The following is a 67,561-nucleotide window of genomic DNA, read 5'->3' as shown; positions in this document are numbered from 1 at the left end:
TGACACTACATCAAATTTGCTTGTTAAAAAAGGATAATAAACCATCATGCGAAACGAGTCCTATATGATAGGACACAATTAAGCAGCAGTTTCACTTGAGTCTGGTGCAGAAGACCTCTGACCTCCTCCTAAGAGCTGAAAATGGACCAGAAAATGGACCTAGGGCTTTGCCTCTTGCGTGGAGACCCTTTCTGGCAGCAGGCTATCTGAACAACTCCTCTTCTGATCTTATTTCAAAGAGATTTTTTTTTCCCCTCTCAAAATACAATGCATGTTCCCCAGATGGATCTCATTCTGCAGGGAAGACCCTTTCCTGGTGTGCACAAGGAAGGGCCGCATTAAGCATTTTTAATCCAAATGGAAATCAAGGCCACCATCTCCCATCTCCGCCTGAGGGAGAGAAGACAGATACAAAAAAAAAAATAAAAATAGCTGAAAGTCTTTGGAAATGCATCTTTGCTGTGCTAATTGGGGAATGTGGGACTTCAGCAACAACTGAGGCTCTTCCTGTGAAAAGTGACTCTGCTGGATCTCCCAGCTGCGTGCAGCGCGCTCCCATGCTAAAACCAGTTCCTCAAATAAAAGGCCTGAATTCCCCTAGCCCAGAAGGTAGTCATGACCAGTTATGGTTGGGCCAATACCTTTCTTCAGTTCAAACAGTTCTTTCACACTTGGCACCTCCGTCCCTTTTTAGATACTCTCTCCCACAGCATCCATCCTTCCTTCAATGAGAAATAGCAAGTTTGTAAGCCAAGTAAGGCAGTTTTGCCCTTCACACAAACGCAAGAGGCTGCTCCGTATACTGGAGTGTGGCAAAATATAATCTGGAGACAAATGGGCAAAACATATTTAAGGAGGAAATTATGCCTTTGGAAGGATCTTCTCCTTTAACCCTTCTCAAAAGGCAGTTTCACCCTACAAAAAGACAACCGTCCCCTAAAAGAATTAAAAGATTCATCCCAAATTTCTCTGGTAATGCTTCACAGTCTGTGCTACATATACAATAAGTGACCTCTGTGGAGTCATCAGGATTTGACTACTTACAACATTTTCCTCTCATCATTCTGGTAGCTCAGCTTTCCATTTACATTTAGGTTCCGGATATAAGTCTCATCTCCATAGGCAGGGGAGGATTCCTTTTGCTGCCCAGCAAAAGTATGTTAAATAACCACAGCACAGCAGTAAAATATCTGGAGGATCCCAGACACGCATCTGAAGGGGGCACACCCCAAACCCCTACTCTGCCCCGTTTCTCTGCCATTAACTGTGACTTCAACAAGTACATGGGAAAGAACCAGGATTCTCCCTTTTCAAAGCAGCCCGAAATCCCTGACCTACAGAGGACGTGCTTGCTGGTGCAGCAAAGCTCATGGTGAGAAAGAGGCCTACAAGGGCAGGTGAACTGCTCTGTCTCAGGCTACGGACCAGTGCCCAGACCTCGACTCGCTCCTCCTGTGCGGCCATGAGCCCACAGGCTCGAAGCAGCTTGTTAGGGCCGGCAGGTGCTGCCTCGGTACCTGGCCAGTGAGCTTGGCCCTAAGGGATCAAACACAGCAGTAAACCCTAAATCCCCATGATGGACTTCTGCTTGCAGAAAGGGTGCAAACAAAACCTCTGGCAAGGGAAAGCTCAAGACCGCGGAATCTAAAGATTTTTTTTGCTTTTTTGTTTTTAAATGACTGTGGAAAACAAGTGAAAATACAGTTGCAAGGCACAGTTTTCACATTTACAAATCCTAGCAATAATTTTTTTTTTTTAATGTTTAACTGGACGAATCAAGAAGAAAACGGTCCATTATCCCAAAAAAATTATTCCTGTGCCTAAGCATACAAGGCAAGAAGAATGAAAGGGAAAATCCCACACGGCGGCACTGCCCAGGCTGCACACACACTTCAAGTCTCACACGTATTTCAAATTCTAGAAACAGCTTTGTTATGATACAGTATGGTCTCTTCAGCACATTGTGGTACTTTTAAACCCTATTCTATCATTCTCTAATCATATTTCCCTCAAACAAACCCTGGTTTTCCATAAAATAAAGTAACTGTGAACTGCAAAGCCATCATCCACTTAGGAAAAGTAGATTAATTATAACCTGCTCATTACAAGTGACTAGCTTTGAATACCAACAGGGTTGCATTATTTTAATGTACTACACGGCACACTAGTGTTTAGCTTTTTCATTTCAAAACTAATGCTTAAGATATTTTGTATCATCAGTTTAAAAGTTAACTAGTTTCACTTTTAACAGTGTCCTCAGTTGTTTTGGCCAAATGCCAAAACAAAGTATGAAACTATCCCTCTGAGATTTCTGGTTTGGTTGGGTTTGTTGGTTGGGTTTTTTTGGGGTTTTTTTTTTTTTGGCCATCTGAAAGGCCTCTCCCAAATGAGTGCGTTTATTCCAGAAAAGAAGAAAAAGGACATTTTAAATATTCATACTGTTCACATCCAAAGAGAAAACTGCATTACACATCCTGTATAAGAACTAACAAGATTCCCCCCCAATATCTGGTTCCAAATTAAACATTAATCCAAACAGCATAGCAAATCTTGGGCGATTTAATGTTTTTTCCTTTTTCTTCACACCCCTCAAGAGTACCTTTTCTTCAAACCATCCCACAGCACATACGTGTATCACAGACACACAGAGAACATGTAGAACTGTCAGAAATCACCAGCAAACTCATAGTCTGTATCTTTTAAAGAAATGCAAGAAAAATTAATGCCGTGAGGTCAAGCACCTCTATTCTGACACCTTTTGGCTTCCAGTTTCTGGGAATTCAAGTCAAGTTGTCATTAAAAACATAGAGATATACTATATAGAAGCTAATTAAAACACAGGTAGCCATTACGCAAAGACTGGTGGTACTGCCATGCCATCCATGGAATTGACTTCGCCCATTAACTGAATGAAATTGTATCTACAGGGAAGTGCTCAAGGTGATAATTTTGCGTGTTTTATCCAACTGTTCAACTATTTATTGAGAAACAAAAAGTTAGAGATTAATTATATTTGATACACAACTGTCACTGCTCAAAAACCTTGGTAAATACCTTCATATGCCATTAAGAATCTAGAAGCTTCAGTCCTCTTGCTGTGAACCAGGATGTTCAGCAAGCCGGCATTCTCCATTAAGCGCACAGCGTAACAGCAAGATGAAATGTATTTAAATATACGGGAACAAAGCATAACTGCAACCTCCTTCACAAATGCCTATTTGCAAAGTATTTTGTAAAGCTGGTAAACTTGTACATTATCATGTACAGGACGTGGCCGTTCTACTTAGTGCATAACGTAGCAGGCAGTTTTCAAGCATACTGCATCAAACAGACAATGGACACTCATATCTGAAAATAAAGAAGGAAAGAATATTGTTTCCCTGGTGGTAAAACTTAGCCCTTAGTCCACCAACATCTAGAGACACAGAAACGACCACACAGCCACGACACACACACAAAAGCTCAGGTTCCTTTACCCGAATGCAAACCTAACTATGCTTAAAGTGTTGGTCCTCCACAGCCCCACGGATTGTATCAAGTATTCTTATGTCTACAAAGAGATTTATTATCAAAAGAATAAAGAGCAAAGTGAAACAGGCAAGGATGGTGCTCACAGAGAGCACAGCAGAAGCCACACACACCACCAACCACCTCAAGCCTGTGAGGACAGCTCCTACATTTTAACAACGAACCACAAGGGAATTGTAACGCAGCTGTCCCTTGGAAGGTTTCTAATACCAAAACACAAATCAACGTGTGACCTTGCAAACTGGCAGAACTGAAGCTTTCTTCTGAAAAAGCTAAGCGTATTTACAGGGTCCTGTTCATTTATTAATTTCAGGAAAAGAATCCACAGCGGTGGATCAAGAAGGAAAATAGTCTTACAACTTTCAAATCACGTCTCCTAGTTGCACACAAGTAGAAGCAAAGCGACATGCCTGCTGCCTTTGGACTAGGAGACACAAAGGGGGATAGTGTGGGCCAAAGACAAAAAATTATCCAAGTCACTAGCTGGAGAAGGGTTTTCAGATTGCTGTAACAAGTTTTCTGAATGTCTGATGCTCTTAGACAAAATACAGCAGGCATTGTTTACCACATTCACTTAATTTTACTACTAGAGGAGATGGTACAAAAGCTTAAAGTAAAGACAGCCTCAGGGTTAGATGATGAATATAAACTAATTTGACAAAAAAAAAGTTTATTTTTTATTATTAAGCGTGCCTGGCATGTTTTGTATGCCTGACTTCATTTAAAAAATGTCTACTGCAAGACTTCTTTCCACTGAAAGTAACAGATTTAAGCACCAATTGAGTCTACAACAGTCTAAAAAAGGCACAAATTGTATAATGAGACTGATCCCTTATTACAGTTTGTTCTCCCACATAAGCCTTTGTCCTAGAGCCATAAATCTTAATTATGCTGCTGCTCCTGCAACTAGTTGCTTCATATTCTACAGACAGCCACTCTCAAATACTACGCAGTACATGCTGACAGATTTTTGCAATTTTGAGCTACTTAATTAACCACTCAGCTCCTGTGAATATCCCATCATGGCAAATGGTAAGCAGCGAGAAAGTACAACACAGAGATTTTTTCTCATCTGAAGTTTTAAAATACATTCTTCATCTGAAAGAAAATTATCTCAGTTCTAGCAAAATTCAGACCATCTGGAGCCTCATTTGTTACTTAATAAGAAAGTTAATGAGTCAAGCAATCTGGGTCTCCAGGCATCTTCCTGCTCTGGAATCGCTTGGTAAGAAACTTTGGTTTTTTCACTTTCTTGAATAAGTTATGAATGCATATAAAACTTTGTGGAAAGCTGAAGAAATTTCAAGGTAGAAGCCTTGGGTGTTATTTTATAACAGATATTTCACATGTCAAGAATAATCCAAGAAACTTCAGCTTTAGGGAGATTTATGCAGCACAAAAAAAAAAAAACCAAACCCGAAAGCTGCTCATATGCTTCAAAGAAAGCAATGTGCGGTGACAAACTGTGCTGACGTGCCCAGAACAATCGGATACCAGTTTCAGAAATCCCCAGTAACTCACTTTTGGTTCTAAACTGCTGTAGGAGCTTCTGCTGCTTCCATGTCAGGAAATCAAAAACTCCAAGCAGTGAGGATGAACTGGAGGCAATCCTTAATAATATTGAACATTAAAGGAAAACATACTCCACAGAAATATTAGGAAGTGGCGAAAAAGGTAGGCTTCATCTCTATTTGCTTCAGAAGAAGGGTCAGCACTGCCCAGATAGGTACCTCACTCCCTGCCTTTGGCATCTCACTGAATTCGGTCCCTCCAAATCCTGTACCTCTGCAAACCAGCAGTCTGAAGTGCTGTGAAGCTGTGCTGCCACTACCACAGTAACAGTGATGATTCAAGGGCTTAAATACTCCCTTCTGTTACTTGCATTGATATATTAAAACAATACATTATTAAAGCAGTAAATTATGTCTCTATCAACAGTAAGGGATATAAAACCAAAGGAAGAAAACCCCATACACTCATATAACAAAATGGTTAGTGAAACCACAACAGTCTAGCTGAATTTCAGCCAAATTTAAAACATACATTGCGTACGGATGGCACCAAAACTCTCATGTTTTGCCAATGCTTCCACCCTTTCTGCTTATAAACCTGGGTGTTCCCTCAAAACCACGAATTTGGAGAACATGAAACAAAACTAATTTTTTTAAATATTACTTCAGATTTTCAAATGGCCAAGTTCTCAGTCACCAAATAAGTTTAATTTGTAATTGTTTTGACTTAATGCTTTTAAACTACAACTGCTTCTGGATTTCTCTATGAAAGCGAGAAAAGGAGAATTTGGGGTTCATTGCCAGAGTCTTTTTTTTTAGGCAGTTGTTCAGAAACAGCAGCTTCTAGGTAAGAGGCCTGAACTTTTCTTACCTTAATGTTCTGAGAAAGGAGCAATGAATGCTAGTTAAAAAGAGTAAACCAAAAGTCACTAGGTTAACCCAAGTTTCTCAGAATACAGAAAAGAAAATTTAGTTTTATCCCAAAATACTTTAGAGTATTTTTTTTAAAAACAAAGTCTTGTGCCACAAGAATCACTGAAAGGTAACTTCAGAATGAAAACTAGAGTTTCTTGTGAAAATAAGCATTTGATAAAGACTCGTATCTGACAGGAATAAAACATACTCATGAAAGACATTAAAAGTTTTACAGTCTAAAAATCTACCAGGCAATCTGATGCAAACCAGATCAGATTAAATATACCTGAAAATTCAGACTAATACAATAGAGAATCAATTGCATTTATATATAGTTCTAGAACAAACTTGACAAATAATAAATTATGCTTGAGAAATTAGGAATCAATCTCAGGGTGGGGGGAGATGGACATGGAAACACTCAAATGTATGTTTCCATGGAAGATTTCAAACTGCTTTGTGACAAAACAGGCAAGAAAAACTTATCTACAATTACTCTGAGCTCCCAACTGCAGCTCTCTGAAAATGTCCCTCTGTAGGCAAATGTGAAGTTGACCTTGGGTTGCCAAATCACAAACTAAGCTCCATAGTGTGTGAAACCAAATCAGTCCCCTAAAAATTTCATCATGTAGTTTTTACATATTTTTATTTGACAGCAATGGAAAGAAAAAAGGAAAATAAGAGTATGCACAAACTATATACATGGGTATTGAACTAGAAACAATTCCAACACAAGTTACAGACGACTCCAAATTAATTTTTAAACATCAAGTAATCTCATGAAAAATTAGCTTCCCATACTTCATTATAGGTTCAGTTGATTCAAATGACGCCACCTCAGAGGAAAGGCAACACGAGACATCTTTCCCTCTTGGATGCCGGGTGCAACGCAGGCCAGCTCACTGGTGAGACCCATATGAGTCCCATAACCCATGTGGGGAACGAACCGACTTGATGTCCACCCACATCAGAAACTCCCATCGTAAACCCCAACCCAAGTTTAGCACACCCTTATCAGCTCATCAGAGACGGCAAGCGTGAAACAGCCAGCAGGTGCCTCACATAAGGGAGTCCCTGCCGGACAGCTGAGAGCAGTGATAGCGCACCACTTGGACACATGCCCGGCCACTGCCTCATACCATCCACAGACAGAAGGTATGAATTTCAAAGGACTGTCAATCTGGCACCTCTCGGCAGTATTCCATTCCAAGGAAAAAATTTAATAAAGGAATTAATGCTAGTTTGACAGTGTCAGAATTATCACAAACACATCAAACCTACTGATACTACATAAAAAAAATTTGCTAGATTTAAGAAACAAGTTCTCTATGCCAATTTCCAAGACCTTTTAAGGCAACATAATACTGCAATTAAAGCACGTGAACTTTACATTTTCTTATTTATTTTTAATTCGAAAGCCGCTTCAGTTACACAAATCTTCATTGCTTCAAATTAATGTCAACAGCTTAAGTCCTGATCCTGAGAACAGATTCATTTAAGTGGGACTACTCTCATACAGTGTTACTTGTGCAACTATTTGCAAGATTCAGCCCTGAAGTCGCTACACCATTTATAACTATGTTCCTCATCTGTCAATAAACTCACCTTTTAACTCTGTAATATATCATTCTCTCATTTGCCATCATACTCTTAAGTTCTGCAAAAACATGTTTATATATATTAATTCATAGGCAGGTGAGTTTGTCAGGAAGAGGAGATGAAGAGCTATTGGAAACCACAGCATCTATACAGCAACCGAGGAAACATGCAAGGAAACTGAACACCGCACAAATCAGACGTGGTTATCCTCGAAAGATAAATAGTAACATACACATTTAGGCTGTTTTCTACAAAATTACTTTTGTCAATCAAGACCACTTTGCAGCACCTAACACATAAGGATCTAGAAGTGCTTATTAAAGGGGGGGGGGCAGAGAAAAATGTCTTCCATGTCAAAGAGGTCAAGATTTCACCCTAAATACTAAGTTTGGGTGGAGGTGAATAGGAAAATGCACTACACTGAAAAATCACTCCTGCTCACTTTTTGGAGAAAGTGAGCAGCTGTTTCAAAGCAAATTCTACATGCCACTGAGGACGTAGAAAAGTATGTTATCCAGTTGGAGTTATAAAGTGTAGTTTATATAGCCAGAAAGTAACTCGAGTTTTCCAAGAACACTACAATTAATATCCGTATTCTTTAAGCATGTGTCAAGGGATCTGCTTTAAACACTGCCCAAGAGGTAGCACAAACTGCAGCAGGACAAAGACCTTCTCAGTACTATCCTGGGTCGTCACACTCAAGTACAGAAGCAAAGACTGGGCATTTGAGTTGAAAAAGCAGCATTTCAGTATCTTCTGAAAATTTCTCAAGTGGTGACTCAAAGACCCCTTGTTAGCCTCAAAACAAAGCCTAGAAAAGCAGGGAGCACAAATATATATGTGATTTGGAGACACTTCAGTATCTATTAATATTCAACTAGATAGGGGATTAACAGATAACGTTCAAGACATACACCAGAAAAATGCACAGTGGACAAAAAAGTTAAACCATTTGTTACATTACAACATATAGAAGTTCTTTGTAAATTCTCAGGAAGAATCAAGGAGCAAACATCTCTTGCTCAGTTTGTTTCTGTTAATCACTAAACACAACAGATACAAAGCATTTTCACTGAAAACAATTTTTTCTATTGATGTGTCCTGTAACTCAAGACAAGCAGGTCGCAATAACATTAGCAAGCCACACATCTGAAATCCATTAAAAAAACCCAACCCACTTTTATATCATCAGAAAGTTTGGGATTAACAGCCCCAAGATATTAAAACAAATGGTTAACAGACTCCAATCAAAGGTAGAAGTAACTGAAAAGATCAGTATCTGTAGTTAAACAAGCCATATTAAAAACCCATCCACCCTCATTTTTCAGGCATACCCATTGAAAAACTCTCTTCTAATCGAAGGTCTGCTGCTGTTGTTTCCTGAAATAATTTTCAGACTAATACCCCTAACGTAGAAACACGGCATGAGGACAACGAGTGAAGATCAATTTGTGGGTTCTCCACTAAAGCACAGGCTGCCTAGACAAGGTTGGAGAAGAGAAAAGTTACTTCTCGCTCATATTGACGATAACGTCCATGGACAGACCTTGGGAAATGGAAAGAAAATGCATTCCTTGTGCTCTATCTTCCTGCTTTGAGCTGTTTGTACATGCTCAGGGTTCTTGGAAATAGGTGCCATTTCAGGGGACTTCAGTTTTCAAGTACTAGAGCAACTTGAGTCCTGAAAGTCAGCCAGTTGTTTTTGTGAATAAAGTGAAATGACTAATATACCATATACCAAATGCTAATATGCCATAACATCCTCCATGGTATCTTCGCTTTTCAGTCATTAGCTTCCCTGGTTTATATTCACTTCATGAAAACAAGTTCAATATGCCTGCATCCTTTCTTTTCTTTCTGTTCCCTCTCCTCTTCATGTACAAGGAGACAGCCAAAAAGAAGCACCAGGTCAGGATTTACTACTTCAAAATACGATTTCTAACAAAAGCTGAAACCCATCTTCTTACACAAACTATCTTATTCCTTGGAATGTTTCAGGTAATGTTCTAGGAGAAACTGACCACACGCAACTGGGAAAATACTAGTTTCATCACACATTTCTATTTTTAAGCAAGCCCTCCTCTCCCATTACTAGAAAACATACACAACTTGAAATTAATTTAAAAAACAGTAAGAAGTTATGGGTGAGGGCAGAAGTTAAGTGACTAAATTTTAGTAGATGTGACTTCCAACTGGTGTTTCAGTCAAACTATTACTCTGATTTCCCCCCAGCAGCATAGCTGTATCACTTGAATAGCAATTTGCCTTCTCTGCAGCAGTGCCTGCAGCTGGGGGAAATTATTGCTCTGGAGGCCACATGCATTACACCCTCACTGTGCCACGTAGAGATCCCCTAAGGCAGGGTCAAAGGAGTCCGGTTTGGGATCAGAAGAAGACAGCCCCATCAGCATGCTCCTTCTTCCTACCTGCTGGCTCAGAAGGGCACCACTTACCAGCTAACAAGTCAGACAGCCTTCAGCAGCTGTCCCGGTATCTCCGCTTCTGAGCGGAGATAGCACTCCGCAGAGACATGTATGAGAACACGCCAAAACAACCTGGTGCTCCGACGTGACTCAACTGTACAGCATAGCGAAGCCTACAGAACCTCAAGCCCCGCAAACTCATGAGCTGTTCACATACAACTTCTTGAACCGACTGCAACAGGTAACAGTAAGGGTTTGCAAGGTAAGGACTCCGACTCTTTGGAAATGGGGCTATTTGAAGCGTATTGCTCAAAGCACTTTGTAATCCTTTGATGAAATGTGCTATGTAAGTGCAAAGTACTATCGTTAAGTCAAACTAAGATTTATTTTTTAATATCTAGGAATTTCTCAGCGTTTCCCTGTTTACCTAACTGATCAGTTCTCTACAAAAATAAATATTGGAAGGACAAAAGAGACAGTTCCCCCCCAGTTGTAGTAAACAAGTTTCATTTTTCCATGCTAAAATCTGCAGTATCTTTCAAAAAAATATCAAAACCCTAAGAGAAACTGAGGGTGTAACAAAGTTGCTTACAACTCGTCTACTTTATTCCCGTGGCTAGGATATCACCAGAACTTTTAAACCTCACAATTTTTTCTGAAAGGCCATGTTACCAGAAATGGTATTTGGCAAAGACTTGGTGAAGAACTGTTTCCTAATACTCAGCAGTAACCGTTACAATATATTTAAGGGGAAAATACTTCGCTTTTTTCTGTGATTTTTCTCTTAAATCAAGTACCAGCTATGTTTTGTCCCTCCCATTTCTATATTTCCAGTTTCATGTATTTAGACCAAAGACACTTTCCAAAAGCTGGTGTACAACATCTTTATATACACTACAAATTCAGATTACCAGACTATAATCAGACATTGAATATATAAATAACTTTGCAAACTATTTACAGGTTTTAAACTAATCAGGTTCCAAGCAACCAACACTCTTAAGGCAAATTCATTTGTATGACTGGCTGTCTGGCCTTTCAGCATTTCTCTTCCCTCCCCAACCCCCCCAAAAATGATAGGCAATAAACATGAAATTGAATTACCCTCTGCCCCTGTATTGACAGAATTTCTTGTATGGAAAAATGATCTTTCCTCAAAACAAGGAAAAGTGTATAGAAATGCATTTCTGTGTTTGCGTGTCAAGAAAATCATTAAGGTGCATACCAAGAAGTGGAAATCCCAATGTCTTATAACAACATAATTTTTGTATGCACTTGACAAAGATTTGGGAATTTGGGGAAAGCATCAGTTTAAAGCTGCACAACCCTTTATATTACTATGCATTTATAAGCTCATTAGATACAAAATCTGAAGAGCTCAAAGGGATTTTCTGTAAGAGGTGACACTGTGCAATACAAAAATGCAGCAAAGAGTGGATTTTCAAAGCATATGTTTAACTACATTAGAATTTTTCTTTTATACTATATTGCTGTGCAAGATACTGTCCACCATTTAAAGGGATTCTGCACTTCTTGCCAATCCTTATACGGGAATAAAAATTGGCCATTTCAAATAGTATCTTTTTGTTACAACATTGTATTCTTAAGTGCAATCACAGTGCAGTCCCTTTTGTCAATGCATGACTAAAGCAACCAAGCATATTCTGGTGAAGTAGACAGGATTCACATACCAAACGTGCTTAGTGCCTTCCTTTAAAAGTCCCAATCATCACTTTGTTCTTACTATTTTTCAATGCCCTGATTAGGTCTTTGTTTGGAATTAATTAGCTATTGTGGTCTGAAGGATTTTGGAACAAAGCAGAGACTTTATACTGAATGCAGAGGCCATCTCCAACAGAGACAAAAAGGTGGCAAATTATCGATTAGCTTTATATTTAGAAGCATCCCTTGGTTCACTGCTTGGATTGCTCCAGTCATCTGCTTCAGGTGTGGTCTTGTAGTGTCGCCATGCTGACTTATTAAAAACGGGAAGTCTTTCAAATGATTCACTTGAAAGGGCCTGCGGAAAAACAAAAGCAATGGTAAGATACGATTAGAGATACCAAGAGCAAGATGATACTCTGGGGACTTCTACAGTCACAACTTCTGTAACGAACAAGTGACTCAATTATTCAAGTGTTACATGTCACAACACTATCTTGAAAATACTTTGGCTTTAACTAATCACTCTAGTCACAGTCAAAGTACTAGTCAAAGTTAAAAGAAAATAATAACACTTTAAAATAGCAAGAAAAAAAGTTTTGGTTAAAAACAGTTTGGGGAGATTTGTCATTGACACTGAGCAGACAGCTGCTTTACTTAAAACACTTCAACAAACTCAGACTCCGTCAGCACACAGACCTGTGAGGACTGATCTAGTTCATTCTAGTTCCATTAGCATACTTTTTTCCTCTAAGAAACACCGTACCTTTTTCTTCCACACATATATGCACAGCATTAAACCCATCAGAAACTGAAGTTAGCACAGGATTCCACAACTCACTCGCTACATACAGCAAGGCACAGTGACAACACTAAGTCAGTGACCTGCACATGAGCTATATGATGGATTCTTTTAAATTCCCTGATGAAATTCAAGCAGTTAGTTTCAACCTTAAGCCCCTGAAGAGCCTGGGATCTCTCAAAAAATAACAACAGGATCAATACAGTCTATTGCATAAAAGTCAAGAACAACAACAACAAAAAAGTACTAGTTAAGAGTAAGTCAATAGTCTTCTCAGTTTTATTTTGGTCAAGATTTTTGGAATCAAAAAGTAGTAACCTAAATTATCTCTCATCACATGGCTCTTTCGGTGCTTATGACGGATTAACAAAATGCAAAGATCCAACATAGGTGACCAAAAAAAAAAAATAATCAAACAAGCTAACTAGTATTACTGCCAGGTTAACATTTCTAACCTCTGCTTTTAGGATTCTGTTTAACTGATTTCGATAAAATATAATGAAGATAATAATTACAGATTTGTAAACAAGATGGAGTGAAAAGAAAGAAAGTTCACTTATTCAGCCTACTATAAACTATCGAACTGCACTGCATTACTAGCTTATAAAAGGGTCAAATTCATACCTTCAAATAAATTACAGCATCTGAACCAACGCCTTCCATTGAGTAGAGTTTAAGGTCACCTTGAAAGTACCTCGCATACAGGCGAGAAATTGGCAAGCCATAGCCAAACCCAGCCTACAAAAACAAGAAAACAAAAGGAAAAACATGGTGGAAAGTCAAAAAAAGGCAACAGATCAATCATTTATAAAGCAGACGATACATAAATATTAGATTTGCATCAAATTACTCTTCAAGCTTTCTTTTATTACTCAGTCTGAACTGTAAGTTGGTACTCAACCTTTTGAACAATATCCTTTTTTCCAAGGTAAAATTTTTTAGCTTAAGTACAAAAAAAGGAAAAATATCAGAGCCCTTTGTTAGGACTCCCTTGTCCATTCGGCATTTTCTCAACGAGACAGGTAGGTGTAACACATGGTACATGCTGCCTCCAATCAAAGCAAACCAATACCCCCAAGCCTGGGATTATTATTCTCAAACGTCTCCACGCTCGGGAGACTACACAAGAAAGCCAGAGACAACCCTGTTTACTTCATCTAGGTCCCACTATTTAATGACTGCTGATGCCATACTACAATAGAGATCAAAAGACTACTGCAGAAGACTACATACAAAGCAATACAAGGCAAATACTCCTTGCTGTTGCTTACCCATCTAACAAAAGATTGGGATTCCATAGCACTGAAAGATCCACTGAGGACTGAGAGCCTGTACAGACCTTACAACTTCCAAAGCACAATAGACTCAACAGGTATAAATCTTAGATTTTAAATTTTTAACACTAATATTCATAACTGTATCTGCAACAAGGTCAACACCTGGCACCTTTTCCAACACACACCTATCAGAAAGTTATTAAAAAAAAACCCAAGCCCCTCTTGCTGCAGCCAGGGATTAAGATTCTGGCCTACACATCTTCTCTTTCAGATGACTGGGTATGTGCTGAGAATCACATTGGTTCATTATTCACCTGACACTCGACTGCCGAATTTTTCAGGAGTATCCAGAGCAATAAAGGAAGGATTCCAGACATACAAGCATTTGAAAGTAAGGACATATAAGACAATGGACTAAGACAACTTTTCCATAAGGGTGGATTGCAAGAATAATTAGTCACCTAAAGTTTTCAGAAAAGCAATGAACTCATTCCACTATATTTCTACAAAGGCAACCTGACATGCCCTGAATCTTAAAAACAAAGCCCCAAAACGATACAAAAATAAAAAAGGCCAAGAAGCAGGGCTTGCGAGCATAATACACAGCTAATATGCGATACGACTTTAAGAAATCTCTTGAGGGAGGGGTGAACAATTAAGAACTCTGTACTATAGTACCCATCACAAATTCTTTTGCTGTCATCTACCACCTCTACAGTATCTTTTGACCTCTTTGCCTTGTTTTTACAGAAGTCTAAATTTAGTGAACTTAAGTTGGTTAGAGTTGTTCACACTGATGACTAACAGTTATTCTGCGCAAAATGAGAAATAGAAATGCCAAAGATGCCCTTTTCTACTCACACCACTTGTCACAGTTATTAGTGTCCATTTCCACAGTTAAAACAGTTGCTTATCTGCACTTTTTCAAATAACAGTATGCTTTAAAAATTAAATTCTCAAAGACTCCCATTAGAGACACATGCATCACTTTCAAACACCTGGCCTTGAAACTAGATGCATTTCTTTCTTAATCTCTAAGAACTGGAAGTTATTTCAAAGAAGTAAAAAGAAATTCCCACAGCTGACTTGCATCTTTTCTGGAGACTGAACAATAAATACACTGCAGAAATTAAAAAGCACAGCAACTGAAAGGCAAATTGTAGATAGTACAGACCCCCAGGAACAGCTCAAGTAAAGGGCAGTACCAAGCAATCCTGAAAACATATTGTACTTTTCTTTCTCCAGAATTATGCCTCCTTAAAACCCCTGCCCAAATTCTGGTTGCCTCCTGCTCCTTCCAGAAGCATTTTTTTTTTTTTTTAAATTCTCTGTGCTAGCCCACATAATTATTTCATACTTCCCTCTTCCAAAATGTTCCCATCATTCTCTTCTCTACAATGTTTTCCAAAAAATGACAACTTACAAGAAATATGAAGACAACAGATCCCAGACGAGTACCTTGCTAAGGCAAGACCTTGCAAAAGGCTTATTTTGCAAAAGAACGTTTACAAGAAGTGATTACTACATAATACATTACTACTGTGCTTGACCTAGAGGACAGGATATAATCAATGATGGCACATCTGCCTTGAGAAGAGAAAGCTTTGTAAAGCCAATTTCTCAATAAATATCACAGTATGCATTATACACATATGAAATTATTAAATTCCTGTGATACTAGTGCCTACAGGTTTAATTAAACCTAATTTAAGTAATGTTTCTCCCACTATAAACAAATGCTGCCAGAGAGAATCATTAAATTCTCTAAGAAAACCTAATTATCAAACATTACCATGTGTTTCTTATGCTTTCACTATGCGTATAGCAGTACAGATGAGCACAAGACCTGCTAGAATCTGAATGCTGCCATGGCAACAAGGTTTCTCAGCAGTTTTTAAAGAACATTTGCAATGACACATAAAGAATTTTCACCAATCAACAAAAAGATCCCTCTCTTCCACTCCCCGAGTCCATGAATGTTTCATAAACTAGTCAGGGGATCATATAACAATGGGAGGGAGAGTTAGAACAGAAAAATATGTCTATTTACACTGCACTGCAATTTAGTTTACGAATATTGTCAAGAATGACACAAGCACAGACCTACCTACATTCTGGAGCACCGTAATTCTTAAGTGGTTTGGTCTTTGGCACTAAGCAATAAAGAAACTCTCCTTCTGTATGGATTTCAAAGAAGATTCATGCAGAACCTTTCTGCTGAAGGATTTTTATTTCTAGACTGATACAAGTATAGTGTAATTGTCTTTATAACTGGATCTGGGCCATAATATGCAATGTGTGTCACGCTTTACTGCTAAAGTCCTTTTACCCTTTAGTGGAAAGATATGCCAATGACTCTCAGTTCTTGACTTTCTTCTTTCTGCACGTACACATAAATAACAGAGCTTAACAACTCTTTTCAATATTCAGTCATGTACAGGCATGGGTCAGACTCACAGGGCAAAAGCTGCCAGGTTCACAAGAGAGATACTTTGCAGGTCTGACTATAGTGACATATAGACTGAAGAGTAAAACAAAACCTTAAAATAGGGTACAGTAGGAGAAAACTAAGTATAAATGCGACAGGATCACAGTAAGCAGTCTTGAAGATGAGGAAATAAACACAGGAATGCATTGCTGAAGAGGCATGGGGGAGGGGGAGAGAGAATAGTGCCAATCCTAAACTGAACACGTTTTATAATCAGAGCGCCACAAAGGAAAAGACATTTTAATAGTGAATACAACTGGTAATCAAGGTATAAGTTTATAGTGAGAACAAGTTTCAGGAAATCTTTGTAGGCTGATATAGTAAATTGCCGATCAAAAGTGAGACAGAACAAAGGCAGATTATGAACCAAGAAAGAGTCTACCATTCCTGCCATAAAGAAAAAAGCTTATATTTGAATTAAGGCCTGTTCCCTATCACTCATCCCATTCAAGAAGGTCCTCTATGAAAAAAGCCACATCACTGTTTGAAACATTACTAAGATGTGTTGCAGACGTAGGAGCTGTGAAGGATTATCATCAAGTCAATGCAGATACAGAACTGGGTTTCACACTTACTGCCGTGACATTAAATACTGGTGAAAACAACGCAATACACTGACATGCCACAGCGCTATGAACCATGGACCAAGACAGTACCCCAAAGACTTTCTGCTAAAAATCTAAAAGGAAATTTATCTCTGAACCACTCTGAATTGTTTCCACCCTCAATTCACTGTTAATTACATTATATCAAAAATAGTCATATACTCTCTGCACCACATTTTATTAGCTCCCTAAAGGCGCTTCAAGCACAGAAGTATCAGCAGGGAAGAAAAACTAAAACAACCCCCCCACACACACTTAAGAACATGTTAGATGAGAGTTTTCCTAAATAAGGAAAATAAGTTTCTCAGGAATCAATTTTTTCTCGACATGCTTGAAGATAAGGGATTGTATCAGAAGCAACAGAGAACAAAGATAAGAGGTAAGCGTACAGTATGAGTATTAATCCACTTACTGAAAGCCAGTCAAATGGAACAGTAGCTATTTCGTTTTTATCACAATGACCCAATATGTAATTTAATAAAATAATTTAGTTATAATTTAAAAAATCATGCTTGCTAAAAGAATCTATGCATTCAACACTGAAATAATTCCCGGCTTAGAAGAAACTATAGTCAAGTTTTGTTTATTTGAAATCCGACCCTGATACATCTCAGAAAGGATTATCATGTGAGATCTCCAACCGAACAGGAATATACCAAAAGTGTTGATATCACATGCAGGTTGAGGATTTTTTTTAATGTGTTTTTACAGTCCATAACTTCTATAAAAATAATTTTCAAAGTTCAATATAAGCTTGTGCATTACCAGGAGGTGTTTCTCTAGAGTTGTAATTCTGACAGTGTGGCTCACCTTTCCAATGCATTTATTACAGGAAACTTAGATGAACAGGAATTTACACAAAGAGGAACTTCTTAGGTTATCCACCTTGTCAATAATACAGCACTAAAAAGCCTATCCACTAACCTGTGAAAACACTGTGCTTATGCAGATATGCTTGTTTCCAAGAATATAGTGTCAAGACAAAGAAAAGCAATTTTCTATTCCTAAGACTAAATGATAACAGAATCCTTTTTCTCCTGATATGTTTTACCTGCATAGAATTGCTAATGATAAACAATTTCTTCAATGGAAAATGACTGAAGTGAAGGAACACATACAACTAGAGCAGTGCAAAGGGACGCTTAAATACATATTGCAATTTCTTACCAAAGGCACAGCTCTTGAGGGCTCCAAACTAGGCCTGGGTGCTGTTGAGTACATGTAGTTAAACAATCTGTCTATTTTTCTTAAAGGTACACCTCCACCTTGATCACTTATCTATGGAAAGAAAAGTTAGAGTTCTAAACATTCTGTTCTGAAAAAAACCTGCAAAACTCAAGCAACATTATCTAAATTACTTTAGAGATATTAAAGGAGACTTATCTATGGAAAGAAAAGTTAGAGTTTTAAACATTCTGTTCTGAAAAAACCTGCAAAACTCAAGCAGCATTATCTAAATGACTTTAGAGATATTAAAGGAGACTCTAAGGACTTTGGGTTTGTCTAGTTTGGAGAAAAGGAGACTGAGGGAGGACCTCACTGCTCTCTGCAGCTTCCTGAGGAGGGGAAGTAGAGAGCGAGGTGCTGATCTCTTCTCCCTGGGTTTCAGTGACTGGACACATGGGAACAGTTCAAAGCTGCACCAGTCAGCTGAGGTTTAGAGTAGACATTAGGAATGATATCTTTACCGAGAGCATGTTCAAACACTGCAACAAACTTCCTAGAGAGGTGGTTGGTGCCCCGTGCCTGTCAGTGTTTAAGAGGCATTTGGACAATGCCCTTAACAACATGCTTTAACTTTTGGTCAGCCTTGAAGTGGTCAGGCAGTTGGACTAGATGATCATCGTAGTCCCTTCCAAGTGAAAATATTCTATTCTAATGAATATGAAGCGAGTATCAGAAGTAATATAGTAATTAATTTGCCTTTTCAAATTACAAGTCATACTACTCTAAACCTAGCAGGTTTGTAAGCTGCATATTATTTTTAGGCATTTACCTTAATAGATAGATCTTCTTTCCCCAAAGTGACTAAGGTTTTGATCGATGGATAGCCTTCTCTCTTACCTTCGTGCAATTCTACTGTAGCTCTCATTGAATTCTGAAAATAAAAAAAAAAACGGTGTCTTTCATTCTAACTTTACCATATATACTTTTTGCGACAACTTGGAACTTGCATTTATTTTGTTGAGTCTAGGTACTTTGTCCTACATTTGTATACAGGACAAAAAAGGCTGTATTTAAAACAAATTCAAGAAGTGCTTTCAAGTCAAGGAGTTGTCCAGTTAAACTTTTACATCAGAACTCCATTATACATACTTACATCTCTCTGATAGAGTCAGAGAACAAAAAGCAAGAAAAAATTTTTTTTCTTTGTGAAATCAAGTAATTACGTATAAAGGAAGACAACATCCTTCACCTCCAGCTTGCCAGAACACCAATAGTGATGTTCACCACAGAACAAGCCTTGATTTTCTCAGCCTGGGTCACATAACTGTTAAGTTACCATCTATCAATCTGACAGTATCATATCTATTAACAGAGTTTCCACTGCCAGTCCGTCACAGATTACCAGTACTTACTTCTTTCATACTGTTTCATGACTTGTACCAAAATATACTAACCAGTATTACAGAAATTCTCACCTGTTCTGCCCTAAAACTAACATTACAAATGGCAAAATAGGGGAAGATTTAAATGAACATAATTTACAAATGTCAGAAATCAAACCCAAAATACTACTACTTAGGAAAAGCTTCTCTCTGACAAATGCATTTTCCCCCTGAATTTCTAGTGTTCAATTGCACCACCTAGAGACCACCTATCTTATTTGAAAGCACACAATAGCTCTCACATGTTCCATTTTCACTGTTGTTCCAGTTATTCAGAAAACACAAATAAAAACAAAACAAAGCATGTAACTTACACTGTTTAAAGACATAGGGGCTGTTTTCACAATAAACAAAAGACACTGATCCTAACCAGTCCTCAAATATGCAATAAAGAAGCAAGCTTATGAAAACTGCAACGTAACGGATATTTTATCACTGCAAAAATAGACTATCATGAGTGTTTCAAGTTAATCAGCTGCAAAAGCACAAAAGAAGTGGGAAAATACAAAAAAAAAAGTACAGAAAGGGCATAAGAGAGGGCTGTAAGCCTAGCTTTTAACAGTTTCAAACACTTGTTTAATAAGCTTAAGAAAGGAAAACTGAAATAACTTTTAAGGGCTGTAACTGAAAAGCATCTCAATTTCAACAGTGATTTAAGTTCACAAACCCTTTCCAAATATTAACAAGTGCAACCTACCTTGAATAATTCAAATAACATATGAAACAAATGAGAAGGTACATAGACTACTTGAATAGGCTTGTTTGGAGCTTTAGCTAAAAAAAAAAACCAAACACAAATTATTTTTTTCAGAACAGTATTTTGTAGCATTTCTATTTACAAGAATAACATGAAACCGCATGTTCTAATTTTCCAAGTGCAAGATTACCTCCATGAAGTAAACCCATAAATTTCAGTTACTGCCATCACCTGAAATAACATTCTAATGATGATTTTCAGAGACATTTATGTCAGCAGAATTTGTTTAGATATGAAACTTCACTAAGCAGTGGTTGGTTTAGTACCGACATAACCAAGACAACTTTCCCACTTAAGTAGGAAACTTTCTTTTTCTTAACACACACAATATGAAAGCATAATACTTGCCGCACAAAAAGATTCTTAAACTAGAAAAATTCACTGTTTAAAAAATCTAAAAACAGCTACATATTTTCCCTTAATACATATAAAATGTAAAGTAGTCGTAAAATTTTTCAAAATAAATTTCAAACAATATCAGAATTTTCTTATTTCAAATCATAACTGAATTGTTTTTCCACTGTTGTCCTATTGTTAGTGTTTTGACAGAGGTGTTATTACTTTAAGAGACACGGTAGTGAAAACTCCTAGGAAAAGGAGACCAAAACAATGCTCTGCATAATTAGCTGCAATGCATCTTGCTGTTTTATTATGTTAATTTTGTCACAGACCATACTCCGATTCTCTTATCACAGAATCAGAGAATGGTTTGGGTTGGAAGGGACCTTAAAGATCATCCAGTTACAAGGCCCCTGCCATAGGCAGCGACACCTCCCACTAGATCAGGTTGCTCAAAGCCCCATCCAACTTGGCCTTCAACAGTTCCAGGGATGGGACATCCGCAACTTCCTTGGGCAACCTGTTCCAGTGTCTCACCAGCCTTACAGTAAATAATTTCTTCCTAATATCTAATCTAAATACACCCTCTTCTAGTTTGAAGCCATTACCCCTCATCCTATCACTACAATCCCTGATAAGGAGTCCCTCCCCATCTTTCCTGCAGGCCCCCTTTAGGTACTGGAAGGCCGCTATAGGGTGTCCCTGGAGCCTTCTCTTCTCCAGGCTGAATGACCTCAACTCTCTCCGCCTGTCCTCACAGGGGAGGTGTTCATCACCAAAACCAAGGCAGACTGATTCGTACTCATTTGAGGCATAACGTACATGTAGAAAACACGCTACTGTTGCTCTTGTGAGGTAATTTGCAAATTTGCTTTCTTCATGTTGATAACAGGCTGGTTTAAAGGAAACAAGTCATTCTTTCCTTGCTTCTTTTTTTCTGAGATCCCACAACTTGTTTACTCTATTGTTGGATCTTTTCACTTAGGTCTTAAAATGAATTTTGCATTCTGCTGCAGCACTCGGTACTTTTAGCTCTAAAATCACTCAGTTTTGGAGGGGGGAAGGTTGGGTCCTTTAGTTTCGGGAGAGAGGGGGCTGTTAGTAATGCATCAACGTTGACAATATTACTTTGTGTATAGAAGTATTTCTACAATATTAAATAGTAGTTTGAGCAACATATGTTTGCACATATTACACTCTCCATTTTGAACATTACTTATTTCTGAGACTTTTGTAATTCTTCTGCTGAAGTTTGGCAACGTCTTAGTCCTATGTTTGGACAGCAGTCCAAAATTTGTGACAGGATCACTCAACACTTAACTTAAAAATATAATCTAGCTTTTGTCAATAGAAATTATGAACAAAAAGTCAATACACTGACAAGGATTGTCTCATCAGTTTCATAGTATCCAATTTTCATCTTTGCAATCAATTTAGAACACATTTTCATGTGAGAAGTTTACGACAGGACTTGAAACAGACTATTTAAAAAAAAAATCTAATTTCATCATCTTACACAGAAAAGCTCACCACTGGTGCAGGGACTGACAGTGGAATTTATAAGCATGCTTCAAAACAAAACAAATTTCAGTTCTATTAAAAGATTAGTTAGAAGGCAGGCCTGTTTCCTTCCCAGTTATGAAGATTTTTGACCACTTTTTTTTCCTTGAAGTGATAGTGAATTCAGCAGATAGCACTCTGCATTCAGCAACAAGAAGTAAACATGTCATGATGATCAACTGTAATTCAGGTGCCCATGTAGACACATTAGAAGAAGAAAAGTAACTCTGCATACAGGACTGCAGAGTTCCAACTATAACTTACAATTAATTAACAAAACTAGAAGTCACAGATATCAGAAATGCTTTTTCTTACATACATCATTTATATTAAATTAATTTCACAATTACCATTGAATTCTTCAACTTCCAGATCAGGTGCCACCAGATAGTACTGTTCACATAGCATCTTAGCTGTTTCATAAGCATCTACAAAACAACAGAACACTGGTTTATCAAAATAATCTAGAGATGACTAGCAAAGTTCATCCTGTATGCAAAAGACTACAAGCAGAACACTCATTTTAGTAACTAGTTTACAAGCATGAAACTGGTATCCATTCCAATCCCTTTTTCTCTGTATGCTTATAGCCCATTTGTCAACTAAGGGCAAATTCTATTTAAAGCTCTACAAACAAAAGTAGATTAATAGGCACAAGCTATTTTTCATCTTTGTTCAGGGCCTGAAAACCAGAAGGGTATAATCTTAGGCTGACCACAATATCTACTTATTTGTCATGCCCCAATCACAATTTAATGCTTGTTTTTTCCATCTCAAAAAAAAGGATGACATTGCAACCATAAATTTAGTTTTTCCAAACACAATACTGTTTACAATACTTGATTTTCACAGTCCTTTGGGGGGGAGGATGTCGGGGGGGAGCTGGAATCTTTAAGATTGTTTATTCTTTCCTACTGAACAACAACAACAACGCCTCCCTATAATTTAAATCAGGCTTTATGTAATATCAGAATACAGCAAGAAAGTTCTTAGTGGTTCTAAATATTCACTGGCACATCATCTGCAAAAATATTTTAGAAACAAGCAGCAAGTGCTAGCTTAAAGAGAAACCACAAACTCAAAGATGTTCTAACTACAGTGGCTTAACAAAAGGGACTTCCTCATAATAAGTGTGGGCTAAGAGCAAGCACATAAACAGATGGGCAGTTCTGCAGACAGAGAAATTTGCAAAGATACCATAACAACTGCATTTGACCACCCCCTACATATATACTCTCCCTCCTGTCCAAAGTGACAAAACAAAACAGTCACTGACAAGACTCAGAGCTACGTGAAAAGGACAAAGAATGTAAAATCACTAGTTCCCAGAAAGGGTTGGTTACCTATAATTGTTCTCCTTAGAGACGTCTACAGAAATAATCTAAAATGTGCCCTATTATTTGGGAAAAAAAAAAAAAAAAAATCAGTTGTTCTGACATCTACAAGGCTGGACATACTACAGAAGGCTGACACAAATGCTGCTTAATGTCTATTAAAACAGAGCTAATCAACACTGGAAATGTTCTTCATTGAGTCCCAGGAATGTCTCACAGAATCAGCTATCCAGTAGGAATCTTTAGTGACAAGATGGTCAGCTCCAAAGACTTTCTAACAGGGTCCTGTCATCAGCACAATAAAACATGCCCTAGTAAAAAGATCAAAATTCCATTTAATATCTGAGCTGTACAGAGAACCTCAGCCTGTGATGTGCATAATTTAGGAAAAAAAGATGCAGGAATACCTACACTTATAGAATATTCTAAGATCCTCTCAGAACTTCTGATGGCCTTGGGAATAATCCTTTCTATGGCCTAGAAAAAAGGGGCATAAGAAGCACAGCCACAATCTTGCTCAGGCATCAAAAGCTGAAGATAGCAATGTAGCTAGCACGACCATAAGGCCATCTACATGGGAAAGGAATACGTTAGCACATTTCAAAGGGTTTGCACATCATAGAAGTAGAAATTAGATATGGATTCAGGGGGCAGGAGTTGGATTCTTACTGGGGAGAAAAGCTTCATGGCCTCTGAAAAGCAAATCAATAACTGTGCGGGAATAAACCAAAAGCCCTCAATATGTGGATGTGGAGCAGACACAGGCACTATGCAAGTCTTGAGAGAACAAAGAGGCTCTGAATAAATCCATTTAGCCTCCCTAAATTTAATGTAGAACTCTCACCCATTTTCAAGAAGTAGCCACCCTAATACCCTTGAGATGAACAGGAAGGCACTATCACTTCATGACCGAGCAAAACATCCAGCCCCAAGCAAAACTGTGTCAAACGGAGCCTAAGTGCAGTGTTACATTTTACCATCCTCTAAAAGCCAGCTCTGGCAGAGTACTAAGACTGTAAGCGAGACTGCAAAGTTCAAAGCACTTTTCATGTCGTGGCTAGAGGCAAGTAGCAACAAGAGTGAAGGATCTATCAGTACATCTAAAATTCCAGCTCCAGGAATAAGCCTGGATTTGCTGTCAGCTCAAAAATCTTATTGTAGGACAATCAGTGAGATACAGAGACCCATCTCAGACAGTTTTGGACACAACACTTGGTAGAGCTGCTTGAAGTAAGAAGTGGCTATTTAAATCGTTTCTTCAACGTTTGAAGGGCATACAGAGCTTGTAGCTGCCACATACAGTGCCAAAATCGACATCTTAACTCTGACAAATTGCTCAGAATGCCACCTGTGAACCAGAGCATTTTGGACCTATTACAATATACCAAATGTAAATTAACCCCTCCACCAGTTCTACAAGGAAATGGCCTCAATCACCTTGACTCTAGACAGGCTCTGTCTTTAAGGACACTTTGTTTTTTTGAAAGACAACATTGGATACTGTTTGCAATGCCCTCCTTTTATTAGTGATCATTTCTTCAGATGTGGAAGATCTATTTTAGCTACTGGACTGAGCACCTTCTGACACTATGCACTCCTCTGTCCAAGGCAGCAACTATGAATTTGATGATCAAAACAGATTCAAGCATTGCTATTAGAATGAATATCTAAATAAACAACACAACTGTAAAACATACAATACTGAGGTCAAAGGGGGTAAGATCAGTCAAAAGAAAAGAAAGCTGCTGAAAAAAGGCCGCCTTGAAGCCAAAGAGCTAGAAGGCAAGAAGCCTTCATAACAGTAAAAAGCATCTACACTACAAAGCAAGCTATCATGCAGGTCAAAGTCTGACATAAGAAAGGTTTCCCTCTTACTTCACCAAAGGCTGAGAGAAAGTGAAGGGGAGAAACACATTCTTCCCCTCCTGCAGCTGAACAAACAGCAGTGAAGGACAGAGGGTGGAATTCACTCCTACAGCAAGACCTGTATTTGTAAATAGATACACCCAGAGTGTGAACCTTCAATAAACAAGTTACCGAAGCAGACAGCATTGCCTCGCACCTACTTACTAACATCCTGAAAACATATGAACATTCACAACATTAAGGTAACAGGATTTATTATGCAAACAGGATTTCTAATGCAACTGTGCCAGATCATTCAGGTACAACCATCACACCCATCTTCTATGCAAGAGAGAACAGGCTGCAATACAATCAGATGCACACAGTAATGGGGAGTTTCACTGGAATACCTGTATACCTTACTGAAAGGCCTAACTAAACAAATTGGAAAGTTTCACTTACTCTCAATCTTCTTTAGTACCAGCATCAGATAAGAGAGGAGTACATGAGAACCTGCTTCTAAGTATTTCAGGGAAAAAAACATCTAAAGTTTGTCAAAACACTTAATACCTAAATCTGATATTTAAAAGGATAAAGTTATTAAAAAATTCAATTGTTTTCTTAGTTTTGTTAACATACCAAAAGTTTCTCCATTCCCAATAACGAAGACATTAGCAAGCCTCAATAAGCCCATGGCTTTATTGTGAGCAACTGCAGAATTTCCATTTCTTCTTTTATTTTATTAAATGAATTGAAATGACCTTCAGTCTTTTGTATCTCAAAAACATACTTTGGGGGGGGGGGGTTTAACCATGAAAAACATGAACTTCATCTTACCTTTAACCACCTCTGCCACATTACAATTCGGATCAATACTTCCAATATGTTTGGGATGAGCAGGATTAATATCTCCACCAAAAAGAAGTGCTAAAAGGAAAAAGAAATAGCAGTAAATTGTCTATTACACTTGAAGCAGCCCAGCAAGTTTAAATCTGATAGTATCTGAAACTTAATGGATAGCGCATCATTTTGTAAAAAGATTCTCTAGCAAATTGCCAGAATCCTTGTTTAGGAAGACTAACTGCTTCCCTCATCCTCTTTTTTTTTTTTTTTAACACCCTCTTTTTCTTTTTTTTTTATAGCTGAGTCTAGTTAACACAGAAATAATGGTGTGGACAGGTTAAGATGAAAACCTACATTTCAAAGTGGACTATTAAAAGTTAGATAAAACCAAAATGCCAAATGCTTTATTCATACTATTATGTCAGAATAGCAGCACTCACAACTATGAAAATGTTATAGTAAAAAGGACTGAGGAACTGTAAGACAGCATTAAAAGCCTTTTACGCTCACCTAAGCTGCAATTTCACAGCTGGCACAGAGGTCTCGCTCAACTTTCTCCCTGACTCTGAGCAGTATGCTCCCCACTCCCTCCTTTCCACAAGGGTCTGGCACTCACCAGATCCTTCACCAAGAGTTTAGCTCTCAAAGGAGAAAGATCTTACACTTTTTTGCAGAAGTGATTTTCTGCTATTGTAGCAAGTTAGGCAGCTCTGATATGAAATAGACACAGTATGATATGAGCAAAAGACAAGTTCTGAAAGCTTTTCCTATTCCAGTCATGGTGAGCTAATACACTGGCACACTGCACCTTGCAGAACTGCACTGTAAGAAACTGTCAATAATGTATGAAACAGAAATGCAAACTAAATAAAAACCTGTTTTCTCCATTCTGCTTTCCAATTGCCTTTTTCATCAGTCCTTCAAGATTAATATTTGCCATCACGGATGGATCACTAACATTGCTTAGCAAAGAGAAATTGTACAACTTGAAGCATCTATAAGTGGTTTTAAGTTTCAATCAGTTAAATAAGTGTCCGTAGGAAAAGCCATTTCAGTTCAACAAAATAAGTTTAATATTTTAGAACTAGTGTAAATTATGCTAACACTTGGCTCAAGAACTTTATCAGGACAATGTTTTTGCTTACTGCTAGAACTCTTCTATGAGAGCGTTTTAACTTGGTTTTATGTCTGTCATTTGTCTGCCCAAGTTCAAGTAAAGGATAAGCTGTACATTTATCTCATTTTGCATGGTTTGCCACATGAAAGTTATTTGTGTACACACAGCAAGGCATCTGCTAGTCATATAAAGGTTACTAGAAAGACACAACTTGTAGTAAAATACCTTACACTACAGTTGTCTAGCGACCATGTTATCTGTAGTGTACTACAATTTCTAAGAGCTCATAAAAGCAGAATACTGGGCAGAGGATGAAGCTCTAGAGCTAAAAGGTACAAGATACGCTACAGGAGATCACAAGATTGTTCTTAACTTTATACAGATCACTTTCTGCATGGTTGCACATACTGGTTAATAGGGGCTATGCAAGTAACTCCTTTCCCTCTGTAATATGAATATAAAAAAGTTTATTAGTAACAACAAATGAAACAGAACCTAATGACAAAGGGTGACTAATTCAAGCATTTACTCGTAAATAGGGAACAGGAATTAGAGGGAGACAAAGGGTATAATTTAAAACTTAAGTTAGAAATAGTCAACCTCTTTAGAAAGCAGTAAAGTTTAGATAACTGGCTGAAAAATCAACAATAAAAAGACATATCACGCATAACCTATTCAAAATTTATGGCACCCTTGCATTTCATTATGAAATAAATGTAAGCTGTACAAACTATGCTGAGAGATTTGTGAGCAGAAAGATAAAAAGATACAGTTACTCTACTACTATCTAAAAATACTTCATGGATCACTATGCAAGCTGTCTCTGCCAACAAGATTAAGTGACAGCCACGCTGACAAAGCCTGACAATTCTAGAATAAAGTGCACTGGTGTTTTGGATTCATTTCTGGTAACTGTGAAGTACCAAATTAACCAGTTGCCAGTATAGCTTTTCCCATAATTAGCACAGAATATTAAGAATTAGTCATGAGTGTGGGAAAAAAACCAAACCAAAACAAAGCTATGGCTTCACGTTTGCAAGCAATAACTAATGAGTTTTCAAAGATGAAAAAAGCAACTACTTACTGTGTTGGTTAATAAGCATACGGAAAGAGATGCGGTTGGTGTAGAATCTGTCTAGAAAATACTGGATGTTACTGCTAACAAATGGATCAAAGCCATATTTTTCTTTGTATTCAATCACCCCTTGCGCCATGGTTGGAACCACATCATTGTGTCTGTTCCTGACTTTAATTAAAACATCTAAAAAGCTAGAGGAAACAAAATTAGAAACAGATTGTTAAAAGTATAATTAAACTCAGTATCTCACTTTTGCTTTCAGTTCCTCATAGCATTACCCTTTTATCTGTTTACCATCCCTCCCAGCTAACAAAAAATGATCAGAACAAGAACATAAAAATATAGCAGTACCTAAACAAACCTGTTTAAAGGGAAATACTCAGCCAATCTCTCACGAGGTATGTGAAATATTTTGGGCCTCAAATTAAGTTATTCCTACCCAAAACATTCATTTAAATTAAATCTCTCTTTGCCATTAACAGAGAACAAAAGATTTTCTTTTATTGCTAACATATGCATGATGGTAACTCTCATTCTCTGCAACCAACAGTAGCTGGGAGATGGGAAAGGAAACTCAGGAAAAACAACCTGACTGACCTTCATAATTTCCTAAGAAGTGTTACACTTCATACTTTCTTCCCAACACCTCAACCTGTGCAGTATAACTTTTGAACGCATTTCCTTTACATGCATCTATTCGGGTAATTTCGAATATCAAGACAGGCAATTATTATCAGTGTGACTTCTGTTCAGTTTTCTTTTACACCACTGGATGGCAGAGCGCATACAACAGTGCTCTGACAGTCTCTTTCCCGTGGTGGCTCGGGAAGTTTTAGGATATCACTTCCATCGCTTTTAACAAGCGCTTGTTAACAAGCGCTTACTTTGAAACAGCTTGGCGGATTTTTGTTTCTCCTGCCAAGGCAACTCAACACCTATGATCTTCAAAAGTGCTCATCTTTTTTTTTTCCCCCCACACAAGCAAACTCATACATACTTGAAACGTTAACTATTAATAACTTTCTAAAGCCTAGACATAGAAAATTACTACTACTCAACTCTGCTACGTTCTCCAATATTAAATTAATGTTGACACCACAATGATTACATGATCTTGTTTAAAAGAAAAGCACAGATAGTGAAATGCAGCTTTCAAAAGAAAGCACAGCTGGGATACTCGTTCAGCTATGCCTATATCTGCAAATCTCCAGATCCTTTTAAAAAAAAAATCAACAGCAAAACATTCTCAGTAGAGTTATAACGAACACAAAAAAGAAATGCATTAATTATTTTTATCAAAAGTAGAATATACACCAACTAAGAAAGGAAAGAACATTGACTACCAAAAGTAAAAAAACCCTACCAATTAGTCACCACATTTAAAGCAGATGCATCCTTCCTTTTCATAACCACTTAGCCAAGACAATCATTTGATAGGACACCGTACCATTCTTAACAAGTTAAGCACTTTCAAGATTATTTTTCCCACTCTACACTGCCAGCTCCAAAGGAATGTAGGATTCGTTTTTAACAGTTTTTTCATCATCCTCAGTCTAACCACCAGGTTTTGCCTGTCTTAACAAACAGTTCAGTAGTTTTTCAACACTGATTTGTTGCATAGAAAAGGGGAAGCTTTAACTTATTAATTCCCCAATCTAAATATTATCACAGTACAGAATGATTGTTTTCTTACTTACCAATCTTGCTGACTGGACAGCTTAAAATATTTTAATACTTAAAAGGTTTGTAGACTCTTTTTATGTTTAGTAAGCCTTGATTCTGTGTGATCTGTAACCACTGAGATCTGATGTTAGTTTTTGAGACAAAACTAGTGCTCAGCTGTACTCATGCTGCTTCTCTGTTTCAGAGCAACAAGACGCTAGCTAAAAACAGAGCTGAGAAGCATCTGAAAGACAACTGACAACACTCTCTACTAACTGCTATTTGCTGACAGCTTTGCTATTTGTTTTTAAATACCTCCACTATCCACAATATATACAACATGATGACAAGTGCTCCACAAGGGCAAACTGTTCACTGACATCCTGCTACCAAAGTGTTTAAATATTAAATGCACAAAGCATGCCGAAGGGCAAACAAAGGGCTAGGAGGTTTATCTGCTACAGACCAGCAAATCACAGCTGAAGCTTAGTGTGCAAATACACACAATAAAGGAATTCTTCATTATTAGAGTGATATGACAAGTCTCCCATTCCATCTTCAGAGGTAACAGAGTTCACTGAAGTGTTTCCATCAAGCAGATGCTTTTAAAGGACCAAACACATGAAGTATGTAGGCATGTTTCAAAGCAGTGGGGCAGAAATCAAAATACACTTCCTTAATCTTACCATTTATTCCTTACGAACCCCTCCCCACCCCCCCACCTGAGAGACACAAGGCTTTTACTGTACTCAACTGTGGGAGACCACATCAAGGAATTTTTAAAATGCTCATGGGATTAGCAGGGATGAAAGGGGGAATACTCCAGAATAGCTCTGAAAATTTTATTTAGCAGTGACTGGTTTGCTGATTTTTGTTGGTTTGGTCTTTTGTTTTTTTGTTGTTGTTTTTGTTTTTTGTTTTTTTTTTCAAAATTCAGTGTTTCCTATTTTCAAAACCACAATGAATAAATAATGCAGCTGGTTTGACAGATGAGAAATTATTAATATGAAGCTATTTTAGTCAAGCAAGCTTCAGTGGCTTCTGTATTAACAAAATAATATTTAAGGTGTTACCATTGCTATTAAATTAATTAAGCCTATAGACTTCTGTGAAGACAATTAACAAATGTCACAACACAAGTTATTATTTAAATCTCTAATGACTGTACATATTATTCTGTTTTGATCTATCATCACACTGCAAGCAAAGAAGCCAATATAAAGAAAAAGGGAATTTTTGCTATATCTATTTTATGGATAGTATTATGTGAAAGATTAAAGACAAGAAAGTGATAAGTATACTGGAAAACATGGAACAGACATTCAATGGTTGGTTTTTTTTTTTTGATTTGCTGCTCTTTAAGTGCTAGCTGGTAGCTGAGAATCACCAGAAAGATAGGTACGAGTTCACACTCTGAAAGACTTCTCTACTACAAACTGTAGCTACTTTTGAAGTGCAAAACTAAGTGAAGTAGCATTTCACATTACTTGAAAGTAACAAAATGACATCTTCTTAATCAAATCTACTCCAATACTTAATTATTTCAAACTGCTACCAGAATCCCTATTTTAATCTCAGTGCTCCAGAAAGGAAAGTTACTTCTTGTTTACTAAGTTTCTTGTGTGTATGTTATCTCTAGACCTACTGGCAGTTTACTACTTCAGTTGCTCTCAGTTCCAGGACACTCCCCCTCCACACCCTCTCATGAGAGTGGCACAAGGAGAAAAATCAACAAAGAAACTCATGGGTATAGGGGCCACATGGAGTAAATGTTCTTTGAAAGTACATGTGAACAGCACATTTTACAAACCCTTCAATTTTTAAAAAAACAACTTCTGCCTCTGTGTGTTGATCTGGATGCATATTGACACCATGGGAAATTTCCAACACTTCTGCCAGCTTACACCCTCTACCAAGCATGGACACCTTATCTTAACGCTCCTGCAATCACACTGTTTGACAGAACCGTGGAAAGACTGCCACCCAACCTCTCTGCAGCTTAAGGAAAGATATTTGTGTTATCAAAAATACAAAAGTAACCTGACCCTTTGGCATATGCCCGTACTACTGATAGGGAGAGTAATCTGGCAACATTATATTAAGTCTTCATAAGGCCTGCTAATCAACAGAACATAATAAACAAACTGAAGCACCTCTGAACCTCTTCATCACAGAAACGCTGAGCTGAAAAAAAAAATCCCTTTAAAGAATTTCATCCAGTGTTCATAAAAAAGGTAGATTCATATGCTGAGTTAAGACAAGATAAATATGTATGTAGTTAAGAGTACTTTTGAGAGATGCAGTTTGCCAAGAATATTAAAGTAATAACTAATTACATCGCAATATCCATCTAAACGGCATAGCCTTCAGAAAGCTAGGAATAGATGACATGCAAAGAGAAGGAAATAAATCTGACTTTCTAATCTAAGGTAGCCTACACAATACTGTCCAGAAGAATAAATTTGATCTTTAATCAGATAATGCAGTTTTTGTCTCTTTTCACAGGCCAAACTTCGACAATTCTTACTGTCAAACTCCTAACTGGACTTTACCTTAATAGGTACCAAAAGATTCCCAACATCCTTATTATAAGTACTTAATTACACATAATAAAATAATTGCAAGATTTCAAAGATTTTAAAAAATCATACTGAAATGAAATATTTGATTCATCATCAAATATTTGGTATAATGTACTAATACAGCACATCTCAAACAATATTTCCCATTGCCTTGAAACCTTGTCAAGAAAGCATGTTATCCATATGACAGAATCAGATAATTAGTCTGATAATTATGAACAGACTCAAAAAACAGATCTCCAAGTAAACTGTTCATCAACTATATATATAAAATCTACCTTGGACCTCTGAAGTCCAAAAAAAGCTGAAACTCAGTTACTTAAATACAGAACATCTAAGATGGTACCAGAAGGAACACAACAACCTTGCCTCCACCTGCACATCCAATAGGTTATAGGCTTAACAGGACCTGGGTTACACTTGCCAGGCTCGCTCAGATGCCTAGAACAGCTTATACCATTTCAAAAGGCAACAGACACCTACATTTTGGTAATTTAATCTCACTCAAAATGTTCTTTTAAGTTAAACAGTAGGAACGCTCACTGCTAAACTAGTCAAATACAAATTCTTGTCCCATCAGCAAACAGGCTGTAAGTACAGAATCACAAACTGTAACTGCTAGAGGCAGTCAAAAAGTTCACCTTATTTATTCACTGCAGAATAAGCATGCCTAGAACATCACTGAAAGCTATCTAATCTATTCTTAAAAGTTTTTAAAATGGAATGCTCTACAGCCTTCTGAAATAGTATTTTTCAGGCTGTTCTTGCTAATATTAGAATTTGTACTTTTTGCCCTGTATACAATCTCTCAACTTTAATAAAACTCAGCCATTTTTAAATTCTTCACTTCTTCACTTAAAGCAACCACTCATCCTTTATTACAGTAACTAATTTTTTTTTTCAGACACTCAGACTTCCAGTGTCTCACACTTCAATCTTTTTTGCCAGCCTAAAGAAATGCCCTCAACATTACTCAGAGGTGGAACTCTCCAAGACTCTAATTCTTGTTCCTTTCACATCAATACTGTCCATGTGTGTTAATTTCTTAATAGGTAGCACCCAGAACTGAAGATAGCATTCCAGCTTAGGACTCACACTGAGAAAACAGTTACTTTCCCCTTGATCGACAGCACTACAATTCACTCAGTCTATAATCCTTACAGCTCCTTCTGCAGTTCTGCCACAAAGGGAATTTGGTACTTCTGCACTTGAGTTTTTCCTGCATGTATTGCTTGATACTTAAAAAATAAAGTGTAAAGATCTCAGATACTGTGCCCACAAGCAAAAGAGCATAACATCTAAAATACATTACCTAATAAAACCCTTACTTAACATCACATAACATAGCAGTTAATGTATCTGAAACTAACTGAAGACAAAGCACCATTTTTGCACAGCACAGGCCGCACCTTGCACAAATAGAGCATTTGCTGGACTGCAAGATGATTTATGAAACGCTTCCTACAAAGCACTGCTTGATCAGGCAAGATTTCTGGAGCTTACAAAGAAACTCAAGTTTAAAAGGCAACCTACCCTAAGTAAATTTATCAACCGAACAAAAAACCTGCAAGAAGTAATCTCCTGAGAAAGTTCACTGCTATATGATACAGGGTAACCATAGAGCTTAGTGTTGGGTGTGCATGTCTGTTGGTTTTTTGTTTGTAAGTCTCCCATGCATACAGGGTAACCATAGAGCTTAGTGTTGGCTGCGCGTGTCTGTGTTGTTTTTTTGTTTGTAAGTCTCCGATGCATACGTTGCATCTGTTGTACTCACTTACACATGGTTTTTTTTTTCCTGTTTTACACACACAAATTTCCAGGAAACATTCTAATGACAATTTTAACATGATTTTGTTGATAAAGAAAATTGGCTAAGCTTTCCTTACTTCTCAAAACATAAGTAATATTATTCAATGCAGTGGGTGAACACCAATAATTGAAGTCCATTAAAAAAGCTTTTAGATAAAACCAATTAACACATTGAATGTTTTCAAACTGAAAAAATTTGAAGTATTAATGTGTTAATATACATTATATACAGAGTACTAAGCTCAATATATACTAAAATGACATTTTAGTCATAAGTATTTGATATGCAAGTATATTCTCACATGCATTTTGTCTTCTCGATACATCCTTGGAAGAAGTATTTCATGCCATTTCTTAAAGTATCAGACTGTATAAATGCAAAATATATAATTCAAAAGCACTTAGATTCCTATATTCTGCTCCAGATTGCAATTTTGGCCTTTGCTGCACAAATTCTACCTTACAAATAAGATCACTGTTATCCTATAGTACAAAACCACTTTTTTTTTTTTTTTGAGACAGACTATGTTAGAATGAACCATCACAAGAAAACAAATTACTCACTCATCCAGAACATGAGGATCCTCAGGACTTTTATTTTCATATTCTAAAAGCTCAAGGAAACTCTGCATGTACCTGAAATAAGCAAAAAACAATACAGAAGGAGTTAAGATACTTAAACCTAAATTATTTTTGAATTTTTGTTGATCTTAAGACTACAACCTCATCTGAAACAATAGAAGCACAGTACACAGTGCTCTGCAAAGGCTAAAATGAAGCGGGATACTGCAACAAAGGGAAAGAAAGTAACTGTGATATATTATATTGAATTATAAAGTATTATTTATGACACTACAGTCCACCATTCAGCAAAACCAATACATAAATCAAGCTGAAGTTAACAGGAGCAAAGCCTCTCTTCATGTAGGTCTGCAATTTCAGGTAACTTAGTTAATTCCTGGATCTTGATTTCCTGGTCATCTACTTTGTAGAGGTATTAGTTTGCTCCCACAGTCCTCAGAGAGCAATCCAGCCTTCCTTTCAAAATAATGCTCCAGGGAACACTCCCCAAAAGCCATGCTAACACAGCTGCATCAAGCTGCTCCTACCACAGTACTCCAAAAAAGCACGCCCCTTCGCATACTCCCACATCTGCTCACATTGTGCCTCAGGCCACACGGCAAAACCCTCAGTTTCACTCCTCTTACACAATGCAGCTCTCTCCAGTCCAGACATTCAGCACATGCGAGACATTAACTGAGCCTGAGAGCCACAGAGGTACCACACAGGACCCAAAGAAGTTTTAAGACAAAGTACTACTCAACATGAACACGGTCAGCAAGCTCTGTAGGAAGCCAGCCCAACATCAGTATAAATGCCACCGCCTCACACCATTGGGCCTGAGGACCAGGTATCAGCCCCTCAAGCAGGTGCCTTTAGCAGTACGGATGTAGCTTTAAAGACTACAGAATTGGGACGTATTTCTTGAAGAAAATCACGCAAGGTATCAACCACACCCAAAAAGGTAGGGTTTCAATGGTACCAGAAGGAGCTATCATTTCTCTCCCTTTTGCCCTCTCTTCACTCCTGGTTAAGCACTGCTACTTACACTATGATAACGATCCTATTCAGATGTGCATGTCAACAGCTGAACTCCCTGCCATGGCGCAAAAGCCAGCCAGATAAGTATGTTCGGTTTTTCTAATCATTCTCACCCATGAAAACAACTCAAAGAGAAGTCTAACTGGCTAAAGATAACACAAGAGATAAAAGATAAGCATAAAGCCTACATAAGGAAAAAGCAAAATAGGTGAGCAAGCCTTTCTCCTTTCAGTAGCAGCAACCCAGTAGATCAGCTCTACAGAATGATATGTACATAAGCTCAGTGCCTATGAGACTGACCCCAGTCCCGGAAGCTTAGACAACTTCACATTACAATAAAACCTCTTTTGGTAGCAGTTCTATGTTAAGATAGGCTTAAGCAGGCCATGAAACTTCACCCTACATCTTCAAGCTACAGCAAAGCCTAAGACAGCACTGCTGTCTACACAACTCCCTCCAGAACTACATGCTGCTACTCCGCCCCCCCCATTTCAGTAGCAGCCACCCGGCATTTCTCATGGGAGACTGACATTTTCAATACGGTCAGCACAGTAACACTAGCTCCTGTCCCTCTGTGTGTTTTTGCCCTCCTGCAGCTGTCACAAATAACTACAGAAATCCCCCAAACATTTGTCAGTTACAAGTTTGGGAAGTCGCTGCTGTCTCCAGCAATGCTTATTTTAAAACAGGTTCTTTTACACTGCTAAGAGACAGTACCAGTTTAGAACAACCATCACACCACACTCCCAGGAATTCAAGAAGTTATCTAGGGTCACTTCAGGGGACAGGCATAGAATAGTAGAATTATTTTGGTTGGAAAAGACCTTTAAGATCATCAAGTCCAACTGTAAACCTAGCACTGCCAAGTCCAACACTAAACCATGTTCCTCAGCACCACATCTACCCGTCTTTTAAATACCTCCAAGGATGGTGACTCAACCACTTCCCTGGGCAGCCTGTTCCCATGCTTGATAGCCCTTTCAGTGAAGAAATTTTCCCTAATATCCAATCTAATGCTCCCCTGGCACAACTTGAAGCCTTTTTCCTCTTGTCCTATCGCTTGTTACTTCGGAGAAGAGACAGACCTCCACCTCGCTACAACCTCCTTTGAGGTAGTTATAGAGCGCGATAAGGTCTCCCCTCAGCCTCCTTTTCTCCAGGCTAAACAACCCCAGTTCCCTCAGCTGCTCCTCATAACACCTGTTCTCTAGACCCTTCATCAGCTTCGTTGCCCTTCTCTGAACAGGCCCCAGTACTTCAATGTCCCTCCTGTAGTGAGGTGTCCAAAACTGAACACAGTACTCAAGGTGAGGGGACAATCACTTCCCTAGTCATGCTGGCCACAACATTTCTAATGCAAGCCAGGATGCTATTGGCCTTCTTGGCCACCTGGGCACACTGCTGGTTCACATTCAGACAGGCTGAGACAAAGGTGGCAGTAACTTAAGGAGCCATAGCCCACTACCCACTGAAGAAGAGTTCCTGAAAAGTGCAACATTTAGCAGTTTGAGAGATACTGAAGCAGTTGTAACTATGCAGGGACAGCATACATGATGTGGGGGACAAAGAGGCAGGGGACAAATCATCAGGACCGCCAGCTGGAGGAGGGACTGAGTTTCTGAAAGACTGAACAACAACTCGTCTCCTTTGAGAATGTGTGCTTGCACACACTCGCCCTTTTATTAATTCTCACTGGAAGAAGCTGCTTTACTCTCTGAACTCAGCTGCTTCACCTACAAGACCTAAAACAAACTATGATCACCCTCACTCCTTTGTTGAAAAGAGGTACGTGTTCTTCAACATCACCTGCCTCATGTGAATCAAGGTCAATCAAGTTAATCATGAGTACAGGATGGGAAAAAAGGTACCATTACTACAGTGAGAAAAACAGTAATAAACAATCAGCAAAGGAACTCCAAAACGAAACATGGAAAAGTGGTGGACAAGGCATTGAAGCAATTCAGGGTGTGATCAGTTTGGCTCTATGAAGGCAGTAAGATGAGTTTTTGACTTCTGGCTAAACCAGGTAATGTCATGCAGAAGCAATGCTCAAGGCCCATTCCTGTGCGCAATTTTGCTCTGCATGTAGTGAATACATGACACTCCACAACCAGTCTTTGCTACCTCCTTCACCATTTCCTTGATGGGTGATAAGAATATACCCAAGTCATTCAATCCATATTTGTTCCAAGGAGGAAAATGACTTTCTGGACTTTTTCTGTGAATAGAGAAAAGGGTATGATTGATGTGGCGTCCTTTTCTTGCAAATATATTTAGGAATGAAAAAAGCCAGGTAACTTGACTTAAGACCACCAGCGTTGTCAGACTGGACTAGTTCCCTCAGGCTGTGGGTTGTAACGTAACAAGAAAGCTTAGATCTTCCTTTGTAATTAAATAAATATTTGCTGTCTTAAATTTGTTTGTGTGGTAAAAGGAAGTCCGGAAAAAATATTTATTTGATTCTACAGAAAGAAACAGTCTACCTAAAAAAATACCTGCATGATTCATATGAAAGAGTCTTATTCTATTCCTCAAATATAGGTTGATCTCTTGCCACTCGATGACTGTGTCTACATCAATCTGTGAAACCCAAAGTACCCACCATGACCTGAACCAACAAGTGGGCCAAAATGCTATGATTTCTTCAGCACAGGCAGAGCATAACACATGCCAGGAGGTAGACTATGAACTGTCACAAGCACCCTCCACACTGTAAAGTGTTTCTCATATTACATAAAGGGCCAAATACTGTAGGTGTCAGCAAGTTTGTCAACAACCACCTCTTCTACTGTTTATGCTCCCCTCCCCCATCCTTTCAAACCTTCCTCCTGGTTTGAAATCCTTTCTCTTCCTACTTTAATTTCTGTTGCCATTGTCCCTGTTTTGTGGAGGCCTTTCTATCTTTTCTTTGCCCTCTCTGTTTCTCCCCACACTCTCAGTCCACCCTTCTAACATCCCATTTTCACAAAGCCAACAATAGCCCTTCCTGCCTCCCAGACCATCCAGGGCTGCAAGCCAGCTTTCCAAGGGAATTCAGAATCACGGAATCCTTTAGGTTGGAAGACAACTCTTGAAATCACCTAGTCCAACCTCCTCGCTCATGTAGGGTCAGATACAGCATGCTGTCCAGGACCATGTCCAGTGGGGTTTGAATACCTCCACAGATGGAGATGTCACTGCCTCTCTGGGGAACCTTCTTGTGGTGTTTGATCACCCTCACTGTAAAAAAGTTTTTTTCTTATGTTCACATGGAATTTCATGTGCTTTAATTTGTATTCATTGCCTCCTGTCACTGAGCACTACTGAAAAGTCTGGCTCCCTCACCTTCATTCTCTCCCATTAGGTATTTATACACACTGATAACATCTGTCCTCTTGCCCACCCAAGCTTTCTCTTCTTCAGGTTGAAGAGTCCAGACAGCTTTCTGAATATCTCTAAGGAAATACTCAGCTCTCTGCTTCTTCCCATATGAAAGATGCTTCTGTAAATCTGTGTCATGAAAGAAGTGACAGCTTTTCGTGTGGCAAAGTAAGAGGAGGTTATTAGGAAGCTGCTCAGTCCCATCTGTCACCTTATAATATTACAACATCCTGCTTCTGAAGATCCAAGACAACCACCACACTTAAAAAGCACTTGCTGTATTGCTTCTCACTACAGATCTCCTACCAGAAATCTCAAACATCAGCAATCCTGTGCTGATGCTAAGGGTAAAACAACAATGAGTATTTCTGGTACTGAACATAGCTGATACCTCATTTTTCTGCTGTGTGGATTTGATTGGTTGCCTACCATTGCTGATACGCTGTATTAAGATTCATACTCTCTGTTAGCTTATTGGGACATTGGTCCTAAGACTGCTGCCCCTGGAATAATCAAACATCACTACTCCTATGTTGAAGGATCAGCACTTTTAGTAGAGTATCAGGCAGGGGCAAGCCAAGTGTTTCTCATTTAATGCAGGAAGTAATTGTGCAGAAAACTGTCTCGGTCAGAAAAAGACTAAAGCAGGGCTCAACCAGAAAAAAAGCTGCGAAACACTGTTACCAGTCTTCAGTGCAACCAGCAGACAGAACAGCGTCGGAGGTCATTACACTGCAGGCTCAACATAGCACCAATGAGGAACTGAAAGTTTCTGAAACAAAGGAAAATTACACAAACTAAATGCTCTAAACTAAGGACATTTATAGAGGAGCTGAAGTAATTTCTCTTTATTCTCTGTGGTGATGGAGAAACTATAGAAACAGGTAATGCTTTTCCTTTAGATAGAATTAGCTACAATATTTAGATGTCTCTTTCTGAATCTAAAGTAAATTGAGATTACTTTAGAAATCAAGTTCATCAGCCCAAGCACTGTATTCAGCAAGTTAGAGGAACCAGCTCAGAGAAAAAGTTAACTTCAAATCTTAAGTTATTCAGATTTCTATCACTTTTACTATTTCATCCAATCCCTTGACTAAATAAAACTAGAAAAAAAGTAACCTTAAGTCAAACAAATCTAACCCACTGTCCAATGCTTACCACTATACATCACCCAACTTGGGATGCTCTAATACCCTGTATATTAGTGCAAGTCTCCACATAACTTGGAGCTGCAAATGCTGCACATCATCTTTTTTCCAGTTGATTTACAGTTTTTACACAAAATTCATCCTTCCACTCCCTCCCAAACAGCTCAAAATTAAAGAAATTAAGTAACAAAACCTTGTTTAAAAGGAAACATATAACTCTGATTAGCTGTAATAAGTAATTCAAACATTGTCTTAACTACCACCAACAGTACACTCTGCCTAAAGGTGAGGAGTCAGCAATGCAGTTCACTCCTGTAACAGCTAGTTTGTATAAAAAAGGTCATTCCCCTTTCAATCATTTATTTCCTTCACTTTTCTTTTGATTCAAACTGCGGGAAGGTGGTAACTACAGAATTTATCAGGCACTGAAAAGCAAAACCTTGTGATGTTTTATAAACACTTCACACACAATTACCAGCCAGCTAGAATAAAGGAGAAAAGTAGTAGAATAATGGATTATTTGCTATATTATTAGTAAATGAATACAACTATACAGAACAAATCTACAAACAAAAACCCCAAACACCCAGCAAAGATTAAAAGAAAAGAATGTCAGTTACATTTTGCCATTTTCAATGAGTCATCAAAAGCAGAAATCAAAGCCTATAACCTTCAAATCTGTTGTCCTTCTGGTGTTTAATTTATCATCACAATATGTTACAGTTCATTGGGAAAGCTCTTTAGTTTCAAGCACCCTTTAGCCTTGTTCTTTTGTTAATTACTGCCAGGTAGATTGAATTCTTGTTAGTCTGCCAAATTCTAGAATGGCGCATTTCATACATGAAATCACTGTAAACGGACATAGTATTAACTCCAGATTTACCTTTTTTTTAAAAAAAAAAAATCAAACAAACAACTCATGCAGGATAACTTTGTTTTTTTCCTCTATGTGTATTTCACTAAGGTTTTCCAAAGAACTAAAAAGATAAAATATATCTCCACGGTAACACAATCTTGTTAGCATAATCTGAATGTAAAAAATAGAGGAAAAACAATTATCAATCCCCAAACTATACCGATTTCTCTAATGAGTTGTGCTGGGTTTGTCTGGGTGTCATGGTTTGGCCTCAGCAAGCAACAAAAGAACCACGCAGCCACTCGCTCCACTCCCACAGCCGTGGGAAAAATCTACCGAAAAAGGCAAAACTCGTGGGTTAAAATAGTGCAAGTTAACAGAACAGCAAAAGGGAAGATGAAAACAAACCAGTAACACCAATAAAAGGATATAAAGACGCTATTACAGTACTGCCACACAGTGCACCGTCCCCGCCCGCCCCACCGCAGCCCACCCCCGAGTGGCAACTGCTCTCCTCACCCAGCTCACGCCTCTGATAGCCCAGGCATCAGTCACATGCGATGGAATACCTGCCCCCTGCCGGCTCCTGGGGGAAATCAACCCCATCCCTGCCGGAACCAGGACACTGGGATAGAGTTAAGTTTCTTCACAGCAGCTAGTATGGGGCTATGTTTTGGATTTGTGCTGGAAACAGTGTTGATAACACAGGGATGTTTTAGTTTTTGCTGAGCAGTGCTCACACAGAGTCAAGGCCTTTCCTGCTCCTCACACCGCCCCACCAGTGAGCAGGGTGGGGATGCACTAGAAGCTGGGAGGGGACACAGCCAGGACAGCTGACCCCAACTGGCCAAAGGAATATTCCATACCATATTACATCATGCTCAGCATATAAAGCTGGGGGTAAGAAGAAGGAAGGGGGAGGATGTTCAGAATGACGGCATTTGTCTTCCCAAGCAACCATGACATGTGATGGAGCCCGGCTTTGCTGGAGATGGCTGAACACCCGCCTGCCAATGGGAAGGAGTGAAAGAATTCCTTGTTTTGCTTTGCTTGCACGAGTGGCTTTTGATTTACTTATTATATTGTCTTTATCTCAACCCACGAGTTTTCTCACTTTTAGTCTTCTGATACTCTACCCTATTCCACCAGGGGGGGAGTCAGCGAGTAGCTGTCTGGTGCTCAATTGCTGGCTGGGGTTAAACCACAACATGGGTCTTTCCAAGGAGATAAATGGAAGTTTATATCTTTTTCCAAGGAAAAGTACTAAAGAAAAGTAGAGCAATTTGGTCTGGGTTAATTAAAATGTGAATTTTAGATATGACTGAGTGGCATATTGTGCAACCCTCACACTCAGTTTAGATATTTTACAAGCTGTGACGCTATCCATTATTTGTTTATTGTAACTATTTTCTCTCATTGCATTAGTGATGACATCCTGTATTGTACAGTTCTGTCACATGTTCAATATCCTACCTGCAGTGCACTTCAGCTATAGAGTGCCCTCTGAAAGCTGGCCAAAAAAAAGGCTCACTTCTGTGGAACTAGGAAGTTGCCCATTTATTTTGGAAAACTGAAAATAAGTTGTTGCTCCCTAGCACACTGGTTATTGATCTGTTATTTGGAATCACCACAGTTCACAGCCAGAACATATAAAATGTGTTATTATTTTGATACACTTTATTCCTTCCCTTGCTACTCCATGCAAAACATACACATAAACAAAGTTATAAACTCCAACTGGGACAGAGCTAATGTTTTACTTTAGCACAGACTGAAACGTAAAACTTTTTTTTGTTCATAGTTCGCTCTATGGGTAATGCCAGCTTTATTCAGAAAAAGCGCAGCTGAGTGGCACAACAGAATGACAGCCGTCTTGCCTATCCTCGTTGCTGCACACATCAGGCTAAGGAACACAGAAAGGAAGGAGAAAAAAAAACCGCACCTTTCCTGAGAGCAATCAGGCAATCGGTTGAAAAATCTGTCAGGCAGCGCAGTGGTACAGGAAGCAAAGTGCCTACACCATGACCATGAAGATGGACTAGAGAACAGAGAGGAGAATGGGATTTGCCTGCACCAGGGAGCATTTTCTCTGAAGTGTCAAGATGAGGTTGCTTCCCAAGGGACCTATAAGGGATTAGGAAATTCATGCAATCCGAAATGTCACTGCCTGGCTGGACAGAGGATTGACAGGAAGTGACCCATGCTGTACAGCAGGCGGGGTTAATTTGTTTTCTTACTCCACCAAATCCATCTATTTACAGAGTCACCTTACTCTAATGAAAGATTAGGAGCTTTTTGTAATTTTTGGCATTCTGACATTAAGGAATAGACTGAGAACTCACATTTTAAAGCTCCAGCTAATTTGGAGTCTTGCCAAAAGCACAAAAAAACATAGGCTTCTAGTGCAAAGCAGTACTGTAAATAAATCATAACTATACAAATTACTGAAAATTAGCAAATAAACAGATTAAGGTGAATAATGCATCAAATTATGTCTTTGCTCACTTGTGGCAAATGTACATCAGACTTTTTGTTTGTATATTAATAAATGGTCAAGCTTCCTCAACATATAGCATCGTAAAAATAGCGGATCCTGAAATCTGACCTGAAATGAATTCTTTCTTGAAGTATGAAACAAGTGTGTCATGAAGACATTTCTTCATTTTACACAAAACAGCCAAACAGCTAAATTTATATTTATTTATTCTACTGCACAAAACTCAGGAACGTCTCTCTAGGTATGTCTAAAATTCAGGTTAAGAAATTATAAATGTTTCAAACCTTGCAATCAGCATAGCTGCATAATATTCAAGGTTATTCACACAGAAGTTAATAAAACTGTGTTGTTTTGGTCTTCTCAAAAGCTAACTGATACAGTAAATTTTGCCCAAGGTTCATCACCAGTATATCACAAGGACTTATAATCTACAGGTAAATGTCTAAAAACAACTCAAAACCTCTAAGTAGAAAAATAAGAAATAAGTTCTTTAAAGTCCACATTTATAAACCGGAAAACAACATGTTACAATTACTTCTGACATAGGATCACAAAATATATTCTTATATAATCTCAGTGAAGATATTTCTTTCCACAAAAACTAGCTAACTGAGGATCAAAATCAAAAGAACACTATGACAAACACTGATTTCAAACTTCCATCTCTGGGTTGGATGTACACTTGAACATCTTCATCACATTGAAGTCTGATATTTTGACGCATTTAACAGAAAACTATCAGTCTACAGCTGTGATACTGCAAATCACATCATATAAAATAGACAATTTGGACAAGTATCTTCGAATCACTATATATTCTAATACACTCCAGACTGCGTGTGTTTGGTGTTTTTTTTTTTTTAATTAGCAGTTTCTATTGGAGCTGCAGAAGTCATCCCATGAATCCTCAAACCTCTAAGCAAAAATTCTGAAGGGAGCTTCCGCCCTAAACACCTATTGAAGTGATCCAAATGTTGTTTGACTCTATTAGCAAGGCAGAAGCATTTACCACAGAACATACAATTGGACTACAAGAATTATGCTGTAGAGTCACTACAGAAAAATTATTTTCTTTTCTTCATTCACCTATCGTCCACATATCAATAAAGAGAGCTTCACAAGTCATCTAGATCGGAAAAGCCTAAAAGGCCTATATATTATCTACTCTTTCCTATTTGGTATAACAGCTTCTGGTAACATCAGACAGACGATACAAGCTTTTAGTCCTTGCAAGCTGCCACTTAACCACAAAGTGATTGCTATTGCATGGCTCCACAGCATTCACATTTATTTGAAGCACTTAATTACTATGTTTGAAGTGGTCATCAAGACAGTTAGTATTACCTTTCATAGACAAATATGTTTAAACCGAAGTACACAATACCACATATCCTAATTTATATTTTCTAAGTCTGAAACTTCACAAATACGAGATCAAACCCAGCAGTCGATGCACAGTCAACATGGAATTTCTTGGCTGAAGGGCTCTGACTGAAGTTAACAGAAGCGTACAACGTTAGTTACAACTCGCACACCTAATAGATAAGCTGTTATTCACAAAGGGAAGTTTGCGAAGACATTTTTACATAAATTCTTTGGATCAAGTATTTGCAGATAAAGAGACAATAAATACCCCAGGAACAACAATTTTTTAGAGCTTAATACATACAAGGCAGCAGTCTCCAAACCTCATTGAACATGCAAGCAGGCTAGAAATTAATTACTGTGGAAAAGATGACAAGACTTTGAATCACTTTGGATGTACACTAGTTATTACGATAGAGAATATTAATTACTAGTCCACACCAGATTTGTGTCCCATTCCATAACTTCCACTGAATATGAGGTTATGTTTTTAAAGATTTAGCAACAAGAAGAACAGATGAGGTTTAAAATTTCTTTCAGTATTTTCAACTAAGAAAGAGGAAGGAGAAACAACAGCTACTTCAAGAAGTCATGGGTGCAACACAGTAAGAAATATTTAAAAAGCTCACTCTTGCAAGTTACTGACTGATTCTAAATATCTAGGAGACAACAGTATGCTTTTACTAACTTACACGACTAACTTACACATTCTTATTTCTAAGATCCATATTAGAGTATTTACTTAACATTAGACAGAAGAAAATGAAACTTCATTTAACAAGAAACACGTTATAAACAATTCAAGGCAGAAAACAGACTTCAGTTTAAGACAATTCAAGCTGAGTTGCAAGTAAAGCAACACATACAGTGTTAGTTTTACACTTTTTTTTTAAAACTTACCAACTCTGTACTAGCCCAACTGAAGGCCTGTTAAGTAAGTTATCAGGCAACAAATTGACTTCTCTCATGGTGTTGGCTAGTCGCACAGGAAGTTCTTTCCGCAGGAACATGTATGAAGTCTTTTCACATGCATTGTCACGACCTGTTAGGAGGAAAAAACCACAGATGTCCACTCCAGCAGATCAAATTTTAGACTTCCCAGTGCTAGATGAATAAGAAAGACTTGTGGAAATAAAACCAGTTTAAAAATAATTTCTTTCACTACCCACTTTCACTTCCCTCTCACTCCCAAGACACATATTATACATTTACCTTCCTAGAGCTTAACTCCTTTTACCTGACATTCTTCCTCATTTCACATCATCTCACCTTCTCTCCTATAAATAAAAATCATCAAATACCAAAGACTTGATATAAGCTGGAAATAAGTCCCCAAAACAATATGATTTTTCTACTCAGGTAAGCTTTTAAAAAGTGCGTGCTGCACACATAATGGAGGGTAAGAATTGAAAACAAAGGGACAAAACAGAATGGCAACACCTGACTGACACTTTGTCACAAGCTCTTCAAACCTACCAAGTACTTAAACATTTCAGCAGCACCTGGAAAGACCAGCAAAGGTCATCGTGCCTCCTAGGTCTAAACTACAAGATGCTTACTAGCCACCTGGAAGGTAAGTGCAGTGCTCATCACCACATTCCAATTTGGAAAAGATTTAGCTGAGATTATCTTGGACTTTCACTTTTAAAACTGACTTTTATCCAGCACAATATTTTGAAAATAAAACTTTAAAAAACGCCAAACAGCCAGAAAGCAAATAAAAGGGATCTTGCAAAATAACAATACTTTGCTGCAGACCTAGTTGGAACAGTGACCGTTCTCTGGAGCCACCCTATGTGAAACAGAAGGCTGACATGACTAAAAGCATTCTTAAGATAAACCAGTTACTGGAGATACCTATAAAACTTTAACTACAAGTATTTGAAAGTATGGGACATTAAGACTCCTGCCCAAATAGTTCAGATGGAAGATCAGACCTGACTTGACGTACTGTTTTGTATTTTAGTGTGTTTCATAAGTGGGGGAACTCCCCACCATAATTAATTTCTAAACAGTCCAGGTAAATCAAAAGAAAAAAAAAATATCCATGTTTTACTTGTAATGAACAGTCAGTATTCTGCTTTTGTCTAGAAAGACAGCAAATGTCTTTTGTGATGATAACCAGTACAACTGCCTGCAAAATTTGTGAGTGAAGGCATAATACAAGAGCTACAAATTATCTTCAAGCAAACCACAAAGTGTTAAAAGCACTACTAGGCACATAATCACTGAGATTTGCAATTTGAAAGATTCAAGTACAATGTAACCAGCACAATCAAGGTGATACTTCTTAAGACAGTCCCATTATAATCAGCTGAACAGCAGAGTTTTCATCTTCTTTGCATAGGTAACATGCATTGATGGATTAGTTCCCAAACCGTAACACCAGGTTGGGGGAATATACAGGAAGGATTAGAGTTTCCCTTTTCCCCCCCCCCGCTCATTTAGGCATCATCAATCAGTGGATTATTAAATTCTGTTAGTGTCAGCAATATTATTATTGTTCCTCCAGCAAACATTTGCACCTATTTTACTTATTTGCATTTTCACATCTTCAATTACAAATACACACATCCTGCCAAAATTAGACAAAGGAAACAAGACATTACATTGTTGTTTTCTGTGAAGCACAGCAATGATTTCAGAGTTCAATTCTTCAATTAAGTTAGATATCTATTCATCCACAATACAGGATAGACACTTGTTTATTCACAAGTCATTGCAGGTCTTTAGGAAGACTATGGCTGGACAGCAGGAAGGACTCTTGGACCAGCTAACCCTACACGTTCTGCACCGGAAAAACCCTCAGGAACAAAGAGACAACTGTTTCTTCCCACGACTGACTGAGAGCAAGGTAGTTATTTTCTAGGCAATAAAAAGCAAAAGGAATGAAAGACAGCCCAGACAGAGAATGAGGAAATGGTGAACAAGAATCCACAGCCTGTAAAAGGGCACGGGGGCCCTTTGCGGACACAGTGCCCAGGTTTGTGCAAGGCAAACAACAAAAGCCGCCAGACTGGAAAGCCAGACTGGCAGAAGAGATGTGCTTCCTCTCCTCCCATGAGGAAGGGCACATCTCTATTCAACCTGTCTCATCCCAGCAGTTCTAACCTGTGTCTTTTTAAGGAGTTGCCTTGCTCTACAGCTACATTTTAGGTACAGAGCCCTTTGGTGGCCCTTTGCGCACTCAGCGCAGGAAAAGGAAAGGACATCTTGTTTCAAGCCTGCCTAAATTGAAGGCTTGCTTCACCGTAACTTCAGTACATCTTTTTGGTTTGGGACGCGTGGTCAGAATATCAGCTGCTTAGCTGTATATAATTTATCTGACAGCCTCCACTGAGTCGCTTTGGCTTCTAGCGTAAGGTCAGTTATCTGCTTGCCCAACAGCGTGTGCACAGGAAGAGAAAAGGACTGTTCACTGGGATCAGCAATAATTAGATACACAAAAAGCATACTGTCCCTTAAGAGCAGCTCCTCGGCTGCTGCTCCTCACAGCAACGCCTGTACAACCAGATTCGTCAAAATGAGGGACATCCTACTAAGTACAAAAAATAAAATCTGAGTTAAGGTAGGTATTTTCTTAATATAAGTTTATCATACACAAGTTAGTTAAGTTTTAATGATCTTTCCAGAAACAGCGTTTTGGTATACTGTAGTGCCACTTTTGCAGGTTTAGCCTACAGTCAGATATACATATTTCATAGGTTGGCTTTATTTTCGCTTTATTTGTTACATCTTTTTTCAACATATACAGCATTCTTTCCTGATTTATCATTCCAGATGGGTCAATACAGATTGCCAGAACCAGGCTTTTGTCTTAAACACCATAGGCTAAAGCTAGTTTAAATCCATCAGCTTCAGTTCAAGGGAGTTTGAAGTCATTCTCTCAGGGTTAAAGTGAAAGTGAAACTTGTGAATAATCTCTCTTCGATTTATACTGCAGCCCCCCAAGAAGTTACTCAGTGATACAAATATGACCTGCTTACCTTTGTACGAATTCAAATGGAAAATACAATACAATAATCCTATGTCCTAGCGCTAACTACACTGCACTAGGCATCAAGGACTGTGTTTAGCTTTATTTCCAGAAACAAGGGGTGCTGCATCAGAGAGCTGTTTAATTATGATGCACCGAAGACCTACGGTAGCAGCAGACTTCAAAGCAGAATGTAATGGCATGGAAGTATAATGCTAACACGGCATAATAATATACTAGGAGTACAGCTTTTGTTATAAATTACTAATAGAAGGCCCACCGCTTTTATAACCTAGGCAATACATTGCAAATACAGCTTTTGCTATCTTGTTAAATTATATGAAAATAACACTCATTTTTAACTCAGAGGAGTCATGATTTTTTGCTTATAAATCACTGAATCATTGAACTATGGCAGCACTGTGGAAGAGGCTGGTCAGAAGATGCAATGTGAAGATCACTGGCATAAAGAAAAAGCTTCACCTACTTTTTTTTTTTTTTTAAATTTACCATCTTGTGTAGTTCTACAGACATCAGTAAAACTACTGGCTAAATGCTGCACATAATTTTCTTCCAGAGACAGAATATAAATAGGAAAAGCATTCAAGACTTAAGAGAAACAAAAAAAAATGTGGGGTCCACTTCAGAACTGCCACCAATGGCCAGCAACAGACTCTGAGCTCCAAGGTGGGGAAGCAGGACCTCACTGTTCAACTAGGGACAAAACAGAATCCACGCTGCTAGAGATCAAAAAGTTTCTAATAAGATTATCCATACAACATTCTCACCTTGATATTAAACCTATGGCAAGACCTTTGCGTTCAATGTTACAGTCCACTACTCATTATTTAACTGTTAGCGATTAATTTGGGTTCTTTTTTGTCTTGCCTTCTGTCCATCTACATTTTTCCAAGTAAAATGAATATGCTGACATTATAAACAGGTAACTCGCCACCAAAGACATCTTCAAAGTTTTAGATCCAACTTTCTCTGAATGTCGGATGTGCTTCCATTAAAATATTACACCTTTAATAACTAAGGATTTCTGTGTAGCTTTTCTATTCATGCTGAGTTTTAGTTATTTGAATAAAGGCTAGGTTAACATTTCCTCCTAAAGAGTGTTTCAATACAAACATATACATTTTCTTTAAATGAAGACTGATCTGCTGAGGTAGCACAGCACTTTCTACAGACTCAGTAATGATATATGTTGTACCTCTGCTTAGTTGTCAAATACTTAAATTTATATTTCAAGCACTAGTAACAAATGAACACAATATTGTTCAACTTGTGATCTTAATGCTTAAAAGTAAAGCATTCGAGATTTTAAAGCAGGTGAGGGGTTTTGGATTTGGGTTTTTTTTGGGTTTTGTTTTGTTGTTGGTTTTGTTGTTTTTTTTTAAGATTTTAAAGCAGATAGAAGGTTTTGAGTGATATTTCAAGATACTAAAGATCTTTCGTAAGTCAGAAGTTATGCAAGATTTTAATTTCAAGAAAAACAGCTAAAGATTTATTTCCTTAAACTGGCAGCTGCATAGGTTGCCAATATCAGCACCTCATTTGTGGATCAGCCCACATGCTACACTATACCCATGAAAGAAACATCAACTGAAGCTGGAGTTTGAAGTTCCCAATGCCATGTACGAGAGATGAGAAACACTAGAAAGGAGAAAATGCCCCAGAAACCACAGGACCTGTTAGTCTTGGATCCTCTACGGCCTACCAAAAATCCTGAGTTCCATTTCTTGAATTGACTGTTTCTAGCTACACATCTATTGGAAATGTTTCAGTAAGCTGTGTTAACAGATCACCCTCCAACATCTTGCTATTTGTGAGAACACAGAGAAACAGTCCAAGTCTTAAGATCCTTTCAAAAGCCAACAGAATTTCACTGCATATTTTAACTTGTCCTGAACATATTAATTGAAAAAATAAAAATGAAGGAAAACCACGCTTTTGGAGGTATACAAATCCATCAGGAATAATTGTTCTTGTCTCAGACTGTTGAGCTGCTAAAGGTTTTATTTTCGGAGGTACATAAACAGTTAGACACTAAAGGGTATCAGAAACGCAATTATTTCAGAATTCTGTGTTGATTTTTGTGAAGATAAAACTGTCAGAGTGCCACAGAAAAATTAAGCAATATTATGCTTTGTTAATACTCTTGTGAAGAATGAAGGACAGATATATTACAGGCATTGCAAATTTGGCCCTTTCATTAAGTATTCAGGTAATCTCTAGAATTACACTTCTTTAAAACCCCTTCTGCCCAACCTGATAATAAATGTTTAATGCAGGCAGAACAGCCAAAAAAGGACATTCTGGTAGACAGCTTCAGTTTTATTTTATACATATATATACACCCAAAACCACACAGAGCAAATAGATCTCTCTACCTTCTGGATAATGCAGATCACGCACAGAAAACTGAAATCCTTTAAAAGCGTGCTTTTAAAAAAATGAAAATGGAAATATTAGAAGACGCTACTCAAAGTGAAACACTTTTTATCCATAAAGCCAAGAAGAAAGAAAAGTAAGACATCACATTATATATGGAGTTCACAATTTTACACACACCATCAAAATTTATTTCCCAGTGTTTGTAATACAGCAATACTTGATTTCAGTTGAACAATAATTCATGTTTGCTTCTTAAAGTGGGAAAACCATGCAGACCAAATTGTTACATCAGGCACTGAACAGGTTTCTGTCAATGAGGAGTATCAGATTAGAGCAACAAAAGGAACAAACCATACAGCATGCTACCTCTTCACTTACAGGTCTACTCAGCTGAAGGGAACAAAGCAGCCCTGCACTAGTCTTCATGGTAGAAAATAACCCTATAAAGCAATTCTGGTTTCTAAGGGGATAGATTTTAATTAAGGGTCAACAGGCTAGATTATCTTTAGATTTTCACTTTTCTTAATGAAAGTTCTACTTTCAAGCTGTTTAAGAGACTCTAAGATCATACCTATGGTGCTTACAACTTAACCCAGAATTTGACCAAAGAGGATGAAGCAAAAGCACTCGTAAAATAACCCACTCTACTCAACTGGAGGATTATACCCTTTCTGAAGATGCTCAGAAATTGATGTACAGACCAAGCAGAAATCCAGATGACCACAACAGTAAAACAGTCTGTGACAAAAGAATGAATGAATCTTACTAGATTTACCTGAGGAGAAATAGATAAAGAATACAGCAGCACTCTTCAAAGTCTTACAGTTCACTAAACAGAAGGCAGCAGTAACCTAGTCCATCAAGGACCAAACAAGTGTTAGGGTCAAACTGCAAAAAAATTCAAGTCATAATTAAACAGATGGTAAACACTGTAAAAGACAGGAACCTGCTCTGTTTTATTGCTGTCTCTTTTACTAGTGAAGTTAAGACATCTGCCTGAAATTACATTAAGCTAGCTGATTCATCTCTGAACTGGAGACTAGACTAAACACTGCCTAACGTTCTTTGCAGCCTTAATTCTCTCGTGACCCCAGAGGAAGAAGGTGGTCACCACACCTGCAAAAAGAAAGCAGTGTAATTTCCCACAGGGAGAGAAACAAGCAAAAAGTGAGAATTCTGACACAAGTCAGAGTTAATAAAAACGCAGCACAGATGTGTAAATTAAGTTATACAATAGAAGTTACTCTGACAGAAAAATGGTGATGAAAAACAACACAGTTGTGAAGGAAGTAATCTTCAAATTATTTCAAATGATTAGTACTACATGCATACCTAGTGCAAACTGAAAGAAATGTCAAGTGTCACCACAGCAGGTCTTTAAAAAGGTTTTATAAAAAAGAGGTGGTCCAATAAATGCTCTACCTTCTTCAATATTCTGAACCATCTTACCTGTCTGGGCTAGTAAGTCACCCTATACAAAAGTCATAGAAAAGCACATTCACGGCCTCCCCTCTGCCACCTTCAAACCTGCAGTTCAAACTCCGCACCAAAGAGAGACTGTGATGCCAGTCTTTAGATTCTTCTGTTTAAGTACAAGTCAATGTAAGAGACTAACAATAGACACAACCTTCAACATAGTGAAAATGACAAAACAGCATCAGTCGAAAAAGGATCTAAGCAGTTATTCCTGGACTTTACATCAAACTAAGATCAGTAAAGAATATTCTATGGACAACCTCGCATATAACAGCTTTAGACATGACAGAAACAAGCCAGGGTTTGTAACAATACAGTGGGAACGATACCTCCACAAACATTGCCACATTTGGAATGGCGACCATCCACAAGAGTCTCTCTAAATGATGGTGGGTTTGCTTATGCAGTGAAGTATAACACACCTGAAGAACTGACTTGACTGTCCTTGCTCAAATTTTAGTTGAGAATACAGGTAAACTTTTATTTAAATAAAACAGTGAGACATTAAAATTTTCATAAGAACTTCACCCAGAAGGTGGCATTTAATATTAAAATCAATTTTCCTAGATGTGAAAAGGTGTTAGATATTTCCACCAAAAAAAAATCATGCCATTTATTCAATTACGCAGGTATCAGAGAGAAAAAAAAAAAAAGGATAAGAAAATGCACAAATAAAACACGATCCAGAAGCTTTGAGGTAACACAGGTCGCCAAAGCAGGCTTGAATGCATTAGGTCTTCTAAATGCAATATAATCAGATGGGAAAAGATTAAAAGTGGAATGTTTCAGAGTTAGAAATCAATATTATCACTGGTGGGCCTTCAATCCAAAGGAAATCCAGGAAGCAGAGTTCTACTTCCAGACAGTTTTCTCTACTAATCTATTTTCCCCTCTATGGGATTCAACTCTTCTCTGAAGATTTACTCATCTCTTTTTCACCTTCTACCCCATAGTGCTAAGAAATGGAAAGCAAATGTAACACTGCTAACAAGGCCCACTCAGGCTCTAGGGATCATGTGCCTATAGCATGTAGGGGGGGAAAAGGTTTTTTTCAGTTGGAAGGAATGAACATTCATCACACTGATCTCTCTGAAACAGTATTTTTTCAGTTCCTTCCATCACACAGATGGAATTAGACAACTGTTGCAAAGCTGGACCTAAAGAAAAGTTTTGTTCTGGGTTCTGCAACAAGAGGCACAAACAATGCAGAGGCTATTCACACACACACGTGCACCAGACCCTGATTCAATTCTGGCAAACTTTACCAATTGCCAGAGCAATACTATGCGGTCCAAGAGTCAGATTACAAAAGGATTAGTTCTATACAGAAGGCTGTACACAAACCTTGATTTTTCTGCAGAAGAGGACAAAAACTCAGCATAAGACCATGAACTCTGGCTCCTCCAGAACATTATCAAATGCTCTCAGTTCAGCTGCCAGATTCCTGCATTCATGAAACACCCATTTGAGAACAGACTACAGTAGTAGCCCTTCATAGACGATGATCAAAGTCATCTGCTTTGAAAACCTAATATGGCTGTCACATCCCTAGCAGATACTGGACTGCCAGGGTCACATCATAAAAGCATCAGTAGTTTCTGAGTATTAACACCTGTCAGTCGAGACGGGAAAAGAAGAAACTTAGTGGTTTTAACCTTTTCACTGCACCCAAAGGTCTAGCTCTCTCCATGAACAATGTATATTAACATTGAGCTGAGACATTAGATACCACACTACTTTAGACTCAAAAGCAGTAAAGTCCCACCTGTTGTATGTCTGAGAGGAGGGACTCCATTCAGAATCCATAAAAACAAGATCAGAAGGCTCTCACCTCCTATCCCTGTGAAACTACTGCTATTGTTTTTATCTAGGGCAAAATAAAGGACGAAAGACAAGAAGGCAGGAGTGATCAACCACATCCATCTATCCTCTTGAGCTTCCAGAATACTTTGTAGCTCCTATACAGGCAAACAAAACAAACCAACTGAAGCAGAGGGTTGGAGAAAACTTCAAAAGAATACACAAAAATATCAAGGCATCAGAGTGGATTGAGCAAAGGCTAAAACTAATAACTTGCTGCTGAAGCTAGGAAAACAGAACTAAAGAAGGATCAGTGACTTTCACCAGTTACACACCATTTCAGGAGCATGGGCTACATATTAAAAGGCAAACAAGCTATGCTCACACAGCCTCAATAAATGTGGCCACAAAACCAAAACAAAACGCAAACACACACAAAAAAAACCAACCACAAAAACAAAACAACCCCACTCCAAAAGCATTCCTATTCCCCAACAGAAATAAAGACATTTTCAGCATACTCTCTAGGTATTTATCTCACCAACCACTAAAAATACCCATCCCACAAAAAGCATACAGGGTTTGCTTAGTAAAAGACAGGGCTTTGTAAAACCCAGTGAAGAAGATGAAGCAAAGGGAAAAAGAACACACACAACATAATTGGAGATGCTTACTCTTGCTGACCCTCACCCTCCAAGGAAGCTGTATGTTGAAATTGGATTCCCTTTTCCCACCTACCACGTTGCGCCGCAGTACAGCAACCACAACCTGTACAGCTGTTCCAACACAGGTAGCCAGCAGATGGCCAAATTTAAGGATATGGCCCACACTAACCTTAGGTATCCAGCCTACTTTTAGACATTCCAGACCTAAGCCTCAGCCCAAGTTCCACCACTGCTCTCTAAAGCTAATTGCAGCAACTACAATTTTTTCATTCAAGCACCTTGTTTTAAGGACATGCTGATTCTATGTTAGTGAGGAAAGTGGAAAATCTCTGAAGTTTTAAAAAATGAATCTTGAAGAATTAAGAACAGGAAAATATTTTTAGATTTCATTGAGCTATAATAAATGTTTCAATTATTAAGGCTTCATAAAGCTAGGTTTTGTTGAACAACTACTGCCAGAAAACCAGCTAAAGCCAGAGGAATTAAAGTCTGCAAGCATGCTTTCCCACATAGCTTGTTTCTGTTCTTCAGTCCAATTCCCATCATTAGTTGCACCTTTGCAGTTTAAGGGAAAGCATGCTCTGATACAGGTACACCAAGTCTTCTCAATCTAAATTATTTGTGTTCATAGATGAGAATTCAGTTGTTAACACTGTATGACCATTGGTTTCTGCTCTGTGCCATTTCAGTGCTAAGTGTGTTCAATGCAGCCAAACTAGCAAGCTCACACACAAGCTAGCTTCCCAGTCAAACTTTCCAACAGTCACGTGACAAATCATTTGGATAAATTACCGGAGCTGAAGTACAGGAACAGTTGAGATTAATAAACCATTTCTGATTTATGCAATTCAACTAACAACAGATTCAAGCACTCTCTGACTGCCAGGCCAACTGCAAGCATTTACTTTCTATTCCAAAGGAAAATTTCAGGATACCATTTACTAATGAGAACACATTAGTCTATATTCTGTTGTCTAAATGACCAGACCAAATGCCATTGACAAGCCAAAGGTCTAGACTTCAACTTAAGAAGTTCAAAATTAAGTAAATATAACTACTCTTCAAATTGTACACAGAATAAATATACTTATCTCCACTTATTTCCAAAGTCTCTGGAAGAGTCACCTTGTTTGTGTCTTATGTATATTAATTACTACTGTCATCTAGATGAACACCACTGGTGCCAAGAGAAAGTCTGTTCACATTTTCATGTAAATGCAGGTTAAGGACAAAATGTCAGACAGCTGTCACTAGCACAACTGGACAGCTCAACATGGATGAAATCACTACATTTATGACTAGATCAGCTATACACTAATGAAATAATAAATAATGTGGTAATAATAATGTAGTAAGTTATGATATATAATTTGTAAACTCCAGTAAGCCTGTTTCAAGTAAATGGTCCTCCGAATGAAACTGACTGTGCTGGAAAGGAGCTTAACTTACTGCTGCACTGGAATGGATAAACAGAAGGAATTAACAGATGCACAATACACTGTAGATCTTAGTCTTAGTCAAACTGCAATCATTAATTGTAACTCTTAAAGCCACAGCCTTCTGTTCACAGAAAAAACTCAAGGGAAGATGTATGTCCATCTCTCAAGAAAAATGGATTATCAGGCAACCACTTGTAAAAGCTGTAAAACAATACCATTTATTATGTAGAACAACCCAATTTAAAATAAAAGCATGAATTTAAATAAGCTTCCCTGACCTAAAACTAATTTTTAACTGCTTACCACTCAGTTGTAATGAAGTAACTTTTTCAGTATTTTAAAGCAAGGGAAAGCACAGTAATCAAAAGGATCTATAAAGTTTAATGCAGAGGCACTCAAGCAATTACCCACAGGCTGTATTGTTCTTTCAGACACATCGGCCCAAGGTTGTCTTTCCTTAGGGCAATTTGGGACTAGGCTGTAAGTCAGATGAATCATTTTAGCAGCTAAGCTTTGTCTTGCCCTTATCACAGGCACTCCCCACAGTACATGACATGCAAAGAGCCAAAATGTTCTTAGGAGAAGCCATGGCCCAGATCAGCTTCCTGATCCTCAACCTATCCATACAACCCAAAGACTCCCTCCCTAACCTAACCCAAGGAGCATCTAAAAAAAGCAGCTCTTCAGTCTACATCAGTTCCTCTTCCACTGATGCTCCTGAGACCTAAGCAGGGAATAGGCTGAGAGCAGGAAAAAAGCCTGTGTACTGTGCAGCACATGGACCCTGGCCTACACTGTGAAGGGGCTCCGTGGCTTTCAAACAGGAGATTCTGGACAAAACAAATTTAGTGTTTTGATCTGGTGAGACTCAAAATTTTAGAACAAATGTAAAACTTTTTTTTTTTAAATGTAGATGACGCTTAAAACACCAAGCCAAAGAAACTTTATTCCTCATTTGTCGCTCTCTGATCAGATTCTGTTACCTTTGCTCCTTTGAGCACCTTTTCCTCCCATAAAAGGTGAATATCTATTTCACATTGAACGTTATAAGTAGATATTCCAAATTTGTAACACTCTCCCTAAGCTCTCACAGCTTCAACAACTTTCTCCCTCACCTTTATGAAAAACATCCATAATTCCTACTAACTGTTCTAGAAAAATACGAATCTCTGCTTTATCCTTTATTCCCTGTCAACACACCGAAGGGAAAGCTACTCCAAAATCTCCAACATAAATAAAATGAACATTTATGAGCCAAGATTCATACAGTTAATACCAATTACATAAAAATGCTGCCAATACCACATGGTCCAGTTTCCCTTCAGTCTCAGTGAGGTTAAATGTATTAGATTGTTAACCATCTTGTTACAAAATGCTTTTGATGATTAACAAACCACATAGCAAAAAAGAAGATTAGAGGATTCCCTCTATGCCACTGCTAGTTACCAGGGTTTGAACATATTTATCCAGGCTACTAAATCTTCAAGAAAAGCACAAACAAGGACTAAAACAAAGCAGTAACAGTTAAAATATAAATTTATTTTTTTTTAGCAAAAAGTCATTTTGTAACTTTTTAACTTTGCTTCCTTCTCTATTTACACATTTGTAAACCTAACTCTGAAAAATATCAACTAGAATTTGTAAGAGTGTATTATTTTAAGGAATTAAGTCAGTGAGAGTATTTATAATCATGTGTTACTTTTTTTTACATTGTCTACAAACTAATGTGCCAGTTTATATATACACACACAGAGAGTGTAAGAGTAGCCTCTTCCCAGGCAAATAAAATAATTTAAACAAATAGGACAAAGAAACATGTAAGAGACAATGTCACATTTACATAGAAAGGTTCAGAGGAAAAAAGGGTCAATATAATAGTCTCTTCTAACACACAAAGCATCAGAAAAAGGAGAAAAATTGTGTATCTCAGATACACAGTTCAGTGCTCTAATCCCCCCTTTCAACATACTATTCCAAAAAGAAAAATTACATTTAACTGACTCCAGGAACACACACAAAATCATAAACATTTTGAAAAGGGTAAGTAGCAGCTTGTAAAATACTTTAGCAATCTGGGGAAAAAGGTAGACTTTTAAAAAACACTAATATATATTAAGGATAATGGGCATCAAGAAAAGCTGCTTTAGCACAGAAACTATGGAATTGGGGAACTTGGGGACATGATTTAGAAGTGGTTTTGTCAGGGTAGGTTAACGGTTGGACTTGATGATCTTAAAGGTCCCTTCCAACCTCAGCAATTCTATGATTTTCACAAACATGTGTACAGAGAGCCTGGCTGGGATGGAGTCAGCTTTCCTCGCAGAAACTCATAAGGTGCTGGGCTTTGGATTTGTGACTAAAAGTGTTGATGACACACTCATGTTTTGGCTATTGCTGAACATTACTTGCACAGCATGAAGGCTTTCTCTCTTTCCCCTGCACTTGGTCTCCACCCCAGCAAGTAGGTTTGGGGGTGGGGAAGAGGCTGGAAGGGGACAGAGCTGGGACAGCTGACCTAAGCTCCCAAGGGGATGTTCCATATTACATGATGTCATGCCCAGCAATAAAAAACTAGGTGGCTCTGTTTCCCAAGACAACCATTACACCAAGACCGGCTGGGCATCTGCCTGCTTGTGGGAGGCGGCAAGCGACTGCTGTTGCATCACTTGTTTCTCTTCCTCTTTCCTTCCTCCTTAAACTGTCTTTATCTCAACCCACTCAGTTTACTCACTTTTGCTCTTCCTATTCTCGGGGGTGTGAGGAGGGAAGCACGCACCTGCACAGGGGCTCAGCTCCTGGATGGGGTCAGCCCACCAGAACACTGCCCATCTACTGTATAGTAATCTCATCTTAAAGTTATTCCGTAGTTTTTTTAAGGGTTTGTTTTGGTTTTGTTTTTTTTTTAATTAAGAATTTCACGTGGGACTATGCAAAAACTTTATAAGAAGTCAGGTACAGCATCTACTGCTACTGCCTTAGCAAACATCAAATTAACCTGGAAATCAGACTGTCTCTACACAATTTATTGTCTCTTTACCGCCTTATTATCTCTTGGTGCTTATCTACATACTATTTCATTATTAGCTCTATAATTTTTTCCATCTACTTCAGTCAACCTAACTTATTCTGATGTCCTCCTAGTAGCATATTTTCCCCGCTTCCACAACCCTGGGGCCATCACCATCGGTTATTTCCATGAAGCCTGTAAGCAACAGCTGTGCTGCACCAGGCGCTCCCATTTGTAGGACAAAGTGGTCAGCTACCCACAAAACACAGCACTGGTTTACTGCTACTGGCACCCGCTAAGCCAAGAGGATCTAAACATACTTCAGCTTATCCAAAATTTATGCCAGGGACAGAGGGGAGTTGTGATTTCCTTTAAGTTTCTGGATACAATTAGTCTTTTTCTGAAGGTCAAAGCAAAGATTAATTCATTAGTCTTTATCATTATGTACTTAATCAAGTAAACACTAAACTTCAGTGTTGTCCCCAATTACGATAAATTATCTCAGCATTTTTTCTCTGCTTTTCTATCCTGACTTTTCACCTTAGTTATTTGTACTGCAACCTGAGATATATGTCCTTGCTTCCAGTTTCCATATGATTCTTTTTTAATGAACAGTATTTCTGAAAATCCTATCACTGTTCTGCTGCGCTCTTATCTTCTGCCTGCACCAGAATTTCTCTTTCAGAAACTAACAGATCATTTTATATCCCTTATGTCTTAGGAGAGACCCTATCTACTTATTTCCTTAGCTCGTAAAAGCTATGCTACTTTAAAATCACTAGCTGTCATTTCTTCCATTCCCAAGGGGAAGGAATGCTATCAATTAATGATCATTTTCATCAAAAATTAATAAAGTTTCAGATTTTAAAGCACCTCCCTACTAGTCCAAATTTCTGTCAAGATGTATTCTCTATCACTTCTGTTACTTGCCAAAAAAAAAACCCCAACAACCCGCACTGTTTACCGCTTCATGCAGATTAGGCATTCTTGTCTTCTTTCTTTCACTAAAAGACATTCCACTGTCTGCTTCAACACATCAGCTTCAGGAAAAAAATGCATGAGAATACACACATGTACATATGCAGCATAACATTATCTCCTTTTCTGAGCACCTGAAGGCAGAGGACTACAGCAGCACCTTTGGTCAGTCCAAAGACAAACAATGCAGAACAAAAAATTGTCTGCCATTTAGGGAAACAAAACACAATCAACCCCATCGGTTGGAGGATACTCACTTGCAGACTACTAGCCTATGTTTGCAGGCAACAAGCAACCAGTCAAATCACTTACTGAAGGCAGGATTTCCCGTGCTTAGCCTTTATAACCCCTCCCCCCCGCAAAAAAAAATCTATTGCATTGGAGATCTAGTTCAATTACTCACAGCAACTTATGGAATTTGCACTACAACTATGCAAAAATACTGAATTCAGAATATATGAAGTCTCAATTACTTATAGAAATGAAATGTTCCTTTACTGCATAATCAAAATAGATACAAATTTAAACCAAAGCTAAAATTTTTTCGTAACTTTGCAAAACTGCACTAACGGATTTAACTAGCAGCATAACATTTGAAAACAAACCTTTTCTGAAAAAAGTGACTATCAAGCAAGCATACTTAATCCCCGAAACAGCCTCCAAAAGTGACCGATACAGATAATGCTGTAAATGAAGTGCCCCACAATCTACAACTACATAGTACTCCCACACACACAAAAACATCTCTACCATATCACAGTTCAATAGTGACTGATGAACAAAATTACCTAACCACAATGACTCTTCCAGACCTTCACAACAATCAATATTAGGCATTATAGAATCCTTCAATATTATATGTAGTATTGGAATATCACTGCCTGCCAGAGACTGGTAGAGTTGTAAATAGTAACAGGTTATAAATAACAACAGTTGCATCAAACAAAGGTTTCCAGCTACTTGCTGTGCTACAGACCATTCAAAGACAAGCCTTTTTTATATTATGAAATGCAAACTTTATCCATGCTCATACCTAGAGAATGAAAGACTGAATACTGAAGAGCAATAACCCCAAAATAATTCAAGAACAAAAGCAGACAGACAAGCCAGCTTTCATTGTGACAGAAGGCCAGCCTTTCAAGGTAAAAACAAAGCAGCAGTAAAACGGTTCTATTCCAATGTTAAGCAAAACTCCTATCAGGATTCTATTTAAAGCTCTAACAGACACATTTTAAGAATAATATTGAAAAACCTGGAGAAGCCAAAAAAAAAATAATTCCGTAGTGTTTTAATAATGGCTTGAAATAACTCATTTAAAGACTGTATTTAGCTTTACAAAATCAACACAAAATATTCCATCACAATGTACAACTACCTCATCGTGAAAAAATACCAGGCATCAAAGGATCCCAACCTACAAACAAAACTACAACAAAATTGCTGGTTGGAAGCTGAAGCCAGTCAGATGAAAATAAAAGACAGTAATGTCTGACTAGCATTCATCTTTCTGATCCAATTCAGTGGTTAGCATTCATGTTAAGAGGAAGGTTTTTTTGAAGATGCACTTAAATCAAGTGTACAGTTTTAAGGTCAATGCACAGACAGCAGTAGAAAAAACACAGCTGCATGCAATAAGTGGCAGGTAATTATTTAATAGTACCTTTAAGCCCTAAACTTTGTGTCTTAGATACACAGTCTCTCCACCAAAGTTGTGTTAAAAAAAAATGAAACTTCTAATATTTTTTTTGCGTAAAAATATAAATAAAAATCTTCTAATAGTCATCTTCCATTAGGAGATTAATAATTATGTTTGGAGATATAAGGCTGCTTTCAACCTCTACTTTCCTACCCCCACACCTTGTTGTTCAAATTGTATCTGCTGGCAACCTTTCCAATGGCACGTTTTCAGTTCCAGTGCTGATGCATGCCTGCTGCCAACAAGACAACATGCACTGTACATGCTCTTGCAGAAACCTGATCTACTACTGCACATTTGACTGACAGCAATTGACAGCCATGCCAATACCTGGCTTACTCTTTATATCAGTTTTGGAAGAGGCCCACAAGTTTCCTCAAGATAAGTAAGTTTAATAGGTACCAAATAAACTAAACAATTTCACATCACAAATTATATTTAAAAATTGGGAGTATCCATTGCTCATCTTTTCCTCCAGATATGCCCAAGGACACAACAGTTCCCAAACTGCATGCACTCACTGTAATTATCTGCTGCATGCTCAGCTGTTCACAGCATGGTAAAATTACTAAATTACAACCTTTGTGATATTTTTCAATGCCAGTAGCTGTAGCCGTTGCCACAGATATTTTGATTATAACCTATGAAACTGAGATCTCCTAAGCCACATTCCACAAGAAGAATTCACTATCTTCCATCTTAAGTATATACATGACTTTTTTGTTCAAACTCATTAGTAACTATGCGGTATATGAACACTAACACATGACAAAAAGAGGGGTAAGTGCCATTTTGTTAAGTTTTACCTATATGTACAAAGAGCTAACCAAAAGAAACGTTTAACCTCATAGGTACAAAATTAATCCAAAACATTTGGTTTCAGACTTTGAAAAGGCTAGAATATAGCTAGGTACATTTGGCCAAGATAGCTTCAGTACTAAAAAAGCTCCAAAAGCACACAGTACATATTTTTGATGGAAGAAACCTCAGACTCACAAAAGTCTCGGGCACTTCATTAGCTGAGCAGTAGCAATAAGTATTGCATGAGTAGAGAGTACTGGCATACATTCACAATATAGCACTAGCACAATTTCAAATGACTCTTTCATGTATGACCAAAGGATTACACAATTTATATTTCACCCGTCTTTGTGCTTAATGACTATATGCAATCTTTTCAGTACAACCATTCATTTCATGAAATGTTCATTAACATCTTTACTGCCAACTGAAGTACCCCAACACGACCCAAACCATGCAGTTGCACGGAGCCTGCCAGCTCAGGCACAGTTCAGCATTGGTACAGCTGTGAGGGTTTTGGCTCACACCTAGCCCTTATCAAGCCAGGCTGTAACGCAGGCAGAAAGCGCTCGAATCTTTATGTGTCTTTTTAAGTGTCAGGACAGTCCTAGACATACAAACTCTACCTTCCTCAAGTAGACCTGCCTGATGGGTTATTTACTTTCTCCAGGCACGCATGACTGATTGATTACCCATTTATGTAGTTGCTGATTAAGATTATTTGGTATTTTGGATAAACCTATCATCCCCTAAGGGCCCCCCCTTAAACAGCTGAAGCAAATCGAAATTGAGATGCTGAATCAAAGCTGACACAAAATATGGATCACCAGTATGGGCATTTCCCCCCGCCCCCCCAGTCTAGCTCCAAAAGTTTACAAAGATGCATGTACCTGAATGTTAAACTACATCTCTACTTACAAGTTAATTACTAAAATATCTCTTCTGAAATAATTGCAGACTGGGTCAATGAGGAATGCCTACACTTGGAAATATACCAAAATAACTTCCAGAGCTGAATCCAGTGGGTTTGGTTTTGTTTTTTCCAGACCAGGATTATTATGGAGGCCTGGATAAACCTAAAATGACATGCTAACATTAAACAAGGTCAAAGCTTGTTTACATTAAAACACATTTATGGAAGGTCATTCTTTTGCAAAGGAGAAGGATTGCACAAGAATCTTGTGAAATACACTTTGTAAGACAGAAATTGAATTAACAGTATTCAAGAAGAGTGTGCAAACACAAAATGAACACACAGGAAAAAAAAAAAAGGCAGCACAGAATCTGAGCACTCATACTTTGTGAAATAGAGGTCCCAAGCCCATGACACAGTAACCTCTCACACAGTTGTGGCAGCTACAAAGATAGCTGCAAGCTCAACAGAAAGTAAGTCACATATGGCAGAACACGGTATCTAGACACAAACAGAACTCAGCTATAAAATCCAACAGAGAATCACTACTTTAAGTACTGCTTTCGGTTTTGTTTCACATGTTTTTAGTACTATTGAGTTAGTTTAAACACCCAAACTATCTTTTATAGTGGTTTAATTAACTGAATTAAGCTACTTGAGAAAGTTTTAAATTAATCATCATTAATTTCTATCGTTGGAAAGGAATAAGGACTCTACAGCCCTGCTATGCACACAACTGTATTCCATACAATACACACTGTTAACCTGTTAAAAAACACTGGGTTTTAACCACGGTTAAAAAAAGTGTAAACTGTATGTCAGTACACATTGCCACCACGTTTGAAGAGACTCTTCAGCCCATGAGAAATATAGTTCCCCCCCGCTCAGAATTCTGCAGAGACAAATTTGGAAGCCAGTTTAGTCTAAACCAATAACCAATACAAAAAAAGATGACAAAGACGTAAAAAATCCTTCTCAAAAAAAAAAAATTAATTGCAGCAAGTGCAAATGTCTCTTTTTTTAATACAAGAAACACATGTACGCCAGATAACAAAGACTGCCGTAAGAGGGTCATACACATTTCCTTTGGGATTATTCTCCTTTAACATTTGTTGAAAATTTAGTCATCTTTTTGTAACACAAGCACTACATAGACATAGCTCAACAAAAATACCATTTCTTTTTGAGTGAGACATTAGGTAGCCCCTATAAGCTGACTACAAAACAGTCTCTTCTTCCCATCAAACAGTCAGGTTAGGCAAACACAACTGAACTCCATCTTTAGTATCACACTCCTTACACTTGGCATATTTGCTCTCTTGAATACTTGTATCCTATGCCACCAGCAAATTCTTTTTTGGGTAATTTCGGTAAAAGTAACATAGCTCCCTGATACAGTGCAAGTTGTCCAGGCTGTCCATGCCTCCAGTGGGAAAATTCTTGCACCAACATCTTACATTTTGTTGCCAATTTCTCCTCTAGGCCTCTGAAGTTTCCAACAGAACTTGAAATTACCCAAAGCCATCAACACCTAGGATCACACAAGTAGCTACATTGGTTTTAATCTATTTGATGAAACTGCTGTAATCCTCCTACTCCAGGTTTCCTAAGTTTAGGCACTAAAGACAAAACAAGTGGAGATGCTAAATGGCCCATAAGGCTTATTAAGATCAAGCTGATAGTTTTAGCAAGGCTGATGCGACATAAGACTACTAACCTTAGAAACTCCTGGTGATCTTAGAAGCCTAAGCTGCAAGCTTTTTTACCTTCAGAGGTTTTAAATATCAAAGCCTATATAGCTTCCTGTCAGTCTTAAGACATGAATACACTTAAATATATAGCCTATGCACATACAAGATTCTACAGACACGTCCAGTGACAACAGACTGGAGCACATCCAAAGAACAGAGCTGGCCATGCTGTAACATACCGTTCTTACCCTGTTCATCTCCACAAATATAAACCAGACTTAAAATCATAAAATGAGACTACTTTTTCCCTGCAGAACCATGAGACACTTTTCAAACCATAAAGTAATACAGACACTAAAAGGTTAAAAAAAAATAAAATAGCACTATTAAAAGGCTGCCACACAGGAGATGTCCAAAAGCAAGCAGTAATGCAGGAACAACTTAGAAAGGCAGAAATCATTACTAAAAAGAAAAGTTTTGCCAGAACGCCCAAGTCATTAAAGCAAAGACTGAAATCTTTACACCCCTCTAGTCACAACTGAAAATCTTCATGAACATTAATACCTCCCCAGCAACAATTTACAAACCCAGCTTTCAAACAGACAATGGTGAAATGATTCATTTAGTGCCAAGGCTGAAATTAAGATATTCTAAGTTTTAGGCCATTGCTCTTGCAAGGAAAGCATGGGTTCTAGTCAGATTCTCCTTTTAATGTATCACAGGACAAGGTGTGATGTTTTCTTAAAACAGCAGAAAACTCTGTCTCATTGAGACCTGGTAGCAAGCCCAGCGCTGGCTCTTTATACTTGCAGCATTCCTTCGCTAATTCCATTGCCATAAATGTGCAATTGTTTCCATTTTTAATAGCTTTCTGGCTTAACACCACTGACTCATTTTTGTCTTCTTGTACCTTTAGTGTAATACTGGAATGAAGGAACGCTCTACTAAGCTTCATGGTGTTAGACGCGGCCTTTGTATTTACTCTACCAGCAACATTCACAGGATAACAAAATCTAAACAACTCTTGTGTCGAAGAGCAGGAGCCAAACAACCTCTGATACAGATATGAGATGTTTACTGTTATCTGATCAAAATGTGAGTTCTCTAACAGCAACACAAGTCATTCCTGTATTTCAGTCCAGTGTTTCTGAAAAGAAAAATGCTATTTATTCACTAGCAACACTTCCTAAAGCACATGAATTTTCCACTAACAGGTCTCCTACACAAGCATTGTCAAAATTCATGCCTGAGGCTCTGATACAGATATGAGATGTTTACTGTTATCTGATCAAAATGTGAGTTCTCTAACAGCAACACAAGTCATTCCTGTATTTCAGTCCAGTGTTTCTGAAAAGAAAAATGCTATTTATTCACTAGCAACACTTCCTAAAGCACATGAATTTTCCACTAACAGGTCTCCTACACAAGCATTGTCAAAATTCATGCCTGAGGTATAACACAGCCAAGCTCTGCGGGGCAGATGAAAAATTTCACATTCATGACGAGTAACTTATTCTCTCCTTCAAGCCGCTAAGCTCAGAGAATT

General features: G+C 38.1%; 1 protein-coding gene across 1 annotated transcript; it reads right to left on the bottom strand.

The window, feature by feature from the left end:
* Nucleotides 1-10,800: 10,800 nt before the first annotated feature.
* Nucleotides 10,801-46,210, bottom strand: PDK3 (pyruvate dehydrogenase kinase, isozyme 3). Its single transcript, XM_009893111.1, has 10 exons — nucleotides 46,074-46,210; nucleotides 34,910-34,981; nucleotides 28,299-28,483; nucleotides 26,092-26,181; nucleotides 22,426-22,503; nucleotides 20,117-20,193; nucleotides 18,807-18,908; nucleotides 17,978-18,088; nucleotides 13,065-13,178; nucleotides 10,801-11,996 (listed from the first exon to the last, which is right to left on the bottom strand). Exons 1-10 carry the CDS (start codon nucleotides 46,181-46,183, stop codon nucleotides 11,853-11,855), a joined length of 1,083 nt encoding a protein of 360 aa, XP_009891413.1. The 5' UTR covers nucleotides 46,184-46,210; the 3' UTR covers nucleotides 10,801-11,852.
* Nucleotides 46,211-67,561: the final 21,351 nt, after the last annotated feature.

This window comes from Charadrius vociferus, unplaced genomic scaffold, assembly GCF_000708025.1.
Source record: "Charadrius vociferus isolate BGI_N301 unplaced genomic scaffold, ASM70802v2 scaffold169, whole genome shotgun sequence".
NCBI classification, from domain to species: Eukaryota; Metazoa; Chordata; class Aves; order Charadriiformes; family Charadriidae; genus Charadrius; species Charadrius vociferus.
Note: the sequence above shows the minus strand (reverse complement) of the source record. Positions and strands in the feature narration are given on the sequence as shown.

What these genes read in the sequence shown, in the direction of transcription:
- PDK3 (XM_009893111.1), bottom strand. Translation starts at nt 46,183, where the DNA reads ATGTTCCTGCGGAAAGAACTTCCTGTGCGACTAGCCAACACCATGAGA. An exon ending in TATGCTTATTAACCAACACA is followed by an intron (nt 26,182 to 28,298) that starts GTAAGTAGTTGC and finishes TTTTCCTTTTAG; the next exon opens with CACTTCTTTTTGGTGGAGAT. An exon ending in ATGCTGTAATTTATTTGAAG is followed by an intron (nt 11,997 to 13,064) that starts GTATGAATTTGA and finishes GTTTTTCCGCAG; the next exon opens with GCCCTTTCAAGTGAATCATT.